Source organism: Lepisma saccharinum, chromosome 1 (genome assembly GCF_977018435.1).
Source record: "Lepisma saccharinum chromosome 1, izLepSacc3.1, whole genome shotgun sequence".
Classification (NCBI taxonomy): domain Eukaryota; kingdom Metazoa; phylum Arthropoda; class Insecta; order Zygentoma; family Lepismatidae; genus Lepisma; species Lepisma saccharinum.
The window spans coordinates 207,974,666-208,046,754 of NC_139229.1; the positions used below are offsets into that span (position 1 = coordinate 207,974,666).

Consider the following 72,089-nt stretch of genomic DNA (forward strand, 5'->3'; position numbering starts at 1 on the left):
ATAACTATTTCTGCTTCTGCATTTTTCAGCAGTGTACAAATACGCCACAAGCTGCTTCTACATGGAGCCAATCAGATTCGCAGTGTTCGATTTAAGGGAGGGGTAGGAGGTTAGAACTACATTTTACAGCGGAGGTAGATGAAGAAATTGGGATCCTTAAAACTAGCGTGAATGGGAATCTCGGTCTTTTACGATTGGTTACAATGGAAGGAGAAGGTTCTTCGCTATCCAAGGGAAGAAAGAGAAAAAATCCCGTTCGCATGTTTTTCTCCTTTGATGACATACGACGAGAATCTCACTGTCTTATTCCGGGCTGCGGAAAGAAAGTTGCGGTAAGTGCAATCTTCGGGCAGGTTGAAATGTTTCAGTTCTCGCCGTAAATTCCGTTATTTAGGATTTCAGGATGGGACTTATCTTAACTTGTCGAATCTCATAGCCGTCCTAGACCGAAGCCACCTTGATCGTGTTATTACTATTTAAACATCATAAGTGTTTTCTATCTTATAAGTTACATTCTTCCTCTCAATTGTTCTGCCAGTGAGGGTCAACGTAGAGAACGTGGTCTCGAAAAAGGAAACTGAAAACAGCTCGTCTAAATGTCGGAGAGCCTTAGTTTAGAGTGCAATGGGGTTATACGTCGTATAGAGCGACCACAAGGGAAAAAAAAACGCCGAAAAGTGTACGCACAGATTTTCCTTCTTCCATTCAGCTCTGGCCATAAGAAAGCATGCTTTACTGTGCCCCTCTCCTCCACGCGAGAGTACGGTGCACGCGAGCCGCGAGTCTGCTCAGGTTTATATCCTTGTGGTCCCACAGTAGTTTCTGTTCATTTCTGCAGGAATTCAATCTTATCATAAAAAACTAACTAAACTTTTTGCTCTGATTGTCGTGGATTAAAAAAATGTTAGGATGCAGGCGAAAGGAAATGGAAAATAATTAACGTTTGTAAATTACACGTAGGATTGTGCACGAGTGCACTCTTGCTCACACATCACATTCTGCTATGAGCCAGCGTATTTAAAGGTGCTTGAAGACTATGGGCAGATCTTTTCATGTCTGCAGGTTTGCCTTGGGAAAATTCAAATGCCTAGTTTCAATACATTAATTAATTTAACTTTATTTGGGATTCTATGAAATTATTTGCATGGAGGTGCATATAGAAACGTTCATTTCATCATGTTAACGTTTGAAAGCAACTGATATAGTCTGACCGTGGGCAATAGTTGCTTCGGCATTTCAAAACTCGGCTGCATATGCATGTGTGGGGGGTAGAGGAGTATTTTATTTCCTATTTCGGCAATTTTACGTAGCTTTCCTACCTCTTCAGTTATTTACTATGTTGAGGTTGAATAGATATTGGGACAAACTCAATGGTACGTCCATACCTTAGCCAGGGTTTCAAATAGCAGCTTAGCTGATCAGTCACGGAGCAGGCAACGACTTTAGTCTTTACGGTGTTCTTCAAGCAGCAATTTTAGTATGGTGTCTTGATACTAACTTTTTCATGGCCATTATTTTGTTGGCCGTGACGATATAAGTTGTTATTGAACATGGTATCTAAAACTCAAAGTTTGCTGATTTACGTGAATGCTGAACTCTTACTCCAAATTGAAATGAATGCAATACTCCTTGACTACTAAAAAGTGATAGCGATACTTGAAGTGAAGGTCGGCTTCCCCGATGTCGCAGTGGTAGCGTCGTCGCCTTGTATTCCAGGGGTCCCGGGTTCGATACCCGGTGGAGGCACACAGTGGTTCGGATCCAATTTTATAAACTGTAGGTTCAGTTCCGATTAGCCTTACTGTGCATAAAGTCTGACTCTTAAACGTGACTCAGTCTTACAGATAAGAATTAGAAGTGGAAAAATGTCGATTTACTTCAAATACCCTTCAGAGGATTTTTTTTTTAACAAAACTGAAAACCGCATTTTTGTAGTTACGTTCGTCTGATTCCCGTAGGACGATAGGTGAAATACGTTTCCCGAGAAATATTTGAAAGGAGTTGTGTTAAGATGTCAAGCATGTAGCCCACAGCCATGCTGTATGATGAAAGCATAGAGGATAAGCCCCACACTTAATCTAGGTTCACAACAAAGATAGCGACTGAGAGGCCTAGCGTAATGAAAGGCAAGGAAAACTGTTAATCATTGGAAGAGACAATGAGTTTCATGTTTAGATCATTCTATCATATGTATAATTAATGAAATTGCTTATAAAAATAAAAAATGGTACAAAATGCTTCAAAGTAATTGAAAATATCGTCTCCAGGAAAAACCGAGAAAAGGAATACGCCCATTCAAACTGCAAACCTCGATTTGCATACTATATAGAAGGAATTTCCACCACATACTTGAAATTAGTTTGAGAAAATCTAAAATACGAGGAATCCCTATTCTCGTGTTGCTATTTCCTGTCAAATAAGAGGCTGTTGCGGTCTACTTCCGCGCTATACATTGAAGAAACAACGCTTTATACTCCGAAGTAGATACCAATGGTTCATGGACGCCCGCATTTTTTTTCAGGGAAGGGCAAGCAAGGTAGTTTTTTCCAGGGGGGGAAACAAGGTGCATGTCCTACACCATAAGTGTTGTCTTTTAAAAAAAAACATTACTTTAATTTGAAGTTATGTTCATGCAATAATTAACATATATTATTGTAGCTGAAATGACATTATATGTGTGATATATATATATAATTTTTGGTTGACTTTCATTTTCCAGGGGGGTCGTCCACCCCTTGCCCCTCTTTCGGACGTCCTTGCAAAGGTTCTATTTTTATTTCGCGTCTACCACTGTTAATCGCGATGATAAAGGATGCGATAGATGATGGAAGTGGTATAAAGACAATATCTTCTAGTCCAGGTTCTAATCAGACTTTAGACTTCGCATTGTATTACGCTAATTAATTTGCCACGGGATCGGCTACTTTGTGTTTGTCTGCTCATCAAATGATTAATTAGTTATTCAAACTCTATAGGTAGCAAAGCGATATAAAATAACGAAACGGAAAAAATCCACTTGACGTCTTGTAGTACTATCATCAACCTACAATTTCATGCTCACAAATCCACACAGGAAACTTCTTGTGGCATTAGTTTTGCGGAATGGCCTTGGGAAATAAAGATCGCCCATTTCCTTGTTCAGCTCTAGACAATTCAGGTGCCTTATCGAAGCTGCTCTTGAGCACGCAGGGTTTCTAACCTACTTCGCCGTAATTCAGTTGTTGTATCTTGATCAATATGCTGCATTGAACATTCCACTCAGAAATCCCATCCTATTCAACAGGGCGAGCTCACTACCATTCACGATTTTCGTCTGTATAAAGTTTGAAAAAGAAGAAATTTTCAGAAAACTCGTGTCTAATGTATTTCATTCTTTGATGTTTGTGTACAATTTGTAATACTATTAGTAATTGTAATACAGCGCGTCATTTTACTAGATATTCAACTAGTCTCTGTAGAAATAAGACAAAAAAGGAAGGAGGCTACTTAATGAAAAGGTGCAAACTGCTAATTTATAAATCTAAAGTCACGAAAAGAGTTCAGTCAAGGTCACGCCGCTCACCTAGTCTTGCCAGTAAGTAGACACATCCATATTTCGTTTTTGACGAAAACACGAAATGTGAAATGACATGCTGTAATGTTAATTTTTCATGTTTCTGAAAGGTGAGGTGCATTTTCCTACCCTGTTTCGTAACGAAATGATCTGCAAAATAAGAAATACTCCTAAACACAAAATTAGTTTATTTACCGATGCGATACTTTCTGAAGTTTGAAATATCCTGAGTTAGGTAATTCACGGAGAAATGATTAATTCTGCTGTAAATATTTGAGAAGCATAAATTGACCCCTTTATACAGAATAGACTTAATACACTGCCCTCCAGAAATTAAGCAACAACAAGAAAATGTGAGGTAAAAGAGAAAACAGTTGGAGAAAAGAGAAGAAGAGTGGTAGGCACGCTGAAAGAAAGCAACGAATGCGTTAGGGAAAACAGGTGAGTCATAAAGTGCGATCATCGTGCCCTCGCACGAATATCTGGCGTACCAGGTATTGGAGTCGAAGAAGCGCGTGAACGGAAGAGGTGTGTGTCTCTATCTGGAGAGTGCAGAGGTGAGTCAAGTGCACGGAAAGGGTCAAATATGGCAACCAGGCATCATTTGGCTGATGAATTACAGTGGCGTGCCATCGGTAGACTAGAAGCAGGGCAGCGTCAGGTCGAAGTGGCCAGGTCGCTCAATGTCGATCGTTCAGTTGTCAGCAGGTTATGGAACAAGTTCCAGAGAACGCAAAATGCATCACGGAGTTTCAGTGGAGGTCGATCGCGTGTGACATCGGTGAGGGATGACTGATATATCCGTTTGACAAGTCGGCGTAACAGGTCCGCAACAGCTACCCAAGTGCGTACAGCGGCTATTGCTGCCACAGGATGGCGTATGTCAACGAGTACAGTACGCAGACGGCTACATGAGGGTGGGTTGTATGTCAGGAGACCAGTGTTGTGTATACCACTCATCCAGCGTCAGAAGACAGCCCGCTTACGTTGGGCACGAGAACATGTGAACTGGACACTGGACCAGTGGCGGTCCGTTCTCTTCACTGATGAGTCCAGGTTCTCACTGGACAGTGATTCGCGACGCCAATTGGTCTGGAGAGAGGCAGGAACTTGTTACCATCCCTCCAATATTATTGAAAGGGACAGATATGGTGGTGGAGGTGTGCTTGTATGGGGTGGCATTTCTATTGGTGGATGTACTGACTTTATATCCTCCCACGTGGCACCATGACAGGTCAGCGCTATAGGGATGAGGTCCTTGCACGTTATGTGGAACCCTTCGCACGAGAACGAGGTCTGGGCTTCATTCTGCAGGACGATAATGCCCGTCCCCATAGGGCAGGACTAGTCGATCGGTTCTTGGACGAACACCATATTCAACGCATGGTGTGGCCATCCTGTTCCCCGGACCTTAACCCCATTAAACACAAGTGGGATGCTCTGGGGAGACGTCTCCCTGGCCTTGTGCCCCCTCCACAAACACTCCAAGACCTTCAACTGTCTCTCTCCCAACAATGGACCCTCATACCCAATGAGTTGGTGGACAACCTTATTGGCAGCATGCGTTGTGAGGTGTGCATTGCTGCGAGCGGTGATCATATCCCTTATTAGTGTCAGACAACGGTCACATTCCGTCTCCAACGTTTACCACCTGTGATGCTCCATGCATACATTTCATTTCTTTTGCCCACGGGTGTACCTTGTTTTGTGTTTCTTCTGTTCTGTAAGGCGTGGGACACTTGTTTCTTTCGTTACAAATAAAATATGTACACCCTTGGGCCTTGTGTTTGATTCGATTGGATGATCACCATTTGTTGCTTAATTTATGGAGAGCAGTGTACTCTCGTAACTACATAAATGCGTAGCGTTCCAACAGAACTGATATGCTACGAATGTACTATAAGGGATATACTTATTTTGTGTAATAAGTGCAGTTTTTTAATCAAATTTAGGATTATATTCAATTTGTCATTTTATACACCACTTTTGATCAGATTTTTCACCGCTATAACAACGAATTTTTATTTTATTTAGCGCATTTGAACCCGAAAATTGTACCGAAATTTTGTATTATTTACCAAAAATATATGCCTCTTCTACCAATAAGCAACAATTTCAGCTGACGCAATCAACCGCATACGTACAGTGCGATGCACTAATATTGCTCGGCAAATTGTCCGACTATTTTCGTTATTTTTCTCGTACATCCTATGTGTTTTAAGCGATGGATTTTTATGTATACTGGTGCAGAAGTTGTCAACAGCTTGTTTTGAGTTTTCTTTTAATTCTTGAAGCTCTTATTGGGTCAAATAAAATGCACTAACATGGTGATGGACAATTTGCACGGTAATACTCATGGATCCCACTGTACAACGCGCGAAGTGTCGACTGAGCAGCTAAGATGTGTGGCAACCCTGTAGGACCAGGGGTGTGGAGGAGACAAGGGGAAGCTCAGACTTTGACTGGACTGTTTTCGTGGAGAGAGCAATCGTGGGAAATTCCTACTATCCATTAGCTAGTATATCCATATAAAATTGCGGAGGATGGTTACATTCTAACATTCCAAGTAGGACCTTTATTCCATCACTTGAATTGTTTAGTAAAATTTATTATTTTAATTCGTATATGCAAAATTGGACTAAATTGATCAATTTGATGGAGTGGTAAGTTAAATTTTACGTTTGGTACATACATTATATTTCGTCAGAAACCAAATGCTTTATTGATGGTGTTGCGGGCCAAAACTGAACGTATGAAAATATTTCAGATCAAATTGTGACTTTACTGGAAAGACAAAATATCAGGTTCAGGAAAGATTTCCGTGGGTTGTAGTTTATAAAACACACACCTCTGAATGGGTGTCCAATATGTCCAGGATTGAATTGCAGTAATTGGTTAATATCAAGGAAATAGCGTTTATAACAGGGCGAAGCAATTAATGACCTAAAAATAAAATTTTAAAAATATATCATTTGTTATTAATTCCTTAACAGTTGATGAGTTAATTTTTGATAAATTTAATGGATAAGTGTAAAATGTTTAAATTTACTACAACTTGTTCGGAAAATGGAGTAATACACACTGTTAGCAGCAGTGAGATTAATGCAGAATTGGCAAATACGTGAGATTTAAAATCATTTTTTTTAAAAAATAATTTTATGTTGTATTGTTACAGAAGACAAAAGTTGCAATGGCTTTTCAGAATAAAGCTGAAGTAATATGATCAATAAACACTTGACGGAGATTCTAAAATAAAAATGATTGTCTGCTAGTAAAGACGTGTACAGTACGATACACAAGTATCGTGTGGGAAATTGACAAAGATTACTTTTGTTAATTTTTTTTCTTGCATCGTGCGTGTGTTTGAGAAATAAATGCTTGTGTAGAGATTCAGTTGCTTGTCTGGCGCTTTGTTCAAATTCGCAACTCTCATTGGGTAAAACAGAACAAACGCGATGGTGGATAATTTGCTTAGTAATTAATACTTATGCATCGAAATCAGCATGGAAAAGCTCCTCTATACTCTCATTGAAAGAACTGAAAGATACTGAAAGCAGTGTGTCCTAGGTTTACTTCAGTCAGCAAGAGGACATTATCACATGACAAAATTTGAAAAATAAGGGTAAAAGATATTCAATTAATAAAATGTCAAACTCTACAAAAAAATCTTCAGAAAACTACTATAAATGTTCAAAATTACCTAGAATTGACAAAAGTTACTTATCATTACTTAAGCATTAAAAATTCAAAGCAAATTTGCCTGAACAAATTGGCTTTACTGAACAAAGTTTTTACGCACATTGTTCTTGCATTGGAGCAATCTTTGCATCCTTTTTTTAAAATTCAAAATCAAATTACTTGTTCTATTATTATAGTAAAAAGAGCAAAAGTGTGCCCATTCATCATATCACTCATCCCCAACTTCGCAATTAGACAAAATTGGCAGAAAAGCGAAGTAAAATATACTAAATCAACTCAAATGCATATCCCAATCATTGACTTTCAATTTTTCCCAAAATCTCAAAATCCATAAGCACAACTTTCTCCCTATAACCTGTAGAGTTTATCTAGAAGTTAGGCGAGCTTATACCGCAAATTAGTCTTGTTCTGTCACTTATCACCACGCCCCCCTCTATAGTTGCCTCCAGCTCGTTGTCCTGTAAATTCTCCACACGCATTGTAGTCTAGCTTTCCCCATGTTCAAGAATTTCGACGTATTTTATATTGGGGAAGGTCCACTATGTGTAGGGTATTCTATAGTATTTTAATCAGGCGTAAAAAGTGCTGGGATTCCAATTTGTGACTAATCTCCATACATTAAGCATATTGTTATATAATGACAGTTAGTGGTCTCCATATATTTACGTATATGGGTATATTGTACGAATACACAAACTCGCACATAGATTTCACTTTGATATTAATTCTTTCAGTATGAATAAAACTATTTTCTTTATAGGGAGATCATAGTGGTAACCTAGAGAAACATATCAAGCGGAGGCATCAAGATAAGCTGTCATTTCTGCAGAAGAAGAAAATGAGAAATGCTATCTCTAGTAATCCGAAAGCCAATATTCTCCTAAATGTAAAGATGACCGCAGACATCCTCAGGCAGTCTTGCATCCGACTCATCTCGGAGCACGGACGTCCTTTTTCACTGATGAATGACCAAGCATTTCAAGATATAGTGAATCCTCTTTTGGAAGCGATGCCAGCTTCTGACAGGTGCGTATTTTCATCAATGTCGTCAGATTGTCCTTTACATGTATTCCTTAGTATGTTCACATTGTATACGAATGAAATTATTTTCATTGTTAGTAACGGACAGTCTTAATCAGTGTTCGGAAAGTTACTCGAGTCAGTTGCTTGGTTCAAAAAGTAGGTTCGGTGCAGCTACTCAATTTAAAGAATAACTTACTTTTGCAGTTACTTTCTGTTGGATATTTTATTGCGAAAAATTGAACACACCCAATGATCATTAATTACAAGAAAATAAATATTTAAGAAATTTTATTTTGGATTTTATGTCTGTGGTATGTCATCGCATTGTAATATTATGACAACAATCAAGATTAAACCAAACACTGAAGTTTTAATGAGCAACTAGAAATGACGAATTGCAACAAAGCGTGGATGTCCTAAATTCAAAATGGAACGAAGCCCAGCTTTCTTGCCTTAGTAGGAGATTCCGAAAAAAAAAAAAGGAAACAAAAGCGTCCAGAAAAGAAATAGTTGGAAGCTAAACTACCCCTCTAAGAGAAAGGCCCTTAAATCAATTTGACGTATACAAACAAGACTAATTATTCAAATGCCAACAACTCTAAGCTGATTTTTCAAAGGATGACGCTTGGTCCGCGCATAGTCCATCGCAGCTATTTCTGGCTTTCAAGACAGAACCCACTCCTTAACTAGCTCAACTACTGTCCTCGCGTAGCTGGGCAGGACTGAAATTTTGGAGGGCTCCCACCAGGAATTTAACCCTGGACCGCTAGCGCCAAATGTTAAATCACTAATAATTTGGCTACGCGGGAGCCCATAGTTGAAACAGTGTTGCCAAATTTAACTTTTTCCCCCAACGCTACAAATTTTAAAGTTAAAAATTTGTCTTAAAGAATAGTAAAAGTAACGTCATAAAGTTACATCTATTGCAAAAATGAAACTCTGCTACGGTTACAGCTACCTTCTTTAGTTAGAATTCCTTAGAAATTCATTTCAGGTTACTTCAAATACATTGATTTTATTGATCCAGCCTCATGTAATGAAGGTAGAGAGTTCTGTATATCCTTACAATGTTTAGAAGGAATGCAATTACGTTAAGTTAGTTTTTCAAATAACTGTAAAACTAGTTACTCACTGACATAATCATGAGTAATTTCAACTGCAACAGTTACTCTTTGAATAAGTAAACTAAGTATAACTGTCTGGAAAAGTAATTTTCTGAAGACTGATATGTATGAGACACATTTTTTCATCAAATGATATTTAACACACTTTTGTACACTCAAACAAAACTAATTAATATAAAGTTTTCAAATATTATGTCAAATTTTCCTCAATTTTACAAAGTTGTTACATATACAGTGCGTTCGTTTTAAACTCTTATAACACAGGTTAGGTCGGAATATGTAATATAAATACTGTATAATTGTCTGCATGCTAGACGTTACGGGACGAAAATGCCGGCATCTGTCCCATATCACGTGCTAACTCTGCGCAGAGACAAAACAAACTCACTGTACTCCATATGCCTAGAGACAGGTTATGCTAACATTCTGTAGCTTTCCAGTGCTGGATGGAACTGAGCATGCAGTACAACTTATTTAGATATCCCCTATATACTATTGTTAATATATTTTAGAAAATAAAAAAAATATAGGTGTCACATATATCCTTTTCACAGCCTTAGGTATATCTGAATGAAGCAAAAAGACCTATTGCCAAAGCCCAGTGCTGTGACCAGGGAGGGTGGTGTTATAACTTCCTCATTAGTTCAAACTTTACTAAAGAGCGTTGATTGCATCAAATAACACTGTTTATTGCATGCAAGCTGCGTTAGTTTCTAGACACACTGATAGAGGTTAACCTATTATGGTTTTAAATAACAATCTTTTTCACTTTCACCAAAAAAGTGTTCTGCTTTCTCATATTTGTAGCATTTGCCTAGTTGATGAAAGCTTGATAATATAATTAATTCATACTATTTGAAAAATATTTTTAAGAATTTTAATTCTATTTTGGGTTTGAAACAAATGTCTTGAAAATTTCAAAAATCAAGAAACAACTTATCAATTAAGGATTAAAGCAAATTTTATTCTCTGCAGGTTTATCGTGAACAAGGAAGGTGTACGGAACATGCTATTCAGTCAGGCCCAGCAGATCAGAGAAACAATACGCGGCGAAATGGAGGGAAAATTGATACATCTAAAAGTTGATTCTACTTCGAAAAATGGACGATCATTCTTTGGTGTCAACGTCCAGTTTGTTGTAAATGGGGCTCTCCAATTGCGTACTTTGTCAGTTCAAGAGTTATTTGTGTCTCAAACAGGTAGCAATTTGCGTTACGAATTGTTGAACATTCTGGATAAGTATAATGTGCCCGTGGAGAATATATATAGTTTAACTACAGACACTGGAGCAAACATGATTAAAGCCGGGAAACTTATTGGGGAAGATCAAGAAACAAAGATGTCTAATATTTCTCAAGACACTTACGAAGATGAAGATATTGAAATGGAATTGACGAGTAAAGATTATCGTCTCCAATCCGTTCGTTGCGCGTCGCATACTCTTCATTTAGTCGTGAATGATGCTCTCAATTCCATTCCTGAAGTTAAGGATATTATTGTGACATGTCAAGCAGCATGCCGTGTCTTACGATCGCCTACAGCACGGCGTCAATTGAATGCAGAATCACTGCCGGTACCATCCCTTGATGTCCCGACAAGATGGAACAGCACAAATGATATGCTCCAGTCACTTTTTACACTTAAAAAGTTCATAGGGGATTACTATCAAGAGCAAGTTAAAATAAAGCAAGAAGACTGGATATACATTGAGGCTATTTTGACGTCACTGGAACCAGCCAAAGTAGCCACAAAGAGGCTGCAAGAAGAACAGCTTCTACTTGGCGACTTCTACGGGATATGGCTGGAGTGTCGCCTTAAAACATCAACAATCAACACAGACCTTGCACGCCACATAGTAGAGGGCATGGACAAACGAGAAAAACAAGCATTATATGTCAATAACGAAGAGAGACTTCCATCATTATTTGAGTATCCAGGATTTCTTGCTTCTATTTACATGGATCCCAGGTACTTTTCTGTTTTAAGTGAAGAAAACATCCATGTGGCGAAGGTGTATCTCCAGAAGTTGTGGTTAAGACTTGAACACATGAAATCCTTATCAGTGTGTGGAGAGGTAAAGAAACAAGAAGATTCCAGCACTGAAGATGATGACAGTGACCATGTCACAAACTACTTAAAGAAACAAGATTTATTGCGGCGGAATACCATATCTGCACCAAAGTTTAATATTGCGTCATTATTGGACACTTACTTTGTTTCAACTCGAAGACTGAAAAGGACTGAAAATGTTCTAAATTTCTGGGAAATTAGAAAATCAAGTTGTCCCGAATTGTACATTTTGGCTTGTATTGTTCTCTCTACTCCTGCAACACAAGTTAGTGTCGAGAGACTCTTTTCATCTCTGAAATTCATACTAAACCCACTCAGGTGTAATATGGCAACCGAAATTATTGATGACATACTTGTTATTAGAAATAATTATATTTTCATGAAAAAAAATCTAACTAAATCTTCATTCAAAAGCAATCTCAGAAATAGCAGCACAGAATTGACTACAAACATTGTAGCAAACTTTGTGGAATCCAATGATACACCACAGAAAGATCTTGTACAACATGTTGAAAATGTGGGGAATATTACTGTCTAGATTAATAATGTATATAATTACTTGATTTTTTTTGTGATCTTATAGTTCATTATACATAAGTAGCTGTAACCAAAGAAAATCTTTTCAGAGGTTCCATAAGAAGTAATTTAATTAAAAGAACAATTTTGCTCGTACTTGTTTAATGTTTCCTAGTAATTAATACATTTAGTTTTGAGTAGCTGTCTTACCTGTTCACAAAATTGCACAGATATACTGATGTTATACAAGAGTATGAAATATATTTTTATTCATGTCAAATTTGTGGAATTCTGTTTAGTTTTAAATTGACACCTGAAGGAAATGACAGTGTATTTGCTTTGTTTTGAAAGATACAAAATTTCTCTAGTTTTTTAAGTAATAAGGTCTTTTTTTTCCTTGTTTTAGAATTTACCTTGGAATGATTAAGAGAATAATAAAGATATTCAACAAAATTTTAAAAACTGTTTCAATATATACTTTTCAGAACCTCCGTTCTATTCTTATGCTTATACAGTACGAATGCATACTTTAAATATATGTATATTTACATTTTTTTAAAAAAAATTGAGCTTCGATGTTGTAGGGAGTTGAATATATGGCAAATATTGTTATTCCTTGGTTGGTGAACAAATCCTAATTTTTTTTTATTGTATTAATTCCCATGATATCTATTTCTTTGTGAGAGATTAGTGTAAATTTTTAGATTTTTTATGATAAATTTGACAGCCATTTTAGAATGTACCTCAAAATGTAACATTTAGAGCAAATTACTCAGGAACACCACTCAATAACAGACGTTACTGTTAGCCTCCTAATATGTAACCTAAAATCAATTCTTGTTTTTCAAACACGCTACTTCCTAAGGTTAAGTTTAGTTCTCTTGTTATAAAATTCTCTTAATAAAATATCAAAAAATGGCAACATCATTGTCATTATCTTGTCTAAGTAATTATTGCATGGCATCTGATAAATTATCAAAAGACGCACGCAAATGCAAATTAATGTACATTAATTACCTTGATGGACGCACGTGTCTGCCTGTGTGTGTATCCAAATCAGCATGTTACTTTCTAATGTTCTGGACAATGAGTTTTTGAAGAATGGAAACCGAATAGTCAATCACTCTACTACCAAATCATCCCGTGTAACAGCATGGAATGTAAATGGAGATGACAAATAGCATCCACATATCTTTTGAACTTGACTCATTTTGTTAGAATCAGTCGTTCCACATGTCTTATCGATACCTCAAAAATACTGAACCCACAATTGTAATATTAAAATGGGCTCCAATAACTATCAAAGTTTAATTTTTGCATGGCTGAGTTGGGGTCATGTAAATTCTTGTCCTCGCTAAAGTACAGTATGCGTACGTTGCACAAGACTATATAAAAACAAAGTAAATTTGTTACACACACATAAGTGCGCGCCCGCAATTGCATAGCTGAAAGTCTACTGAACACACACACACACACATCAACTTTCGAGCACTAACGATGACCATTGCCATAAGCACAATCTCTGGCGTGTGTCCAAACATGCACTTCTATGTTCACTATCTAGTAGTAGCAATTTATGGTAGAAATCAATGGTCACTAAAAGTGCATGTTACAACGTCTGCCCACACCTGGGAGTTAGGAATGGAAGACATCGCCATTATGTTATTAAGTGTCCTGTTCAAAATGTCCTTACTTTTATTTTTAAGAAATTTGCCAGAGAACGAAGCGCGATAGTTTTCAATTACATAGAAAATGATGCACCCCCTCAGAGGAGTAACCACAAATTCTTGTCTGCGGGGGGAGTACTTGGATAAACTATTAATAATAGTAGTAATAATGGCACTATTATTATACGTACACAATTTATATAGCCTATATTAATACATTACATAATGAATTCATTCGCCCCCACAACAAACAACAAAAAATATGCCTCTGAAATGTGTGCGCTTCTTCTCCCCCAAACAATTGTTCATACATTTAAGACTCAACTGTTTGTAATAGTCTGACGTACTTACTTCTTGTTACTTCTCCCTCTGGTAATTTACAATGCATTACAGAAAATAAATTGCTAGCGAAGCGATCAAGAAAACTTTTAGATCCAAATTTTTGCAAACTGAAAACAATATTGATTTAATATGGCGCAAAAAAATCATGGAGGCCCATGACATTCTCTTTTACATTTTTTTTTCTATTTACATCGTTCGGCGTCCAGGGCTGACTGCCGCCGTCCCCTATACATCGACCACAAGGAAAAAAACCTTGGGACGAAAAGTCCCCGCGCAGCTTTCCCTTCTTCCCTCCACCTCGGGCCATAAGGAAGCATGGTCCACTCTCCCCCTCCCCTACAAGCGGGAGTATGGTGTACAGGAGTCGTGGGTCTGCGCAGGTTGTTTTGCTCATGGTTCCACTATAGCTAAGGGTTTGAAATTGACAAGACTGTAAGAAAAGCAGATATTGCGAGCGAAACGAGCTAGACAATTTTATATAACTTTATTTACATTTGTATAAAGATATAAATCGAAAGGGGGCAATTGCCCTTCTGTGCCTCCTTGCAGATGCTCTTGACCGTCTGGAAGAAATAATGCACGAAAGACGTGAAAACTAAATCCGTCTTTAGTATCGTTTTGTCCTGCAACTCTTAGATTCTGCAACCTTTCTTTCCATAGTTCAATGTTTGCAACCTTACCCCTTAGAATTGATTTCCGTCCAAGGTTGAGGCCCAATCTCCCCCCCCCCTGTGGTTGCGCCACTGCACCTTCTTTAGCCGTAGTTGTTTTGTGAACTTTCATTGGCTTAAAAATACTTCATTTTCTTCAAGAGCATAATATAGTTTAATAACCGGCGATAAAATTCCTCTCCCCTAAATTTCTGGATTAAAGTATAATAATATAGGGGCATGGAAATCTGAAAGGGGGGTGCGGATGGCCACCTCTCTCCTTTAGAAAACGAATGTCAGCTAAAAGTATATATTTCACACGTATAATTTGATTCCAGTCATAGTAATTTACATTAATTATTATAATGGGTATGCAGGAATGCGATAATTTCGAATTCAAGTGGTGTTTCTTGAGGGGGCAACACTATTATCGGGGTAATATGCCCCATGGAAAAATACCTCGCTTCTCCCTCCGTCGAAAATATCTGCAGACGTCCATGATTAGGGCGGGGCATTAACCCCCCCTTTGGACTTCGTGCGCACGCCTATGGCTACTCATTTCTACACTACATGGAAGGTTTATTCAATTTCGAGCCAAAAATGTAATTTTCAAATCAGGGTTTTTAAACGTCCACGAACCCATCAACTAATGGGTTCTATTGGGTTCCGCAACAATACCGGAACCTGTTCTATCACAGTGTAAATTCGGTCCAAGTTGCGTATTGTTTCATTTCAAATATGGAACTTAGACCGTCTTTAAATTGATCCGGAACGAAGGACCCTGTGCCGTATTTCAATTGATCCAGAAAAAAGGTTCCTGGAACTTATTTAAATACCTTAAACATAAAAAGGCTCTTTACGGTCCAGATCCATTTATGCTTGCTAATATTCCCTGCTGAACCTGAATTGAATTGATTTAAAATTCCTGATCCTTTAACAACCCTGGTGGAAATTCATTAATTTACAAACAACCATATTTTTAACGAAACATTAATCCCACACAATATACTGAGTTATTTTTCGCAATGTTCCAATGAATGGCAAGAGATTTGGGCTATTCCTTTTTCTTCCTTGATGTTTAATAGATTATATTTGTCACGCACCTATAACGTTACTAGCAAACATTTGTGAATTGTTCTTTCCTTGTAACGTTAACATCTACCATACTGAATTTATTTACGTTCCTTATGCAGATGGTATGTACCCAACTGCATTTTGTTCCGTTCCGCTACAGTGGTTTACATTTTGTTACATTCCTATGTAACGTTAATTAACCATATTGCCTTTCACTTCGTTCCGTTACGGAGGATTGCATTCATTACGTTCCTATGTACCGTTATTTACTACCATGTTGCATTTCGTTACGTTTTTTTGTAACGCTAGTATATACCACAATGCATTTCGTTACTACGTTCCTTGTATCCTTGTAACGGTAGTATATACCATATTGCATATTACGTTATGTTCCAATGTGCTCATTTCGTTCCGTTCCCTTATAACGTTAATATCTACCATAATACATTTTGTTACGTTCTCTGTAACGTCAGTCTGTAACATATTGCATTTCGTTACGTTCCATGGGTACCAGCAGCTGAACCATACTCTTCCTCCTACAAAATGGAACGTACCGTGTAACGCAAATTGGGTACGTTACGACTCCCTGGTTGGAACAGGTGGATGCGAGCTGTTCCCTCGGAAGCTATTTCGCAGCATTTAGCAAAGGCATTTAGCAGACGATTAACTGTAGAAGATTTTTCCAGTTCGTTATGAATGTCAGACGCAATTTTGTAATGAGATTAGGAAACTATAGACTTACTACACTCAAAACTATCACTACGACGCAATTAATCTTTAGCACATAGCAAAAACTCGAAGGAAAACGAATTCGCTGTCTCTTGTAGGGAACAGCTATAGAGTTCAGGTTCCGTGGTGGGGGAGGTGGGAAGTGGGACTTGAGGATCGTTTACCTTCGCGCGTGGTCGGAAATACTCGGCGTCAGGTACTAGAGGGTGGAACGACGAGGGTAGGTGAAGTCATAGACAAAAAGTATCTTATTCTCTTTGGTCATAGACACGCAACTGGTTTGCAATACACTGAGCCTCATGTACGACCATTTGGACAGTTTTATTGTCGCTAATTATTTGAAGCAGCGCATCATAGACCTCTCCCACTTGATATCTCAACGGAGTTGAGGCATCATATCTGCTTTCCCCCTTGTGGCACTCAGTGGTTTCAAAGTGAGACTACTGATATATTCCTTCAAAACGGTGGGTTTACATATATTAACTTCCAAATATAATATTATATTATAACTTTCAAGTTTTCAGTGGGCTTATTTTTTTCATCTCTTCAAATTTTGCCACCCTGAAAATTTTCCGCTCTGCGCAGTGGCACGGTTCGCCACCCCCCCCCCCCTTTCCGCCGGCCCTGACCGCCACCGCCCAGGACGGCAAAATGGCTAGCGCCGGTGTAACAGGACGTTTTTACCCTCATTCGGGACGGGAGATCATAAAACTTATCGTTTTATTGGGAGGTATTTCTGTCCTAGGATATTTTTACCGAGGGTAGTTCTGTCCTAGGATATTTTTACCGAGGGGTAAGAACGTCCGGGGGTAAAGATGTCCTGTTAACACCGGCTCTGATCCTCATTGCCATGATCAGCAAAAGTTACAGAAAAGCGATGCAAAAGTAGGAAAAATACATAAATTTGAAAACAATTTATATTAAGTAAAGAAAATTGTTGTTTCTGCTGAAAAGTCAATAACTCATATGTACTTTTTACAATATGATAAAATGTATTGAGGAAACTGACACTGACATGTAAACCCGAGTTTTCTAAACGTATTGTAATTTTAAAATTTGTGAACAAATATTATCACGAAAATAAATGTAATTCCAGAAAGTGTATGTCTATCGTTCTTGTAACAATAATTTATTGCTGTTGAGATCCTATATACTGACAATGATCAGTGCTGTTAACGTACTCACCCACAGATTAGGACCCATTGATTGCTGGCACTAAAACGAGTGTGCCACTTTTTGTGAACAGAAGTGTACAAGTATTTATTAACAGAAAAAGATGTATCAAAACCTTTTGAATTATTTATCAAACTGAACTTATGTAAATACTGCACATTATAATGTAAGTGAAGAAATGTTTTGTTTTTATAACTTGTTAGTCAGGGGTTCGAGAGTACAGAAATCGGGTATAAATACTCCCACATTTCATGGCAAAAGGAGTGGTTTCTTGATATCCGCTCCTGCGGGGGTCTGTTACCAGGCCTAGTGTTGAGTCGCTCACACCCCGTAGGAATTTATCTATAACTGAGCAAAGTTCCCTTGCGATCTCTGTCGGATATCTAAGAAATTAAAACAGTAATCGCGTTTCTAAATCCGAAAGAACCCGATTTCTCAGTCTCGAGCTCCTAGTTTCCGCATGTACGTAAATGAACTTATCTGAATAAAACTAGATAAAACTCATATCTTAAGGTTCGAGTTTTTCTTCTACTCATCTGAGATGGTTCCTGTGTGGACTGATGGAGTCCTCATGATGCTGACTACAGGAGGTGTGGGTAATTAACTTAATTCCTACAACTGCATGTGTCATAGACAGCCAAATTCGCTCCCGATAAGCACGTGCACTCAGACGTTGTTGCCACATTTTCTTTACATTTCTTGTAGTTGCAAGACGGAGCAGGCGGGTGCCTCTCGTTATTTTTGCACCATAACCACGTGCGGGGTTGATTTTGTTAACTAGTTGTGTTGTGGTGCTGACTGCTGTGTTGTTGCTTTGTTATAGTGTGCTTTTTTTTTTTTTAATTAGACTTCGGTTTTGTTATTAGCATGTGGAGACCGTGGGTTGCAAAACAGTAGGGTGACCAGACGTCCACTTTTATCCGGACATGTCCCCCTTTTTAGGTGTCTGTCCGGTGTCCGGGCGGATTTTTTAGAAATCGGTAAATGTCCTCCTTTTCTGGAAAGAGTATAGCATCGACCATAGCAAATGTGCTGCATAGAGAATGCTTTCACACAGTGGCGTGCGGTGAAATTTTTTGTTGGGGAAGCAGATCCCGAAAAGTTAAGATTGATTGATTGTGCCAGTTTTGGCTAATTTGCGAAGATGGGGATGAGTGATGACATGATGAAATTGATGAATAGACACAAACATCCATGCCCATGCCGGAATTCGAACCCGCGATCCCTGGCGTCCTAGCGCGATGTGTTAACCACTCCGCCACGAAGACCGGAGAAAAGTTAAGAATACCAAGAATTCAGCGGCGTATACTCTGGGTCACCTAGGTAATCGGAGATGACCCGTCTATAATTTTTTAAAAAGTTGTTTTTTTATTTCTTCGCAATATTCTTCCGAACCAATCTTCGTCAAATGTTTTCAATCGTTTGCCGCGGAATGTCCGTGAGGCTTTTTCTCCAGCTGGTGGAATCTGGTGACGTCAGGGTGAGATTCCACCGGCTCCCTTTATATCCCTTGACGGGGGGGGGGGGGGGGAGGAAACACTGCTTCTCAGGCGCGGTTATTCCGTGGCAAGGGTAAGCTCCTTCTGGAGAGAGTCCATCGGTCGCACTCTCCACCCCAGAGCCTTTGCCGTTCCCTCGGCTGGCAGTGGCGCCCTCTTCTGCCATTCTTCCCCGATGGCCTTTGTATCGTAGGAGCTGTGTTGTTTACGACAGGGAAATTTTTCGGGAAAAAAACAGAATTCTGGGTTCACAAATTGCGTACTGAAAAAGAAAGTAGAGAAAATACATCTGAAAATGCGCGAGAAACAGGGAAATCTGAACAACATTTGCGAACCAATTCTATGTTAATTCTCATTTTACATTTGCTTCTGTCTTACTGATCTCTGCTATTTCAACAGATATTGTAAAAGGAAAAAAACTTTAATATTGAAAATGAAGGTAATTAAATAAATTAAAATTTGAACTAGAAATTCAAGAAATTACACCTGACCTCCGTTGCGGAGTGTTAGCACAGCTCCCTACGACGCCAGAGCTACAGGGTTCGAATACCGGCCTGGGAGTTCTTGGTAAATGTCCCTTCATCAATGTCATATCATCACTCGTAGTGATTTACCAAAAGTGGCAGAAAAGCGACGTCAAATAACAATTTAATCAATTAATGAAGTAATTAAACTATATGCTTACTTTTTTTCATTTTTGTATTTTAAAATGCGTGATTACTTTCTTTGTAGCCTTCAAAACCAGTGAGAGTACTTCTTTCACAGAAATGAATAATTTTTAAAAGGGAAAGCTATCAGAAATAAATTATATATATATATATACGTACACATAAATTAGTTAATTTAAGTTGTTTTTCCCACGCTTTAGATTAATAATGATCATAAAGATAAAAGATGTATGAATAAAATATATAAACAAAAAAAGCAATGATTCCAACTTATAAAACCTTGCGCATCACAGGGAATTTAAAGCTGGGAAAGGGAATTTTTCAGCATCCATAGGGAATTTAATTCTGAGTCAATGAGTAAGGAACCACAATAGAAGATTGGCGCAGGGAATTGAATGCGTGTTGTAGGTGGCTTTGTGCTGTTCTTCCTATTAGCGATTCGAAAATGTAATATTTGTTTAGCTGTTAGTGGTTTAGTATTCGTGCTAGTGCTGTGTTTACTGAAGTTAAAGGCAATGGATATAATACAATATTTGCGTGTGAAAATATTTGGAACGGGATCTTTTCCGGAGAAATTGGAAATAGTTAATGTAGGTAGGCCAGTAACATCTCTTGTACACAGGTCTTGAACTTAAACTTCCATGTATACAAACAAAAATCGGGAATGCACGAGTAACTGGACACTGGGGTAACTTGAATTTTAGACTTCAATTAATATTGAAGGTTTTTATTTCACTACCGCATTCCTTTCATATTCTTTGTTACAGGTTTTTTCTTATAGATTTATTATATTTTCTTGTTTTATTATTTGAAATTCTAAACGTAGATTAACTGCAAGTGCAATCACAACAATTATTCGACAGTGGTCGCAACAATAAGGTAACATTTTTATCACATATATTCATAAATCCTGTATGGATGTTGAGGTAAATTTGCAGGGAGACTTCAGGAGTGGGTGGATGAATCAAGTGTCGGAGATTACCCACTAGTTAAAACCAGGATACGCCACTGCAAGAATTAATTGCTTCTACATAGTACCGTACTACGTTATGCTGAAATATGAGCACTCTACCTGATTCTGTTTCCTTATCGTCTCTGGTACTTCAAGATGGTTGGTCTTCAATCCCAGAGTATTTGAAAGGGAAAGGTGAATGTCCTGGCGCCGTTGTTCATTTATTCGAACCTCATTTGGCCTGTTGTCAAACGTATTTAATGCAACAGACGAACACAGATGATTGAATCAGTTTTCACGATTGTCACATATTGCAATATTCACAAATCCATTTTGGCACCAAGTAGTTCTTTCCGTAGAAAATAGTAAACAATGGCAGTACTAAAGTTTTTTAAGCTTTCGGTTTCCACTTAATCACTCTAACTTCCCGCAAAAACAAACAAAACAAATAGAAATTTGCACTCCCGAGAAACTTTTAACCTCGCGCTTGGGGGAGGGGGGGGGGGGGAACGTGACCGCGGCCAGCGAGTGTTGCGAACTCTATTTGGGGGATGTGTCTATGGACGTGATGTCTTAATAAGATCGAAAGCTCTGAAACGTTTATATTCACATACGTAGAATATGTCATACGCATGTCAGCAATCATATTTTTGTGTTTCTCGTGTGCTTTGAAACTTTATGGTTTATTTAAAAATATTAAAATTGTAACTTGCTTGGTTCATATGCTACAGCGCTGGCGTGGACACTTAATCGTGCAGTTCGCAACACTGAGGACATCAGTCTACTTTACCGATGGCATCACCGACTTGCTTCCATCCCTTGCTGATTGGAATACAAAGTTTCCCTCCTATGTGGACAGTCTCCCATTCGCTGATTCAAGGTCGCCTGGTTGGGGATTCTTGCTGGCGTTGACTACAAGCAGGCCAGGGTAATATGTCGCCGTCGCCGGGCAGATGTTTTGTCAACAAGCCACGAGAGGGTGTGGAGTTCCATATCGGAAAAGGACGAACATTACAGTCCTACGGCGGGTTGATTCTGTTGAGGTAACAGGGAAGAAATAATGAACAACTAAAAGTTAAAGAAGTGATTTTGTAACCGTAATGTTGTGGGCCAGCAGTGCTGGCCTTGCTGTACTGGAGTGCACGCGAATGCATTTCACACTGGGTAGATCAATGCTCGCCTAGCATCTGGAAGCTGAACACGATCACTTTGCCCGACTGAGTCATTAGTAGAGTGCGGATTTATAGGCACTAAAAACATCTGAAATAGGCACCAAAATGATGAAAATAGGCACTTAAAAAGGCACCCTAAAATTTAAAAAGGGACATTAAAATAGGCAATGCATGTGAACTTATTTTAATTTTCTTCTTACAATGCACAGTTATACTGTATTAGGACTTCAGTTTATACATAAAAGTGCGCTAACGATTAACAAACTATTAATACTCTTTAGATCGAAATTCACATTTTCTGGGAATCGTCAGTTAATTAATTCTCACAAAAAGAGCTTGTGCTAACAACAGTGCGAATTTGAACAAATTATGAAAAAACAATTTGCACCATTGTAACAAAAAAATAATTTTAATCAATGTTCCAATTGAGACCCTCAAATCTGGCGAATACCAGATATCAGTCAGTACAACATCAACAAAGCCTTCTTCAATGTAGGGAAAGCCAAATGAACGTAAAAAAAGCTAAAGTATTCTAAAATTGCAGAATAACCATTTTTGGCACGATTAAGCAAATTAGGCATTTATAGGCACTATAAAAATGCGTTTTTGGACTAGAAATACTATGAAACGAACTTTAAACATTAAAGCCTATGTTTTACTAGGAATTGAAAAGGCAAATAGGCAAAATTCCACACCCTAGTCATTAGTATTATTATTCTCACTCGTTGCTTCCACCTGTGAGACTCCTGGAACGCATGTTGTCTGTGCAGTTCCTCTTCGATTGATTGATTTGGTTTATTTTACTTCACTTTTCTTCCACTTTTGGCTAATCGCGAAGATAGGTATGATATGATGATTTTGATGAAGGGACACTCACAAAGATCACCCATTTATATTGCTTAAATTATGAGTAATAGCAAATGTGTTGCAATTTTTTGCGGTGTCCTTTTTTTTATGACTTTGTCCTCCTTTTTCGCCGTGCTCTCTCCTCTTTCTTGAATGTATGTGTCTGGTCACCCTACAAACCAGGTCAGTAGCGTACGCAGGATTTTATCAAGGGTGGGGTTATTTCTAAAACTTTCTCCAAATTCACACTACCATTGTTTTATTATACTTTAATTAAATAGTAATACTCATATTTAATTAATTAGCCGAATTACTACTAATAATACTACTATTGAGTAGTAGAGATCTACATAAATATAGTATTTATGATTATGAAAGCAATAGAACGAAATTAATTTCTAGTCATTCTATTTTTATGAAATTCTGGGAGCATTTTTTTTTTTTATATCTTTGTTTCGAAATAATTGTCTGGTCAACGAGGTGAGACATTTTAAGTGTGAAGAAAATCCATAAAAACAAGAAAATATATTAAAATAAATTGAAATAGTCAAAGTATGGAACTCATCCAGTGGTCTGGTCGGTATAGCGTCTGACAACCACGCGGGAGATCCGGGTTCGATTCTCTGAATTGGTTTGAATATTTCCGGCTTCTTCCCCGCATAAAAGTCCCCGATAATACACATCTGGATTGTCTCGCTGTACTTACCAACAAAACATTTTGCAATAGTTAAGCTTATTGTCTTTTGAATAATTGTCTAGTCAACAAGCAGGCCCGTAGTTAGGCAGGGGCCAGGGGGGCCTGAGACCCCCCCCCCCCGGAACTACCGTCAGCCCCCCTGGCACAGCCTTCAGCCCCCTTGATATTAGGCAAAACTATTTTCTGTAATTTGTTTGCAGTGAAGAGTAAAAATGTATACAACAGATATTATTTTGCTCACAACTTTCGTGAAGGATAAATTCACAGAACATGAACAACAGCTAATACATTTGTTCATCTTATTTATAAGAAGAAGTCTAAGTAGCGGCAAGTATTTAGAAGATTGTCTCATGTAGACTCTATACTCTGTCCCAGCTAACTGTAGAGTAGCCAAACGAAAACAAGTCTCTGCGCAAGTAATGACGCGAGACGGCTCCACCAATGAACACGTAAGAGGAACGGAATTGCGTGGAGTGGAGGAAAGCGACTGCAGTTACCAGCCTTCCCAGCAGCATGTACTGCTTCGCTGTGGCCACTTGATTTTCCTCGCTTCTCGGACGCTATACGCGGCCTTGCTCCTCATTCAGCTGGGACAGAGTATAAAAGGTTCTTTCACAAGGCAGCTTTATATGTACGTTCGCTGCTCCTGTTGCGAACTCCCGTTTAGACAGAAATCTGTGACTTTGATGTCATCATGCAAATTCCCTCCGCATCTGCGTCAAAACAGCTCCCATGTTTTGGAAACGAAGGGGAGTTTCATTGCTTCTGCCGGGGGTGAAATGTATTGTAGGCACTATGATTGAATATTGTGCATGTTTTCTTGTGTGATATAAATATCTGTATCATCAAAAGTAGTGTGTGCAGTAAGGGATGATTTCAGTAGCAGTCAACACTTAAAAAAAAACGATGTTCTAAAAGATATAGAAAAAATGTAGTATTTGCATGATATTTCTAAAATTCATATAACTTAATGACCCCCACACACATAATTTACCTTCATCAAATACTCAGAGACTATGAGGTTAAAAATTTCATCTTCATATACCTAGTAGTTTCTGTGAAAAATGAAGATGAAGTTAGGACAATTCCTGTTCAGATAGGCAAGTGAAATTCCCCTTTACGATCCCAAAATAAAATGGTGTTGGCTCACCCACGTGCTGTGAGCTTCTTCTCACTCACTATCTTCTCAACGCACAACCAAAACCCACGGATCTAGAAACCTGAAAGATAGGGAACTCGTAATCTTATGACTACAGCAAGGGTTTTAAGGTGCAAAATTATGATCGTGAAAGGGAATAAAAGGTTCCAAAAATGTTTTGAAAAAGGTGCTGATAAATTGCCTTTATTCAATGCTCTCTTTTCTGCACCTTCTGTATATAATGCGCGCCGACCGCAAAGAGAACTGTGGCTCTCCTCAATAGGTTTTTGTTGAAGTTTGTGTTTTCTCTCGCGGATTTTGCTACATTATCTTTGGAACTATTGGGGCTGCAATGATAACATTGTACCATTTCATAGCTCTCGTTCTGCTCTACCAATTGAGACAATAGGATTTTATGTAACTCCTCAAGAAGAGTGAAAATCAATTCTTTTTCTGTCCAATTTTTTTTTAACAAAACATGAAAGGAAAGGAAGGAAAAAGGTGCTGAAGCATCAAAGAGGGGGTAAAAAGGGGATAAATCTGCTACTCTGACGAAAAGGTGTAAATAAGTACAACAGAGTGTGTTAATTTTACTTGATTCCATGTCCTAAAATACAAGGGTTGCATAAAAAGTAATGGCAACACTGGTATAATTGGTACTTCACTGTATTGGCAGAGGAGCACGTGTTATATTCCTTCAAAATAATCGCCCCTCATCTCTACGACCTTCTGTTACACGTATGGAAGGCGTCGTACACCGTCAGCGCGTCCATCTCTGTCGATGTCCCGCAGCGACCGCCCTATAGCACGTATGATGGCTTCGCCAGTGTCGTAGTGCTTCCCGCCCAGTGGTTCCTTCATTTTGACAAAACGGTCGTAATCACACGGTCTCATACCGGTGAATACGGCGGATGTTCCAGTACCTCCCACTACCAGTTATGCAGGAGCGCCGTCACATTGTTCGCAGTGTGACACCTTGCATTGTCAAGCAGGATGATGGGACACCGTGCCGTCGCTTCCTTCTTAATGCGAGACGAAGGTGGTGTTGCAAGAAGGTGCAGAAGTAGGCAGCGTTGACCGTCTGCCTGAGAGACGTTGTTCTTCTTGCCTAAACATATTGTTAGGGCGCTTGCACTCTCGTCCTCTGCTTCAGAGCACTGCTGTTTTTGACTGAAAAACATACTATCGCTCCCACTCACTATACTTCCTCGTCTGACATTCCTTTATCAGCCACGAAACGCTTGTGGCGCTGTGACTCACCCCTTTCACGGGACAGCGGTGTTGCCATTACTTTTTATCCAACCCTTGTACATATCTGAAATGATCGGTATGAAAACAGCCATATTTTAGGGAAGGTGCTGCGCCTTAAAATCCGTTCCCTACTTATGATAATAGCACCCACTAAGAACAGATTTTTCGAAAATAAACCCCTGAAATGTGGACGTGGGGGATGCTAAACTTTTATTTTTTCGATACGTTTACGGTCCAAACCTCCGAACCTGGAAACACGAAAGAGAAGGCTCTGTTTGTAATGTATGTCTTGATATAGATGTATGCTAAGGAGATTTACGTAAAAGACTCATGCATACACCGAACTTATGAATATAAAACATACTAATATGTACTACAACGCGGGCCAGTCACTACTTGTTGAATACATCTTAAACATATGTTGTTGTTTTTTATACAAAGTGTTGAGTGGAAGCATTTAACGTTTCTTGTTCGTTACATTGCCACCATTTTAAATTGCGAAATCCTTTTCTGCGAAGAAACCTTTTCATAGTTGTCTTTCCAGAAGTAAGCTTGTGAATCATTTGAAAATAATTACTGTCACCATTAAGACAACAATGTTCTGAAGAAAGAACGTGTGGAACCAAGGGAACATTGTTTCCATGTTAGAGCAACGATCGTTATATTGGAGAAACAAATTGTACCACCTCGGTGAAAAAAGAAGTGAAAATGGGCAAAGGGAGACCATCAGGGGATCAGTCACCAGCAGGAGACCGAAAGCCACCACCAGGCTCGTACAAAGTAAAGGTTGAACAGGTAAAATTTGACAACTCATTTGAAGTACGACTAAGTGATAGAAAGGTGAGGGATCTTCGGCTAGTCGTTGATAAACCAGTATTATTAAAAGGTAAAAAGAAGTCAAACACCGTATGCAACGTGAAGAGAAATTCCCAAGAGTACGGCGTGATACAGATGAACGAGATTACCAGACAAAACCTTCGAGCGAAAGCTGGAGACGAAATTGAGATATGTGAGGTAGATATCCCAGCTGGAGTATCAGTGTGCCTAGCTCTCTTTGACGACAGTGTGCCAGCAGCCACAGGTGACGTCATAGATAATTATGCAAGATGCTATTTTGACGAGCAATCTGCAATTCCGGTTCATGTAGACGACACGTTTAGCGTTTTGAAGCCTGGCGAGAATCCTGTCCAGTTTCAAATTGTGAATGTTACACCGCCCCCATTCTGCACTGTTCAATCGACCACGAAACTAACGCTTTCAGACAGGAAGGTGAAAAGGCTGGAGTACTTGAGATACATCAAAGCTGCCGGCTACGATGACATTGGTGGATACAAGAAAGAAATCGCACAGATGAGGGAAGTTATAGAGATTCCGCTTACCTATCCCGAGCTTTTCGTCAACATTGGTATCAAACCTCCTAAAGGAGTTCTGCTCCACGGGCCTCCAGGAACTGGGAAAACCCTTATGGCAAGAGCGGCATCGAACGAGTCGGGAGCAAAGTTCTTTCTCATCAACGGTCCCGAGATCCTCAGCTCGTTCTATGGTGAATCGGAAGCGAATGTGCGCAGGATTTTTTACTTCGCTAATCAGATGGCGCCGTCTATTATATTCATCGACGAAATTGATTCGATAGCCACCTGCAGAGACAAGCTTGGCTGCCAACTGGACAAGAGGATCGTAGCGCAGCTTCTGACTTCAATGGACGGAATGCTAGAGAACTCAAGAGTAATGGTTCTTGCAGCGACCAACAGACCAGATAGCCTAGATCCTGCGATAAGACGAGCTGGAAGGTTTGATCGAGAAATAGAAATTGGTGTGCCTAGTGAGTCAGATCGCCTGGAAATACTGAGAATTGTTACAAAGGATATGAAGATTGCCAGGGATGTCGACTTGGAGTACATAGCAAGAGAAACGCACGGCTTTGTTGGAGCAGATCTCTCTTTGCTTTGCACCGAAGCTGCCATGAAGCAAATTTCAGAGAAGTTCGTCAACATCGACGGAAACATAGACGATCATCTGCGGTCGATGACCATCACCATGGACAACTTTAGACACGCAATGAATAAGGTTTCGCCAAGTGCTCTGAAGGATGTGATGGTCGAGACACCAAACGTTCAATGGAGCGACATCGGAGGTTTGGATAAAGTCAAGAAGGAACTGCAGGAACTTGTTCAGTACCCCATCACGTATCCGCACAAGTTTTCACAGTTTGGGCTCGAACCTTCCACGGGAGTTCTCTTCTACGGCCCTCCAGGCTGCGGCAAGACCATGCTGGCTAAGACAGTGTGCGCCGAGTCGAAGGCCAATTTTATATCAGTCAAAGGCCCTGAGCTCCTCAGCAGATGGTTCGGCGAATCGTGCTTCAACGTAAGGCAAATCTTCACGAAGGCGAAGCGAGCGGCACCCTGCATACTCTTCTTTGATGAAATGGACTCCCTCGCTAAAGTTCGAGGTAACACGTGCGATACTCCTGCAGCGGACAGAGTAGCGAACCAACTCCTGACCGAGATGGACGGGATGACTAAGAACAAGAACGTGTTCATCGTGGGCGCCACCAACCGACCTGACATCGTTGACCCTGCATTTCTTCGGCCGGGAAGACTGGATCAACTCATTTACATTCCACTCCCGGACGAAAAATCCAGGTATGCAATCCTCTCGGCAAAGCTACGCAGGTCGCCTCTGGCCAAGGACGTTGATTTGAATAACCTGGCCAAGAGGACGCAGGGATTCTCTGGAGCCGATCTCGGAGAGTTGTGCCAAAGAGCATGCAAATTTGCAATTCGCCAAAGCATCGCAGCCGACCAAGCCAAGAGACTCTCGACAAAGAAACCAACTTTTGAAGCTTCTGTTGCCGAAATCACCCGCAATCATTTTGAAGAAGCTCTGGAAAACTGCAGAAGATCTGTTTCTGATGACGAGATCAAAAGATACGATGAATTCGCAGAGAAGTTCAGAAAATCAGGTAATGGCTACAAAGGCGGCAATGGCACTTCCAAATCGAATATATATTATACTTAACACATTCTCACTCAATGAAGTATAAAGATTTTCTTGTGCGGAAACTAGTCAAGCAATTTTGCTCTGTTCTTGTAGAATTTCGTAAAATTCATGGTTGATTAATCAGATTCATGTTCATTTTAACTCTGACACAATTTGTAAGTTGCTGTAAAAGTTTTGAGATTGAAATATATTGTGAATATTAGTATTCTGGCAATAAAAATAATGTGATTTGGTGAGAAATATGAATTATGATTCACAGTTATAATATGACAGTATAGTCTGGATTTTAAAATCAATTATATCACATTGGAACGTGTGAAAGTTTTGACAAAGAAAATGCTGGGCAACAAAATACTATTGCGAAGGTATTTTTTTTCTAAATCGTTTGTCAGCAATAATTATAGGATTAATAATCTCTATAACTATTTTTAGAATTGAATGCATTTAATTCAATTTATTTCACATAGATGGTGCTCCAGTGACATGTTCAAATCTTAGATATTTAATATGAATACATGAAAATGTCCATTCTACACTAGTACAGTCACGGACAGTTCTGGCTTATAATAATTCCATTGAAAGTCAATGAGATTGTTACAACCCAGAAGTGTTTGTGACTGTACATCTTTGAAACGTCAGGCTTTTTAAAGAAATCTTTCTTCTGTGGATTCTAACATACGAGGGACGTTCATTAAAGATTTCCCCTGACCCAGTTCTTATGGACGGAGATAAACGAAAATTGGTAGAGACATTAGTCCTTCTCTACATAGGGACAGGGACGGCGACAGGGGTAGGCACGGGTGGGCAATTGCCCACCCAAATATTGCTGTGCCCACCCGATTGCCCACCCAATCAAATTCAATAAATATATACACTTGGGAAAATGCGAATGGTTCAATAAATAAATAAGTTTATTATGGTGTTCACTCCATGTGAACATTATCTATATTTCAGACAAGTTTACATATTATCATTCAATAGAAAGCTTTGTTGTCCTTTGCCGAAACACTGATTTAGTGAATAGGTTTACGAAAGTCAGAGTAAATAATAAGTTGAATGGAATTAATTTAAGCTTTTTCTTTCAACTTCCTTAACTTTAGCATTGGAAAGCGAAAGGTATTTTTCTAAGCTTTTGAAACAGAAACTGTCATCTAATGCCTTGTATGCTTAAGCAGCCAGTAAGCTTAGGAGGCTTTATGAGAGGCGCAAAATTGTGCAGAATATCATCAAGATTAGAACAGGATTATGGGCCAGGGGCTGCAGCTGCTGGCTTCACAGGGACGATGCATCAAATTGCTTTGAAAATGTGCTACGTAATGAAAATAAATAGATACTTGAAATGTGGCAAAAATATAGAAATATAATACATAAAATGTTATTTATTTATTACTTTTCGGTGATATTTTGCCAAAATGTCCTTCTTTAGCCTAGGTAAATATTATGCAGAATGAACTAAGAATTTGATTTATAACCAGGTTCTTGCTTTTTTAAAATTTTGCTAATAAGACATTATCCATACTTACGTCAAACGCTGAGCTGTATTGGGCGCTCGGAATGCACACGTGATGTAGTGACACTTTTACCTAGGTCTGATTGATTTTAGTTATTATGTATTAGTTTTAATGTGTGAATTAATTAATGTTTAAACAATGTTTTTCATTTTAGTGCAAGAGCTTTTACTATTCATTCTTTTCAGTAAGGGGTTTACCCCCGTATTATGTGAGGGACTCGATTAGCCATTTAGAAATAAATATATAACTGTCTGCGTGTGAAACAAGGTGGCGAACACACTATGTTTGCATTTCTCAGTTCGTCGATTTCATCAACATGTCGTACGTGAATCTCACGATTCACGATTATTGGTACTGCAAAACACGAAATACGATGGGGACATTTTAGAATGAAGAGTCTTGAATTTCAGTCCGCATTTGTTGGAAATTCTTTGTCTTGGCCAGTTTGTAAATGCTCTAAATACTTCTTACAGCCATAGGTGTGCGCACGGGTGTGCCAAAGGTATCTGACTACCCCAAATGTCTTCTCAAAAAATAAAAAAAATATGTTGAACTACCATTAAAATAATGAAAATAATGTCCGTGGTAAAAATGTAAGGAATTTCATTTCATTTGAGATGCCACGCTCTCTTTCTCCCTCTCTACAAAACAATGTGATATTCCTTTTATATAGTAATCAGTAATCACGTAGTAAAGAAATTATTTTTACCTTTATAAATCGCAGAGCCTCTTCACATATCGGCCCGTACTTATTATTTTCCCGAGGACCGACTTGTTTGTTAATACAGCCTTCCAACATTTCCAATAAGACTTTTATGTTCAAAGACTTACATGAATGCTCTCTTTCCCTTCTCTTTCAATGACAAGCGTATCAAATTTCAGATTTTTGCTTGCATCTGAATTCTACGGTTTAAAATGATATAGGAACACATGGCATTAACTATCGAGTGACCAGGTACAGCAATATGAAGTAATGTGCATTATAAAACATGGTAGAACTGAACCTACAGATGTATTTCATGATAGTGATTCAGCTGATAGTACCTGTAGAAATATAGCCTTGTATTTATCATTTCATATGTTTACTTTCATTACTTAAAATATCGACACAGTGATAGTAAAACCTGTGCTAAAGTGATAACAAATGCTCATTCTATAATGTTAAAATTTCATGTTCATATACCTAATAGTTTCTGTGAAAAGGAACGTGAAGTTACGACAATTAGGTTCGCCTTGTCCAGATAGGTAACTGAAACGTCCCTTAAGGCACCCCAAAATAAATTAGTCTGCGCACACCTATGCTTACAACATCGCAAGTTTAATTATTATTTTGTATTATGCCAGATAACACTCCCAAGTTGTTGTTTTCAATTCAAGTCCTTGCTACGCGTCCCTGGAAGTTTCGTCAGAGCGATCGTTTGGTGAGTTTATGTATATACAGGTTTGTTTTCAGTGCTCATAGATCAGAAACTAAGCACTTTCGAGGTTATGTGTATGAAAAAAAGTTCCTTGTTTTTTTTATATATCTATCAGCATCCAACCATTGTTGAAGTTGTTTTAGGACACCCTGTATATGTTGGAGGGGGATGGGCATAAGTCCATGTAAAACTCATATAAGATCTCACATGCCCACCGTTATTTATGAATATACAGCTTCTGCCCTTCCGGTCGAAAATTTCTGGCGCCGCCCCTGCATAGGAACCACCAATGGCCACACACTTTTCCCATCGCTCTATTCACCCGTGGAGACCTTGTTTGTAGAAGTCTGCAGGTTGCTACAGAAGTCATGACTTAACGTTTCATCGCTGTGGAAGTGCGTTCCCTTCAGAATGGCTTCATGGTTGGGAAGAGGTGGAAGTCTGATGGTGCGAGGTCAGGAGAGTACGGGGGATGAGGAAGAATTTCATACCCGCAGAACCGTGCTTCTGTCTGGGCAACATGAGAGTTGTGAACTGGATCGTTGTCTTTCAGGATGCGGACGCCTTTGGTCAGCATGCCACGCCTCTTGGTTTTGATGGCCTTCCGCCATTTCTGCAGCAGTAAAGCGTAGTACGCCCCGGTAATTGTGGTACCCTTGGCCAAGAAATCCATCATAACTACTCCAAGCTGGTCCCAAAAAACCGTGAGCATCACTTTGCCCGCTGAGGGTTGGACACGGGCCTTCTTTGGTGGTGGTGAGTCAGGATGCTTCCATTACTTTGACTGGGCCTTGGTCTCTGGGTCATAGTGATGGACCCACGTTTCATCCTGGATGATTCGTCTGTCAAAAAATTCCTTCTGGTTTTCCTGTCACATGGTCAAATTAGCCTGGGAGCACGTGACTCGTTCCTGCATTTGGAAAGGTGTGAGTAGCCGAGGAACCCATCGGGCAGACACCTTCCGCATATGCAAATGGTCATGAATTATTTTTTCCACAGACTCCACACTGATCTTGGCATCTTCAGCTAGTTGGCGAACGGTTGTGCGGCGATCCTCCAAAATGGCGGCTTTCACTTGCTCAATGGTGTCTTCGTCAATGGCTGACTGGGGTCGCCCGGGAATGGGGCTGTTTCTACTGAAGTCCGACCACACTTAAACTGATGATGCCAGTGCTTTACTACGTCATACGATGGGGCATCCTCTCTTTCATCTCATCAAAAGTTTCCTTCGGTGTGCGGCCTCTCAAGTAAAGAAACTTGATGACTGCTCGGTATACCACTGGATCCATCATTACAAGTTGCCTAAATTTAGTGCCTGTAAGACAAAAACTAAGAGGAGTTCAGAATTGCAAATTACCTCATGACCTATGCACATATGTATCATTCATTACACATATAAAATTTCAGTATTCTACATTAACTATGATGTGTTTGTGTGTGTCTTGTGTAGTAGTTGTGCTGTCTAATGTGTTTGTGTTCGTCTTGTGTAGTAATTGTGCTGTCTAATGTGTTTGTGTTTGTCTTGTGTAGTAGTTCCTCCATTCATATTGGGGGTTAGGTGTAGAGCTGACAACTCTGCACTGTAAAAAAAAAAATGTCAAGAAACAGCACTATAAGGCCATGGATGTTCCCAAGGTAAAATATTCCGGAGGTAAAATAGTCCCCCGTTCGGATCTCCGGGTGGGGACTACTTTGGGAGGTCCCTGGACTAAGGATAAGATCTACATTAGGAATAAGGATATTACATTAGGCACCTGGAATGTTCTGAGCCTTTACCGGCCTGGGGCATTTCAGTGTACAGTTAATGAGATAGTTAAGTATAAATTAGATGTAGTAGCTGTCCAGGAAGTTAGGTGGCCAGGAGAAGGGAATTGTAAAACTAAAAATTATACTTTTTCTATGGTGGTACTGAAAATCATAATTTTGGAACAGCCTTTTTCATAAATAATAGAATTATCTCGGCTCTTAAAACAGTAGAATTTATTAATGATAGGATATCATATGCAGTTTTACAGGGTAGGTGGTGTAAAATTATTTTAATAAACATACATGCACCAACGGAAGATAAAGATGATAATACTAAAGATGATTTTTATACAGAGTTAGAACAGGTCTTTGATACATTTTCTCAGTATGATATGAAAATTCTGTTAGGTGACTGTAATGCACAGATTGGCAAAGAAGAGACATTTAAACCCACGATTGGTAAAGAAAGTCTTCATGAATTAAGTAATGATAATGGTATAAAATTGATTACTTTTGCAACCTCAAAGAATTTAATAGTGAAAAGTACCACTTTTAAACATAAAGATATCCATAAATATACCTGGTCTTCTCCAGATGGTAAAACTCATAATCAGATAGATCATATTCTCATTGATAAGAGAAGGCATACTAGTATAATTGACGTTCGTACACATAGAGGTGCTGACTGTGCCAGTGACCATAATTTAGTAATTGCTAAATTAAGAGAAAGACTCTCAGTGATAAATCATAAGCAACAAAATCTAAAAGTTCTAAAATTTGATACAGGAAAGTTTACTGATGAAAGAATTAAGAAAGATTACCAAATTAAACTGTCAAATAGATTTGATGTTTTGCAGGATTTAAATGATGATGAAAATATAAATGAAACAGACGTAAATAAGAATTGGGAACACATACGTAATGCAATAGAATCAGCAGCTAAAGAAAGTAAAGGATACCATAAACCGAGAAAAAGTAAGCCATGGTTTGATAATGAATGTCATAATCTAATAGAAATAAGAAATCAGGCTAGAGTTAGGTGGTTAAATAACTCTGATGATACAAATCTAAACAATTATAATAGAATAAAGCGAGAAGTTAACGACACGTTTTGAAGTAAAAAAAGAAATTACTTGAAAAGCAAAATTAACGAAATTGAAACACACAGTAAAAATAAAAATATCAGAGATTTATATAAAGGTGTAAATGAGTTTAGAAAGGGGTGGCAACCTAAAGTAAACTTGATAAAAGATAAAGATGGTGATTTTCTAGCTGGCCCAAGCGATATTCTAAATAGATGGAAGAACTACTTTAATGACCTTTTAAATATCCATGTAGGAGATAAATCAGAAGCAAATGAAGTACACACAGCAGAACCTTTAGTTCCAGAACCTAACTTGACTGAAGTTAAGGATGCTATTAAAAGGCTAAAGAATAACAAAGCACCTGGCATTGATTTAATACCAGCTGAGTTAATTAAATATGGTGGAAATTCATTAATATGTCAAATTCATAAATTAATTTGTTTAATATGGAATAAAGAAGAAATCCCTCAACAGTGGAAAGAATCCATAATTGTTCCTGTGTTTAAAAAAGGTGATAAAATGAACTGCAATAATTACCGTGGAATTTCTCTACTCTCAACAACATATAAAATATTATCTAACATTCTTTTAACAAGACTAACCTCATATGCTAATGAAATTATAGGTGATTATCAATGTGGATTTAAACGTAACAGATCAACTACAGATCAAATTTTTCACATCAGACAGACACTTGAAAAAAAGTGGGAATATAATCAAAATGTCCATCAGCTATTCATTGATTTCAAAAAAGCATATGATTCGGTAAAAAGAGATAAATTATATAATATATTAGTAGAGTTTGGAATACCTAAGAAGCTTGTTAGTATGATAAAAGTATGCACCAGTGAAACAGAAAGTAAAATTCGTGTGGGTATTAATATGTCTGACAAATTTACAATCCATGATGGGTTAAAACAAGGAGATGCATTATCTCCATTGCTCTTTAATTTTGCCTTAGAATATGCTGTTAGGAAGGTAAAAGAAACTAAAGAAGGACTAAAATTAAATGGTGTGACTCAGTTGTTAGCATATGCAGATGATGTAGACTTACTGGGGGATGATGTGAATACAATTAAGAATAATGCTAAAATATTTTTCAAAACTGCTAAAGAGATAGGTTTGGAAGTTAACAAAGAGAAAACTAAATATATGCTTACAGGTCGAAACCAAGTGTTAGGTAATAATCAAATCTAATTATTGATAACAACTCGTTTGAACCAATTTCCAAATTCAAATACTTGGGAGTAATATTAACAAATGAAAATTATATTAAAGAGAAAATAAAAAGTAGGCTTAATTCACGAAATGCATGTTACTTCTCTCTTCATAAACTTTTGTCTTCTCGTTTAATATCTAAAAAACTAAAAGTTAAAATATACAAAACCGTAATTTTGCCTGTAGTATTATATGGATGTGAAACTTGGTCCCTTACATTGAAAGAGGAACATAAATTGAGAGTATTTGAAAATAAGATCCTTAGGAAAATCTTTGGACCTAAAAGGGATGAGGAGACAGATGAGTGGAGAAGGTTACATAATTTAGAACTACATAATTTGTATTTATGTCCAGATATTATTAGACTAATTAAATCAAGATGACTTAGGTGGGCAGGCCATGTGGCACGAATGGGAGCGGAAAGAGGAGTTTACAGGATTCTTGTTGGGAAACCTGATGGTAAAGGACCTGTAGGAAGGCCAAGACGAAGATGGAGGGACCAGGTTGAGATGGACCTAAAGGAAATCGGTAGGGATGGAAAAGAGTATATAGAACTTGCTCAAGATAGGGAAAGATGGAAGGCCTGTGTTGCTGCAGCCATGAACCTTCGGGTTTAAGAAGGCTAGGGAGTTAGTTAGTTAGATTCTACATTAACTAAAACTGGGTCAGGTGAAATCTTTAATGAACGTCCCTCGTATGTATAATAAAATCTCCTTATTTCTCTCTCATTTAAGCCCCCTTCCATTCATTGTATCTCCCTGTCCACGCTTTCAACTGCTCACTGTGTACTTCGCTTTGTATAATAAATATTTTGTCTTATCCCTTCATTCAAGTTAAGAAGGAATTTTCCACATGCTACTTTATTAGGTGAACGTAGCAAATAACAGTAGGGCTGTACTGATAAATTCATGCGAAAATTATGAAACGTATGGAAGAAATTCTTCACCAGTGCAAGAAGCAGCAAAATTTATTAGTATGGCTCGGAAATTGATGACATAAAAAATCTAAAAAATGACCTAAAAATTTTGAGGAACGATCTAAAAATAATTTTTGCTCTTAAAGTGGAAACTTGATTTTTCATAAATTTCAAGAGAATAGTTGAATAATTCGATAAAACCCGTTGCAATGGGGGCAATTAAGCGCAAATGTAGTTTTCTTTATTTCTACTTCAAATATACCTCAAGATTTTTCTGTATCTCCTCTGAGCGCGCCTTGCATAATGCAGTAGCATCTGAAAATATACAAGGTGCATTCAATATATAACCAGAATTTTGCAATAAAATCTCCTGTAATAGATAGGTCCACAATCACGAAACTTCATACGCTTGCTCTAGGAAGTATTTTTGTATTAACCGCGTAAGGCCCGTAGCGCGTGATGCAAAATCCCTGCGTTAACTGCGGAAGCCCCGTAGATTGGAATCATGGCGCCCGTCACACAGTGTACGAAAGCGGAGATGAAAGAGATCAGTGATACGTTTTCTATTGAGGGTGTAAACCCGGCTGAAATTTATCGACGAATGAGTATAATTTATGGTGATAGCGTTTGTCTAAATGCCAAGTGTACGAGTGGGCGAATAAGTTCAAAAGCGGTGTGACAAGTGTGGAAGACAAACCACGTGTTGGCAGTGGCGGATTAAGCTTCCTCGCCGCCCCTAGGCACAAACTTAATGTGCGCCCTTCTCAAAAGAAAAGTAGTAACTTATTTGCACTGACCCAGTACGTAAGTCCCGTCTGAATATGTGATTGAAAATGGTTCCCCAAGGTCCCAACAGATTTCTGCCTTGTTAAGAGTGCCAACTTGCAGCTTTGTGTTCTTCAGAATTTTCGTGTGATGCTAGAAAATTTGAAATGTTTTTCCAGTCTGAAATGCCGTGAGTTGCGATGTTTTTCTTGCCCTTGAACAACCTGCATGATGCACAATAAACAGCACCAGTGCTGCACGAATATACCAAATAATTCCGCAAAATTGATTCTCCATTTACAAGTTTACGAAAAAAAACACTATTATTTAAAAATCTTGTCTTACCTGCTATGAGTCTTTGCAATTTAGAAAAATCGTTTTCAGCATTCTGATTAATTCCACATCTTAGAAGAATGTCAATTATAGACTCATTCAGACACCACTCGGCAGGATCGTCACTAACGAAATTTGCACTCTCTTGTCACAATCAGGAACTCCTACGAACTGAGGGGACACTACTTCAGGTGCACTTTCTTCCTCCACTAAACCCACAATATTTTCGACATTTTGCGTTTCACAGAGTTCACTCGATGTAGCCGCTTCCACTTCAATTTTTGGACTGTTTTCGGAAATCACTTGTTCCTTTCGCCTAAAAAACGTGTCCTCTGTACCAAGCTTTTTCTGTAAGGTTGCTTCTCTTTCACGCTTTTCGTTTGCAAGTTTACGATAAGCCGCCCCACTTAACTTTGTTCGCTTCATGCTGCCTGCTGCATAAAAAAACCCACCAAATCGCAAACGCACTAGCAACAAACTGAATGCACCAGCCAGAGAATCCAGTAAGCCAAAAACTAGTTGCGGTCCACACGAAAGCTGCACTCACTCACTCACTCACTCAGTCACTCACTTATCAGCAGTGTTTATGTGTTTATTTTTTTAAAGACTGGCATTGTTACAGATGCGAGTTTCAAACAATCAGTCTTCTTTCCTGCCTGGCCATTAACAAACGCTTAGTGGAAGATCGAGGGGTATGTATTTACAAAAATAAACCAACAAAGGCTGGGCGGCTTGCATTGTATTGTAAGCGATAAAAGCCACAGCACGGGTTAAAAACAAATTGATTGGCGCCTGAAGGAGGCAGAGCAACGAAACATTTCTTGAAAACACATAAATCCGATACACCAAGGTTTCTGTCGTATGAAGCGAAAGTGTTGCAAACCGTTGATTTGAAACATTGGTTTCATAGGTCTATATTGTCACTGTGTACGTAACACTTTTTATTATTCTTGATATTCTGGAAAAAAGATTTGCCGCCCCCAAGAGTTGCCGCCCCTAGGCACGTGCCTAGTGGGCCTAGTTGGTAATCCGCCACTGCGTGTTGGCCGTTCGATCACGGTTTCGACTGAAGGCGTGCGGAACGCCGTTGAAGCAGTTATTCGTGAAGATCGCCACATCACTGTAGCTGAGATAGCAAGAGCAATGGAGATTAGTGTTGGATCAGTACATAAGATCATCCACGACAGTCTGGGATTCAGAAAAGTCTCCGCAAGATGGGTCCCACGTCATGTGACGCAAGATTTGAAAAACAGACGATTGGATGCCTGTCAACACCTTCTGCAACGCTATAGAGCTGAGGGGAACGACTTCATTGGTCGGATAGTTACTGGGGATGAGTCTTGGATCCATTGATTTTGCTCTGAAAGCAAGAGAGCCAGTGATTTTTCACATGTATGTAGCAAATAATCCTGGACACTATTTTTATGGGATGGAAAACACCATAACAAAAATAACATAACTGTAATGTCGTGTCGTAACTAAAATACTAAAATTTTCAACCAGCATGGAATACCGCCATCCATCCTCCCCTAGGCCCAAGAAAGCGAGATCGCAGCCGTCTGCTGGAAAAGTTATGTTGACTGTTTTTTGGAACAGGAATGGTGTCATTCTTGAAGATTACCTTACGACCAACAGTGAACAGAATTATAGTGCTTTACTGCTATCGTCTGAAGCCAGCAATAAGACAAAAAGGTCCTGGACTTGTCTCGAAAGAAATTTGCTTGCAACACAACAACGCCCGTCCACATACTGCTGCTGCGACTGTTCACACCATTGAGGACTTACGTATGGAAGTTATAGCACATTCCCCTTATTCACCGAACTTAGCACCCAGCGATTATTGGCTCTTTGGACCTCTCAAAGAGGCTCTTTCCGGGAAACACTTTGCATCTGATCAAGAAGTTCAAAGGGCGACACATTCCTGGTTGACAGGTCAACCAAAACATTTTTTTTACAAGGGCATTAACTCGCTGGTGGCCCGTTGGCAGAAGTGCATCGATAGAGAAGGGGACTACTTCGAAAAATAACATGAATGTAGCAACTCTGTTGAACTGTGAGTGACGCTATTACAAAATTCTGGTTATATATTGAATGCACCTTGTAGTTGTGTTTTGCGTACATGAGATAATTTTTTTTATGTAGTGACTAATTTGCTTCAAAAGGCATAGATTAAAGGGACATTAGTGGCCAGCAAGGCAACCTAAAAGTAAGCTTCATCCAAAGTATATTAAAGGCCGAATCGCAAGGAACTGGATATCCAGTTAGTTGGCGCTGAACTGGCTACCTGCCCGGATGTGATGGCTGCCTGGTTGGCTGCTTGACTGGTTTGGAGGAATAGGCCATGTTCTAATTGCTACTAGCTTTCCTCGACTGGATTCTGTGGAACAGCCAATCAGAGCAAAGTTTGACCTTGTGAAGATAATCTGTGAGTTTGCAAATGGGAGTTTTTTGTCTGTGGTTTCCGAGTGTTGGCTGTTTTTGTTACTTTCTCGGTAAGAAAAAAGTAAAGAGATGACGTACAGTGCATTCGTGTTTAGTTCATTAATATTTAGGTATTTCTATTTACGCAAAGCGATAAGATGTGTACGTGACAAATATGATTAGCCGAAAATGAAAATGCTTATTATTACATGTGTATTAAATTAAATATTTGATTTTTTAAAAAAAATTGTGAATGAATCCTGCGAATTTCATGTATGAATATGCATACCCGAGTTAATTAAAAAGCTCGTTCGGTACGCATTGATCACCATATTTTTCGAGCCAATCTCTAGTCCATACTTTTCTTTTCTAATTTTTAATAAAAGCACAAAGCAGTAATTTTCCTATACAACATTCTTTAATATGCTCGTCCATCTTTACAGATTGTCTGCTCTGTGCAATGTCTTATGGGAACAAAAGTCTATCGACAAGTATGGTAACAAGTATCGTGTGAGACGAAAACTAGCAAATGGGTAGCCAGTTCAGCGCCAACTAGGGCATTCCTACTGTAAATCTAGTTCCATGTGATCCAGGCTTAAGTTTACTGGAGGAAAAATGAATTTACCACAATGAATTATTTAATCCACTGAAAAAGATTTAAAAGTAATATTGCGCCTTTAAATTGACCATATTTTCAATTAATAGCTAACTAACTCTCTAGCCTTCTTAAACACGAAGGTTCATGGCTGCAGCAACACAGGCCTTCCATCTTTCCCTATCTTGAGCAAGATCTATATACTTTTTTCCATCCCTACCGATTTCCCTTAGGTCCATCTCAACGTTGCCCCTCCATCTTCGTCTTGGCCTTCCTACAGGTCTCTTACCATCAGGTTTCCCAACAAGAATCCTGTAAACTCCTCTTTCCTCTCCCATTCGTGCCACACGGCCTGCCCACCTAAGTCTTCTTGATTTAATTATTCTAATAATATCTGGACATGAATACAAATTATGTAGTTCTAAATTATGTAACCTCCACTCACCTGTCTCCTCATCCCTTTTAGGTCCAAAGGTTTTCCTAAGGATCTTATTTTCAAATACTCTCAATTTATGTTCCTCTTTCAATGTAAGGGACCAAGTTTCACATCCATATAATACTACAGGCAAAATTACGGTTTTGTATATTTTAACTTTTAGTTTCTTAGATATTAAACGAGAAGACAAAAGTTTATGAAGAGAGAAGTAACATGCATTTCGTGAATTAAGCCTACTTTTTATTTCCTCTTTAATATAATTTTCATTTGTTAATATTACTCCTAAGTATTTGAATTTGGAAACTGGTTCAAACGAGTTGTTATCAATAATTAGATTTTGATTATTACCTAACACTTGGTTTCGGCCTGTAAGCATATATTTAGTTTTCTCTTTGTTAACATCTCTTTAGCAGTTTTGAAAAATATCTTAGCATTATTCTTCATTGTATTCACATCATCCCCCAGTAAGTCTACATCATCTGCATATGCTAACAACTGAGTCACACCATTAAATTTTAGTCCTTCTTTAGTTTCCTTTACCTTCCTTACAGCATATTCTAAGGCAAAATTAAAGAGCAATGGAGATAATGCATCTCCTTGTTTTAACCCATCATGAATTGTAAATTTGTCAGACATATTAATACCCACACGAATTTTACTTTCTGTTTCACTGGTGCATATTTTTATCATACTAACAAGCTTCTTAGGTGTTCCAAACTCTACTAATATATTATATAATTTATCTCTTTTGACCGAATCATATGCTCTTTTGAAATCAATGAATATGTTTAAAAGTGGTACTTTTCACAATTAAATTCTTTGAGGTTGCAAAATAATCAATCTTATACCATTATCATTACTTAATTCATGAAGACTTTCTTTACCAATCGTGAATTTAAATGTCTCTTCTTTGCCAATCTGTGCATTACAGTCACCTAACAGAATTTTCATATCATACTGAGAAAATGTATCAAAGACCTGTTCTAACTCTGCATAAAAATCATCTTTGGTATTATCATCTTTATCTTCCGTTGGTGCATGTATGTTTATTAAACTAATTTTACACCACCTACCCTGTATATGATATCCTATCATTAATAAATTCTACTGTTTTAAGAGCCGAGATAATTCTATTATTAATGAAAAGGCTGTTCCAAAATTATGATTTTCAGTACCACCATAGAAAAAAGTATAATTTTTAGTTTTACAATTCCCTTCGCCTGGCCACCTAACTTCCTGGACAGCTACTAGATCTAATTTATACTTAACTATCTCATTAACTGTACACTGAAATGCCCCAGGCTGGTAAAGGCTCAGAACATTCCAGGTACCTAATTTAAAATCCTTATTCCTAACGTAGATCTTATCCTTAGTCCAGGGACCTCCCAAAGTAGTCCCCACCCGGAGATCCGAATGGGGGACTATTTTACCTCCGGAATATTTTACCTTGGGAACATCCATGGCCTTATAGTGCTGTTTCTTGACGTTTTTTTTTACAGTGCAGAGTTGTCAGCTCTACGCCTAACCCCCAATATGAATAGAGGAACTACTACACAAGACAAACACAAACACATTAGACAGCACAATTACTACACAAGACGAACACAAACACATTAGACAGCACAACTACTACACAAGACATACACAAACACATCACAACTATAACACAATATAAACACAAACTACAAAATCTAAAGCATTTCAATTAATGGCATAGGAAATTTAAATATGTAAATTTTGCTAGCAAATGCAGTTAAAATTCATGAAGCAATAAAGAAGGAGCAAGAAGAAATCTCACACATGTTAAAAAAAATGCAACAAAAATGACCAAAACTACTGAAAAATTGCCTAAAAAATGGCCAAAAAATGCAAAAATAGAAACCATGTTTTCTGGTTGTAATTGAATAAAAAAGGACTACTATCAGGTTTGGTATTGTCCTCAAGACCAAGAATAAAATATGATTTTTCCATAAACTTCCTAGCCCTGGTTATTAGGTTACAAGAAGTATTTATATTTGTGAAACCAGCACCGCCCTAAATGGAGGGAAGCTGTCCAGCAGAAAAAAATATTTGAAATGTAGTTTTAGCATATCCGGTGGAGGCACATAGTGGTTCTGATTCCACTTTAAACTGTAGGTCCAGTCCCGATTAGCCTTACTTTGCATAACGTGGACATAAAATCTAAAAAAAATAAAAAAAATTAATTTGCAAGTTATGCCAAAATACATTTACAGTTGAGCAAGTTTCAACTGCCCTCCTTTATTTGCCATTATTAACGTCCTTTACAAAATGAAACACTTTGGGTTTTTTCTTTCAGTACAAGACACATGCTGTGTCTGTGTGTACATTACATATTCAAGGATGGTGACAGAAAGTAGGTAAACATCGACAACATTGAAGATTTTTTTTAGTTTTGTCCATAATTCAAATGAACGATCTGGAATATGAAGTTTTAATATTGTGAGTTTTTAACTGGAAAGAGTGGGGCTTCCTGCGTGAGGGTTAATGAATGATACTTTTACCACAAATAAGTGGTAATTTGTCTGTGCTTTTACTTGGCTCACGGGGATTTTACAAACTGATAAGTGCATGTGAATCTTTGAATTTAATTAATTTCTGATTGGGAAAGTTTTAAAAACAAGGAACGCACAATTTTTGTTCTGTTTCATTCTGCATTAAACTTTCACACAAGATATCATTGAAAAATGGCAAAAGGAATTTGCGCAAAATGAATATCGAAAAATGAATGCAAGAAAAGAGATGCTCGATAGGGTTCAATAGAAATATGCATAGCGCTTGGGGAAAACGAATACTTTTACATATATTGAGGAAAGAAATTTATACAAAAAAATATCATACGTAGCAATTCTTCTCTTGTTCATAGCGCTTTAAAACTCATGGAAAAGTTTCATTTGCTGATAATTATCACCACATGCGCCGACTTTATGGGGGAAAATCACTTTCTGTCCTCAAATTCCTCAAGAAGCATATCTACATTATGCATGAAAAATTATTCTTGTCAATATTGCTCCCCCCAAATAATTATATGAAGTTGGCACCCTCTGATTATCACACTACACAAATAAGACATCCATTACCCAAAACGCTAGTTCAAGGAAGCCTTGTCGTAGATCGAAGTTCTTTTCGACGCGAAAAAGGTGTTTTCATTTATGTGTTTGTTTGTTTTAAGATATTTTATTTTATCCTACATTATTTTGTACTGCCGATCCTGGAAAATGTGAAGTTTAGTTTCAAGTTTTAAATAAGAGATAAAAATGACAAGTATATTCATCAACACATTTCCTATAGATTTTTCCTTATCTTACTCAGTAAACTAATATACATTCAAAAACAGCGAAACTTCTTATGGAATAATTTGTGAGACTTTCTAGTATCGACAACATTCACGGCGTTTATACTTTTTTTATTGAAGCATTCATGTTTTTCTCAACACGTATATTATGAATTTGATTGGGTGAGCAGAGGAATTTTTGGGTGGGCGCTTATCATATATCATAATATTTATTCATCTCTTAACCCATTTTTTCATGGGTATGGATTTCGTCAGTTACATGAAAATACAAGGTATGTTATACAAGCAAATCACAGTATAAAAACAAAAAGATTTTTACATGATGCACATATGTGATAAGAAATAAAAAAAATGTACATTACATTCACAATATTAAAAACAATGATAAGCATATATATATCAGTATAATATATATGTTTGTGTATATATATAAAGTACATGCATAACTTTTTTTTAAAAAAAAAGTTACATTGTTCCTTCTTTCTATGGCATTATTGCATTTATTTGTCTACTTGATATTTGTACCCAATCTAATTTATAGTACATTAATGTCATATCTGTCTGTGAGGTGTTTTTTGAATAGCTGGGGTTTTTTCTTTAAGGGAGTGATATTTTTTAGCAAAGAGGGAAGGTTGTTGTGGAATTTTATACCTGCAGAATGTGGTGATCTGTGTGTCAGAGTTAATCTATTAGTCTGGATATGGAAGTTTTCTTTGTCTTGTATTAGGTCCATGAATTTCTTCATTTCTTAATTGTGTCTTGATATTAAGTACATAGATAATAGATTTATAAACATAGAGCGAGTATACAGTCATAATTTTGTTTTCGCGAAAGGCAATTCTGCATGTTGATCTGGATGGTATTTTGCATATAAGTCTTACAGCCCTCTTCTGTAATGTGAACACTCTTTTTGTATGTATGTGAGCTGCCCTTCCCCAGGCTGTAATACAGTATTGTAAGTGAGGATAAATAAGACCATAATACAGGTTCATATTGATTTCCTTAATATTATATTGTGAAAGGATTTTCAATAGATAAAGATTTTTTTTTTAGTTTTTCACAAATATAGTCAATATGACATGCCCAATTTAATTTATCATCGATGATCAATCCTAGGAATTTTACATGGTTCGCATACTCTATTTCATTTTCATCTAAGTAATCCGTCAAGTTATCAAAGTTCTTCTTGTTGCCAGGGTTAAAAATCATGAAATTTGTTTTTTGATGGCTTACATTTAGGCTATTAGTGTTCAAGTACTGGGTTATTTGATTAATTGAGATGTAAGTCTGAATTTCTAATTGTTCTTTTGTTTTTGCGTACATATTATGTTGGTGTCATCTGCATAGGTGATAGTTTGCGTCATGTTGTTCTTCGGTATGTCATTGATGTAAAGAATTAATAATAATGGACCAAGTATAGATCTTTGAGGGACACCTATCTTTGACGATTTGTAACTGGAGTAGAAGGTATTAATAGATGAATTATCTACGTGCTCAATTTGAATGCATTGTATTCGATCAGAGAGAAATGATTTAATTAAGTTAAATGTGCCACCTCGGATACCTAAACTATACAGTTTATGCATAAGTGTGTTGTGGTTGTGAGAGTCAAATGCTTTGGACAGATCTAGAAATACTCTGCTTGGAATTTCATTGTCCTCCAAGGATTCAGTAATTATTTTGATAAACTGTACAGTTGCAGAATTAGTTGATTTGTCTTTTTGAAAACCATGCTGATATTAATTTACAATATTAAATTTGGAGCATAAATCATGGATTTTATTAAAGATTATTTTTTTCGATAATTTTGGAGAAGGGTGAATTAATTGCTGTTTGTCTGTAATTTAAGGGGTCTGTTTTAGGCCCCTTTTGTATATCGGTTTTTTGACGCTCTTTTTTATGATCTTTGGGAATATACCATTTCTTATTGATGAGCTTATAGCAAATTGTAGAGGCAGGAGTAGACAGGGTGTACATTTTTTTACTAGATAGTTACACCAACCATCAATATCATGATTTCTTGTTATTTCGGGAATTAATAGCTTTCTCTAGGTCATTTATACTTATTTCTTCCAGTATCATAGAGTTTTGAATGGCATTAGTGTGTCGTCCCGAATTTTCACTGTGTTTTGTTTGCAAACTAGTGTTCGGGTTGTCATTCACAAGACAGTTATTGCATATTGTTGCAATGGTTTCTGGATATTTTACCTCCGTTCCATTTACAGCTAGTGAGATATTTTCTTTATCTTTATTGTTATTTTTCCCTCATTGTTTGTTTAGTATACCCCATATGATTTTAGATTTATTGCTATTGCTTTTTATTTTTTGTGATAAAAGGCGAGCTTTCTCAGATTTGATTAATTTTTAGTACTCTTTTTTTTCTTACTTTTAAATATGTCATTACAAGTTTTTTCTTTGGTAGCTATGAATTTGTAATGGATACTCTTTAGTTCAATTTTTTCTGCAGAATTTTGTTTGTGACCCAATCTTTATTTATTTTATTTAAATAAATATATTTCTTTCTAGAGGACATGCAACATTTAGATAATACACGAGTGTGTTTATTAAATTTTCCATTTTTTTTCCGTAGTATCTGATTGGTACACATCTGTCTATTCTTCTTTGTTTTAGAAGATAGGATAAATATCTGATATTATCTTAATTAATATTTCTGCATTCTATTGCATATCTTTTTGTTATATTATGTTTTGTGGGCACGTTTACTTGCATTAGTTGTGCTGTGTGGTCGGATATTAAATTGTGGATCACCTCTGCTTTTATCATGCCAAAAGGCATGTTAGTGCTAATGTGATGTATAAGAGTTTCAGTATTGCGTGTTATCCTGGTGGGTTTTTTTACAATTTGATTAAGCCCATGAGATTTAAGATGATCTATATACTCTTTACTTTTTGTATTACTTTGAAGATCAATATTTATGTCACCTAGAATTATGACATTGCAATTTGGCAGTGTTAACCTTTGTAACACAACATCTAATTTTGAGAGAAAATCCTTGATATTACAGCTTGGGGATCTATATAATGTTATTATTGTATAAATATGATTATTTATATTAACTTCAATTCCAGCAGCTTCAAATACCATTTCGTTGCATAATGCTTGAAGCCACTTAATCTCTTTACTCCTTGTCGGGCTAATTCTTGTATACAGGGCAATACCTCCACTTTTGTGTTCCTCCCTGGTAAATGTTGATACCAAGCTATATCTTTCTAGGGTGTAAAATTGTGATTCGTTCTCAGTGAGACCAAATTCAGTTAATGCCAGAATGTCGGACTGGAATTAATGTAAGGATAATTCTATGAGATCTATTTTATTGGCGGCAGACTGTACATTATTGAGCATAATTGTCAGAAGAGAGTTACTTGTCATTAGATTTTGCATATTTTTATTATTTACTTTACTTGCAATATTGAGTCTGGGTGTGTTAGCATTTTTTGCAGGTGATGGGGAGGTATTTGGTGTGGATTGCATATGATTACGATGGTTGATTGGGTTATTTTTCACCTTTACAAATATTTTATCTTTTGCAATAAAAAATCATCATTAATTTTTTTTTTGGAATCCGCCTTTCCCTTGTTGATGTACATGGAGTATTTTTCATTGAACTTTCGAGGTTAGGTTGGTTGATAACATTACAGAGCACATCACTCACTTCACTTTCCCTTTGAGGGAGAGAATTGACTCACTTTCACAATCGGGCCTCCCCCATGGCGCAGTGGTAGCGTCGCCGCCTTGTAATCAAGGGGTCCCGGGTTCGATACCCGGTGGAGGCACAAGTGGCTCGGATACCACTATAAACTGTAGGTCCAGTCCCGATTAGCCTTACTGTGCATAAAGTGGACTTAAAACACCAAATCAAACCAAACCACCAAATCAATCACTTTCACAATCACTATTTGGGCAAGGCAAATCTGTAGACACTTCTTTCTTCTTGAGACTATCATGTTCTCCGGCAATGGACTCCTGTACTTCACTTTTTGGGGGATTGCTATCATTCCAGTGGAGGGGGGTGGCCTTAAGATTGGCTTCTAAGTTTGTGTTAACTATGTCCAGAATCGATGAACAGATTATTTTCTTTCCAGCCTTGTCGAAGTGCATGGCATGATTTGTGTGGAATGCTCTTTCCACTGTATGTAGTTGAAGTATTTTTGCGTTTTGAAACGGCTTGGCAATGAAGGATATCTTTTTGTTAGTTCTCTTTATTGCTATGTTCACATACGATTCCTCAATGAGGTCATGGCGGTGGGGGATGGTTTGCAACAATTGAAGATTAAAATTGGTAAACGCTGTAAGTGCCACAATAATTCAAACACCATTTTCCACGTTAAACTGTGAAATGTGCCATGCTTTATTATGTGGTAAACGTGAAATGTGGCTCGTAGCCCTCTAAGTAGATCGAAGGGCATGTAAAGAGGTCACTAGTGTGCACGTTCTTACGGGCTGATGTCATAGCCCTAGGCAGGAAAAAATTTCGGGAGGGGGGGGTTCATTCATAATTGTTCCCATGGGCATTGCCAGAAATTTGAGTAATAGAAATAACAACAATAATTATACAATAATAATTAAAACTTCATAATAATAAAACAATTTTATTCCATAATAATAATAATAATAATAATAATAATAATAATTATTATTATTATTATTATTATTATTATATCCATGAGGGGACTTACTCAATCCAGCAGATGAGTGAATATCCAGCACAAGGTGTTTTTTTTTAAACGTTTCATACAGTGTGTACTGAAATGCACAATTATTATATTTTTTTAATTACATTTTAGATAACTTTAAGGAAAAGCTTTAAAAGTTAGATGGAAATTTTAGTCATAAAGTTTTTGTTGTTCGACCTTAAAACTAAATTTTTGGAATTTTGAAAAGTATGGAACCAGATATTCTTTTTAAAAACAGCCTGGTGCATGGATTGTAACCTCAATCGCGAACGTATGCGCTAAGAAACTGGAGATCCTAGGTTTGAACTCCTATCAAGGAGGATTTTCGACTTTTTCGGACAGGGAATTAAAGGGAATTTTGGGACAATCATAAGGGAATTCTCAGTCAATATTCCTTGTGACGCAGGAACAACACTGGAAAGAGGAAAACAGGAGAAGTGAAAGTGTCGCTGGTGGGCTACGATTCTGAGAATTAATACTGTTTCACTCAAGTTTCAAACTTCCAAATGTATGAAAATTCTAGCTCGATCGTTTCAACATTGTCTCCATGCTTCGAAAAAAAAATGAAAATAAGTTACAGATTTTTTTTTCTGAACTTCCATTAATCCAACATGTCAGAAGTTTCGGGGGAGGGGTTGAACCCTAGAAACCCCCCTCTAAATACGGCCATATACGGCCATGGCTGATGTGCGGAACGATGCGATTTCCCAACACTTTTCACTTTTGGCACTTACTACGTAGTAGTTATGCACCCGCGTTGAGGCCGATAAATCAATTGATTGGAAAAGATCGATCAAAGATCAATTGATGACCAAGCAGTGTGGGCAAGCAAGGGTGGTGGTTTTGGGTGATGACGTCATGAAATGGGTGTTGTTTATTTTGTGAGGTTGGATTTGATTGGTGTGACGTCATTGAATGGGTTGTGATTAATTTGTGAGGAGTGTTTTGATTGGTTGTTGGGGGGAGGAGGAAAAGTCGGTGGCGGTTGGGGAATTGATAAGACGGTTTCCTGTTCAATTGGTTGTTGGGGGAGAAGGAAAAGTCGGTGGCGGTTGGGGAATTGATAAGACGGTTTCCTGTTGTTAATGAGGAGGTGACGGTTTTCTGGGAATGTTGATATGGGTTGGGGTTTCCTGTTGTTAATCAGGAGGTGACTACGGTTGGTTTTCTGAGAATGATGATATGGGTTTCCGTTGCGGTTGGAAATAAAGGGGCGTAAATGACTGTTGAAGTTGATAAGAGTCGACGGTTGAGAAGATAAAGGAGTTGGAAAGGAAATGTGTTGGGATGTTGAATCGATATGGAGAGATTGTGGAACACGTGTCGGGACATGTCGGGTGTTTCTTGGAATGGGCGTGTAGAAGTTCGTGGGAACGTTAATAAGGTATAACTGTGTGCAGGATACGGTAGTAGGCGGCGGAATGGAGAGCGGGCAAAAAGGAAAAAAAAGTTTCCGAGAGGCAGCATGTAAATAGAATAAAAAAAGTTGTGTTCTCGGAGGAGGTGGAGTTTCATAGTATACCGGGAAAAGAGGAGGACCGACGAGACACGTGGGCGTTGGATGCCTTGCGCGAGAGAATGCGCAGAGAATATCAGGGAATTTGAGGAGGGGTAGGTAGGTATATAAGAAGTTTTGCCGTGTTTCACTTACACAGTTCGGCAGACTGTAAGCTATCAGGTAGTAATCATCTGCGACCTTGCTGACACTTGTTCCTGGACGAGCTAGGTATAAAATCTGTATTCCGAGGTGAGTACTATGGGTTTTGTATCCTGAATGCTGTCATTTGTCGGTGGGATAATTGGAAAGTCATCCCCACCTGAACCGGTAACTGATGGTAGTTCGCTACCTACTTCTCAATGTTCACCAGAGCCGCCGATGCGTTCAGGTGTGAGCACGGAAGAGAATAGGGATGTGTCGAGCTGGATTGGTGAAGAAGAATTTTGTAAATTGTGGGAAGAAAGGAATGCGGCACATCATGCATACAAGAAAGTAAAAAACAGCGTAAACGAAACTGTATCGACGGTGCTGGTGAACCTTTGAGAAAAAGGAAGCCGTTTGTGTTCAAGAATCTAACGTGCAATCTTTTATATGGGTATACGGAACGTCCTCCAGGTGAGACGATGTGTCTGGCATATCCTGTTACGGTTTCTGGTCAAGGAAAAGTGAAGTCTGGTAAACCAGAGAAGGCTGTAAATAACGGTTCAAAATTATTAATTTTCGATGCTCCTGTGAGGTACAGGGAAAGCCTTTTGGTTACTTTTTATATCTGATGAAATTCATCCACTGTTGCTGAAAATAAAGATGTTTTGATGTAAATTGTATAATACTGACGCGTGCATAAAATAACAGTTTCTTTTTTATTTTCAGATGACATTGTTACCTTTTGATTTCGACCTTTTGTATGCTGACCTTAAAAACGAGAATCGGAAGGGAGAAAGAAGAAACCTATGGAATAAGAACCAGGCTAAGCAAGCGGAGAAACATATTGCGTGTTACGTAGACTTTTGCGAAGAAAACAACTTAGCGGAAGATCTGTTAAAAAATCTGGAAGAAGTGTGCAAAGATATGGAAGTAAGAATCGACAATCTGATAAAAATGTTTTCATGTATAATCGGGAAAAAAGAAAAATCTGCTGTATTCGGGGATTTCGTCGAAAATATAAAACGTGGGCAGTATGTACCTTCCCATCTATCTCTTCGAGTGTGCTTTGAATTGATGGAGTTATTTAAAGGTGTCAGACAGCAGAAAGAAGAGGAGAAAATGGGGGACGAGGAGAAATGGAGAAGAGAATGGTGGAGCTTTTGAAAAAGAGAAAATTGAACAGCTAGAACTAACATTACTAATACACTAACACACTGTTCAATTTTCTGCGGTTGCATTCGAAGAGATAGATGGGAAGTTTATTGATTTGTTGCAATACAATTATTCACCTGTAGAGTTTCATTATGTGTAACAATTTCTGTGTATATATTTTGTAAACTGATGATCGACACTATTGATTTGTTGCAACACTGATATTATATAATTACTCACCTGTAGAGTTTCATTACGTGTAAGAATTTCTGTGTATATATTTTGTAAACTGATGATCGACACCAATAAAGGTTGCGATGTATAAATATGAACTTATTATTTGACAAAATGAAATTAAAATAAGGTACTTACATCGTCCCCGTTCTCCATTCTGATCCTTCGTTAACAATTTCCAAGTGTGAAATGATCGTAGAGAAACATATGCAGCTGCCGCAAACACAGATTCCAGTATCATATCGTCTTTCAAGATAGTAAGTTAATTGCTGAATCTGGCTAATTGGTATATCCGGTAAACTTTGATTGCAGTATCATATCAAATTGGTGTCAACACTTGAGAGATGAACTCACTGCTGGCTAATCGGCATATCCGGTAAATTTGGATCGCAGTATCATATCAAGTTGGTGTCGACAGCTGCGAGATATCTAATAGCTGCATGTGGTTGACTGCTTGGCAGACTCTGATAGAAAAATAATAAGGGTCTAATTAAATATACAGCTCTCTGACAGCCCGGTCGAGAAGTGTTGAGATAAACTGTTCTAATATAAAGTTCCTTCTTTCTGTTTCCCAATGTAATGTTATGAACCGATCGGCAGGAAAAGTCTACAAATATGGATGTTATTAACTGAGACAGAGAGGCAGATGTCTCACATAATTAAGATGTATTTTATAATATTGGTTATATATGTTTTATAATGGGTTATTGATTTGGTGTTATAAGTCCACTTTATGCACAGTAAGGCTAAACGGGATCGAACCTACAGTTTTAAAGTGGGATCCGAACTTCTATAAGCTTTCACAGGGAAATGCACAGTAAGGCTAATTGGGATCGGACCTACAGTTTTAAAGTTCCTTCTTTCTGTTTCCGAATGTAATGTTATGAACCAGTGTTGTAATATCGGTAGGAAAAGTCTACAAATATGGATGTTATTAGTTGAGGCAGGTGTCTCCCATAATGAAGATGTATTTTATAATATCGGATATATATGTTTTATAATGGGGTTATTGATTTACTGTTATAAGTCCACTTTATGCACAGTAAGGCTAATCGGGATCGGACCTATAGTTTTAAAGGGGATCCGAACTTCTATAAGCTTTCACAGAGAATATATATAAGTATAACATACATATATATAACTTGACCTTTGACCTTGATCTTTGACCTTGACCTTTGACCTTTGAGCTTGAGCTTGACCATCGAATTTCTCGGCTCCTAATTGAGCTAGGAGGATGATTGATAGCTTGTTCGACTCGGAGTGAAGTCCTCTTTCCGGTGAACCAGGTTTCATTGTTCTAGGACCGGCGGTTTCCTACTCTCTTTATTTCCGGTCGGAGAGCTTTGATGTTACATTCAAATGACTGGTATTGCCATGCAGATTCCGAATATGTAATTACTTCCGGTCCAGCTCAATTAGGAGCCGAGCTATTTCCTTATCTACGTCCTTCTTCCTTTGTCGATAGATAAACATTTCACACGTTCCTTCGTTAAGAATTTATCTACATCCTGTTTCCTCTGTTTACAGATAAACACGAAAACCGTTACATAGCGATATCAACGAGGAAAACATGTGGTAAAGACTGTTAATCATTTCCGGGATAATCACATAGGGTCAGTAGAACCGTTAGGATCGGAGATAACTGTTGCGTCATGCTTGCGTATATAAAGAACGGCGTTCTCTCCACAAGACAGTCTTGGTGAAATAATTATTGTACGATCATGGACGTACAGTTATCCGCTGACGATCTGTTAGTGCTATATCGTAACGGATATTACACAACACCTGCACAATTACGGGAAGTGTTGGCGAACATTGCTCAGAAAATCATCGCGGGAGAAAATATCTCATTGGTCGAGGAGTATGACCACTTACTACGGACAGTGACAACATCCGCACCCGATCTTTCTGGAGAAGGATGGACAGGTATTCCCGAAGAGTCCCCAGACCCCCGTCGACACCCGATCCTGTATCCCGATTCACCAAGGAAACGCTGCATCCAGATCACACCCGGAGCCTTTGCCAGGACCGTCATGGAGACCAGACCCCTTGCCACCAGCAGAGCAGCCATCAAAGACTGCTTCTGTATCAATTGGGAAAGGTAAGAAAAGGAAACGTGTTTCAGTGTCTCGTGAACAGATAGGGAATATAACATTACATAACATTCAAGAACGTGAATATCCTAAATTCCGTTCCAAGGGACGACGTGTTGAATTCAGTTTCTCACACCCTTCAGAAAATGTCGATCCTCACACTTGGATTCGCGAAGGTGTTGAAAATCTTCTCACATACGTTAAAAAAGACACCAAGGATGAAGACAAAATAGGTTTAACTTTGTCTAACATATCTGACCCAACTGAGAAAGATATTTATATCGGGTGGCATAGATGTGATCAGTTGCATAGTGATATGGTGTGGAACATTATGTACAAAATATTGCAAAGTGCGAAAACCTTCACTGATACTGACCACTTAATTTTACGAGCAGACCATGTCAATATACCTGTCGGAGGTGGTGGGGGTACTCGAACATATTGTTTACCTAATTATATGTTAAGTACACAGAAAAGAAGTATCGTCGGTGTGCCAAATAGAAAAAAACCACTCTGTTTAGCTGAAGCGCTGGTCATAGGGAAAGCCTATGCTGATAACGATCCTTTTTATACTCAATACAGAAAAAACAGAAATCTCCTCAAACCTGTTTTCGAAATTATGCGAAAAGCAGATGTAGATCTGACAGATAATACATGTGCCGGAAGTGGAATTCCCGAACTGAGAAAATTTCAGCAAGTTCTCCCAGAATATAAGATTATTGTATACAACAATCTTCGTGATGTTAAAGATGTTTTGTTTGAAGGACTGGTTGAAAACGCTTCCAAATTTATATACCTTCTCTACGATAACCTCAGACAGCATTATGATGTGATAGTGAACCGTGTTGGAGCATTTGCGGCAAAACAAGAATGTCGCGGGTGTAACGAACTCATATTTCAGAAAGCTCATAACCATCTGTGTAAACAATTATGTTCTATGTGCCGTTCAACTCCACCGTGTGTGCCTGAACAGGGTGTTCGTAGAATATGTCAAACATGTAACAGAATTTTCAAAAATGAGAACTGCTTCACGAATCATGTTTCAACACCGTTCCGAAACGGTACTGTCTGCAGCGAAATCCAACAGTGTCCCCGATGTTTCAGAATTATTCTCACGAACAATAGATATGAGAAAGTACATAGATGCAACATGAAATATTGTACGGTATGTAATTGTGTGAAACCTGTAAATCATTTCTGTTACATGTCTATACCGAAACCTAAACAGAACTCAAAATTTCTATTTGTGTTTTACGACTTTGAATGCTACACTGACATTCCTTATCTTGAGAAAGAAAAAACTTTTCTTCACGTTCCGAATCTTATTCTGGTGCAGACGGCCTGTCACGCATGTTACAAAAAAGAGGATTTAACGGTTCCGTGTTCTGTTTGTGGAACAAGAGAGTTTATATTCTGGGATGATCCTGTAGACACATTTCTGTCCTATCTGGAATTGCAGCATAAGTTTTCCGACATAACCATCTGTGCACATAATGCACGAGGTTACGATTGTACATTTCTATTACGGAGAATGTTGGAGAGAGAAATGAAACCTCGTGTCATCTTAGATGGTACCAAAATCATCAGCATGACATACCAAAATCTTCATTTTGTGGACAGCCTCAACTACGTTCAGACAAATCTTGCAGGCTTTTCGAAACTTTTCGGTTTGCCTGTTCAGAAAGGATATTATCCGCATTTGTGGAACACCTACAAGAACAGAAATTACATTGGACCGATGCCTCCTCCTTCTGCATACGGTTATGAATACATGAAAACAGTTGAAGATCAACACCGTTTCATGTTTTGGTATGACGCCGAATGCATGCGAAACATACCTTTCAACAACAGAAACCAACTTCTCCAATACTGCATCAAGGATGTTACCCTGTTGAGACAAGGATGTCTGAAGCTGAGACAGAATTTCCTAGACATATGCAAAATAGACATTTTCAAGGAATGCCTCACAATAGCATCTGCCTGTTCACTAATTTACAGACAGAAATTTATGCCTGCTAACACTATAGGAATAATTCCTAAAGGAGGTTACCATCATGCAGATCAGATGTCGAAGTTTGCATTGAAATGGCTAACCTACGTTGAAGAACAGAATGATGCAATACTTCTTCACGACGGACGTACTCGTGAAAAATATGTCATAGGAGGACGTTACAGAGTGGACGGTTATCACGAGGAGACGAGGACAGTGTATGAGGCCCTGGGCTGTTATGGCATGGTTGTCAACGTTGCATATCCGTTAACAGGGATATGTATCCGAAAGATGACGATGAAACCGATCAGGATAGTAACAGTCAGAAACACAGTGACATGTTGAACACTGTAGCCTTCAGATACGAGACAACATGTCGTAAACTTGCGGCTTTACGTTCTGAAGGATACCATGTCGTCACTATGTGGGAATGCGATTTCAACAAAATATTGAAAGCAGATCCTGAACTAAATAGATATCTATCGACACATCCTATTGTCTGCTGCATTCCTTTAAATCCACGAGACGCCTTATATGGAGGAAGAGTTGAAACAGTCAGGACTTATTACAAGATCAAGGAAAACGAGAAATTGCAGTACAACGATTTTACAAGTTTGTACCCTTATGTGAACAAATACTGTGCCTATCCTGTCGGACATCCTACAATATTTCTAGGAAAATACTGTTCCTCCGGTAAATGAGGTTTTGAACATGGAGGGACTCATCAAATGTACTATTCTGCCACCGAAAACCCTTTTACATCCTGTTTTACCTACAAAAATGCACGGAAAACTGATGTTTGTATTGTGCAAGGAATGTGCTTTTAGATTAAAATGTGAAGGTACATGCAGCCATTCCGATGATCAACGTGTACTTTCAGGAACTTGGGTCATAGCCGAGGTGCGTAAAGCTTGCAGTTTAGGCTACAAAGTACTGTCAGTGTCGGAAGTGTGGAAGTATGAAACATCGATGTACGACCCTGTCACAAAGACTGGAGGACTTTTTTCTGGTTATGTCAACACCTTCTTGAAAATAAAACAGGAAGCGAGCGGGTGGCCTTCATGGTGTCAGAACGACGAGGATAAGCAGAAATACATACAGGAATATTTCGATGAGGAGGGTATTCTGTTGGAAGAAAACAGTATCGAAGTCAATCCCGGGAAACGTACTCTGGATAAACTCTGCCTTAATTCTTTATGGGGCAAGTTCTGCCAACGGCACAATCTTTCCCAGACAACCATCATCAAGGAATCGAAGGATTTCCTCGATAAAATGACTGACCCAAATATCATAATCGGAGGAGTCGTATTCATCAATCAGGACACCGTTTTAGTGAACTGGAAATATGTTGAAGAGGCAGTCAGTCAGAACAGGAAAGTAAACGTTCCTATCGCTGCCTTCACAACATGTCATGCTCGTCTGAAACTTTATGAACTTCTAGAAAAATTGGGTGACAGGGTATGTTATTGTGATACAGATTCAGTAATTTACATAGATAGTCCTGAAATGGAATACCATCCCCAGACAGGTGACGCACTAGGAGAACTCACCGATGAATTGGCAGATTTCGGCACCGATGCGGTTTGTGAACAGTTTGTTTCAACGGGACCGAAAATTTACAGCATGAAAATAACAAAACCGTTCTCCGAATCACAGTATATCTGTAAAGTGAAAGGGATTACATTGAATACCTCCACATCAGAATTGATTAATTTCGATACCATGTGCGACATGATAAACAATGAGAAACCTGAAGTTATGGTCGAAAATATTTTCAGAATCAGAAGAACAAAACCGTTCCAAGTCATCAGTACAAATGAAAAAAGCTGTTTCAGCCAGTATTGTTGAAACGACAATTCGACCATGAACATTTATCGTTTCCTTTCGGATACTGTGCAGACTAAAATATGTCTGTAACGGTCCAGAGTTCGAACCCTTCGGGGGCTGATATAAAACGTGTTTGCAGACTGACAGACCTTCATTTTTCTTCAGAATCTGTAAGACGTTTCTTCAGCATGATTCCTAAACTTTCTCATCCTTTCACCATGATGGTTTGCGGAGCATCACGAAGCGGAAAAACTACTTTTGTGACAAATATGGTCGATTCCATTGTTCATCTTGTAGAAGGATCCGTCAAGAAAATCATATGGTGTTACGATCAGGAGAACAGTATTCCACAAAGTCTTCGAGATGTGCAATATCATAAAGGTATCGTCGATTGGCAGTCGTGGAACGGAAAAACTCCTACACTCATAATCCTGGATGATCTTATGATGGTTGCACAAGGGGAAAAAGTCGCCGACCTTTTCACAAAAGGCAGCCATCACAAAAACATTTCGGTGGTGTTCATAACACAGAATCTTTTCCACCAAGGAAAAAATTGCAGGGACATTTCGTTGAACGTGAAGCAGTTTGTTATTTTTAAAAATCCTCGAGATATGAACCAATTCACTGTTTTTGCACGACAACTTCATCCTCATCGCATGAAGGAACTCGAAAAGTATATATAGATGCTACCACGCAAACTTACAGTTATTTGTATATCGATCTCTCACAGTCAACACCGGATCCTTTACGTTATCAAACAGACGTTTTCAACCAGAATTACTCAACTGTATATCTTCCTCAGGAATGTTTAAAACATCGAGATGAGGAAAACGAGGAAGACACGTACCAACTCACGTTCTAACAGGAATAGACATTCCACTTCTTTCAAGAAACATTCACCTTTCTTGCACGTGTTGAAAAATTCGCCGCCCAAAATCCGTAAATCATTATTGAAAAGTGTTCCGAAAAAAACGATACGTTTCATCAGCGAATGCTGCCTGAACGTTTTAAAGGGAAACGTGAAAATTAAACCGTCCGCAAAACGTCGTCTGACACCTTACAAGTCGGTCATACGCAATCTAGTGAAACCGAAAGTGAACATCGAGAAACGCAGAAAGCTTCTTGTTCAGAAAGGAGGATTTCTACCTTTACTTCTAGGCTCCTTGTTATCAGGTCTTCTCGGTACTCTCATTCCTCATTGAGAAATGACATCTTCTTACAAAAAAATGATCGTCCTTTCACCGGAACAGTTAGCACGTATTCGTGGTTCCGAATTGTCTGTGACTCAAAAATTATCCGTTCTAGATAAGAAGATGAATGATATTCTAAAAATGAAAAATATATCAGACGATCAAAAATGGCGTCTTTACAGAAAGGAACTGGACGAGTATTTATGGCTGAGTCGAAAATCCAAAGAACCATTACAGATTCCTATTGTTCAAGATAACGACGGTTCTTCTACTATTTCACCAGAATCGACGTATTTTCCTCAGAATCTGGCAGAGACATTACCCCGTAATACACGTCATTAGTTACAGAATATCATCGATGAGTACCAATCCACGGCACAACATTTGATAGATGAACGTCAGGAAAAAACACTTCCGGATCCGAAAACGTTGAACTTCTCATCGTCGCCAACGGAAAGCCCTGGACCGTCTCATCGACAGAAGAAAAAGAAGAAAGTGACCGTCCGTGTTTCCAGGAAAACTACACCTTTTCTGAGAACACCTGACGCTTACAGACTGGTTCCTCTGAGAAAAAGCCGTAGACAGAGAGATCGGTCATGGGAGTCTCTAAGTTGAAACACAATAAAATTCTCACCAAAATATATTACGATCCCCGACACCATGCTTCATTCTCATCTGTAGATCGTTTGTGGAAAGCGGTACGGGATAAAAATATATCCCGCGATACGGTGAAAAAATGGTTGATGCATCAGGAAACCTACACTCTCCACAAACCTGCGAGAAAAAGGTTTCCTCGAAATCATTACAATGTATGGAACATAGACATGCTTTGGGAAGCTGATCTCAACGACATGACATCGATACAAAAACATAACGACGGATACAAATATCTTCTGACAGTGATCGACGTATTTTCAAAATATGCCTTTGCATTACCGCTAAAAAATAAAACAAGCAATTCGGTAACCGAAGCTTTCAAAACTATTTTCGAAGAAAACAGACGGAAACCTGTTACACTACAGACCGACCAAGGAACGGAATTTACAAATTCTACATTCCAGAAATTTAAAAAAAATGAACATGTACAGTTCTCGACAGCAACAAATTATCCTGTGAAAGCGAGTGTAGTGGAACGTTTCAACAGAACATTAAAAGAACGGATGTGGAAATATTTCACCTCAAAACAGACAAGACGTTATGTAGATATTTTACCGCAACTTCTCGAAGGTTACAATACAGCAATCCACAGTTCCATAGGAATGGCCCCTCGAGATGTCAACGAAACAAACGTTTACATTGTGTGGAAACGTCTTAACAAACCTGACAAACATGTTTCACAACCGTCTTCAGATCTTAATGTAGGTGATATTGTACGAATTTCTGTCGTCAAAGGACATTTTGAGAAAGGATACGAACAAACGTGGTCACGAGAACTTTTCAAAATCCATTCCCTTGTTCAGCGAACACCTGTACCTGTATACATATTAGACGACTTAAATGAAGAACCTGTAAAATGTACATTTTACAAACATGAACTGCAGAAAGTTTATTCGGATCCTGACGAAGAGTATAAAATTGATAAAATTTTGAACACCCGGGGAAAAGGAAAAAATTTGGAATACCTGGTTCGTTGGCTCGGATATCCGCCTAGTTTCGATTCATGGATCAAGGCATCTTCCGTAAAACAGTTATCGGGAAAATAATTTCCAAAACATATTTATATCAAAATATAACGGTACTGCGATCCAGTGAGTCTTCTGTGTTCGGCGAGAATGGATGATAATTTCTACGTTTACCTCCTATCATCTGCATCGGAGGAATATTTTCCAGACAACACACTCACCCATTTCACCGTAAAACTTGCTAAACGGATCGATCTGTCTCCAGAATTGTGGGAAGTCGGATTGGCAGAACTACATTATTCAACTCTATACGACAATGTTTTGGAAACTGATTCTGGAATGTTAACTCTTCCTGTTCGGACATATGCAAGTGCTGAGGACCTAGTCTCTACCATCATCGAATCTCTCCCCGACGACCTGGAAATAAGGAGATCCGTTCTCGAGAAATTCTGGCATTTTTTGACGGAACCGCAATGGGGAACATTTGGATCTATTACCTGTACGGATAACACACTCTATATTAACGAACAACCATTTTATTTTCCTGTAACAACATATACGATAGAGGATCTGATTTATTTCCTGAAAACAGACCCTGCTAATGTAGCTGTTCCTACTCATCTCAGGTTTTTCTTCAAACAGGCCGTGTACAAACATCTATCCGTGATAGGGGTTCCGAAGCCTGAACCTGACGATGCTCCAACAAATACCGTTACACCCATAGACGAAACTGATGACTATGCTAAATTTCGATACGACATATTGAAATCTATTTATTCTACGCACGCAATGTCCAATAGTGTTGTGGATAAAAACCCATATATATTTATTTACTCTGATGTGGTGAAACAACAATTGGTCGGGGGAGAAATGGTACGTCTCTTGCGTCTTACCCGAAAACAGTGTTCGGACACAAATACGTTTTGCACAGTACCCGTAGCCCATCAAACATTCGACCCGATTCATTACGTTCCTCTGGATAAAGCCTCTTTCGAAACAATAGAAATTGCGTTGTACGATAGAAAAGGAAATTTCTTACCTTTGAGAACTGGGTCCGTACCCACAATCGCTGTTTTACATTTTCGTAGAAAAGCAAAGTCCTTTTAAAAAACAGTAGACAGCTATTTCTCTCAGTCTTTGTCCAAAAGCGAATGAATCACCATGAATTCGCAGACCGAATATTATATAGTGGAACCACGAGCAAAACAACTTGCGCAGACCCGCGGCTCCTGTGCACCGTACCCCCACGAGTAGGGGAGGGGGAGAGTGGACAATGCTTCCTTATGGCCCGAGGTGGAGGGAAGAAGGGAAAGTTGTGCGAGGACTTTTCGTCCCAAGGTTTTTTTCCTTGTGGTCGATCTATAGTAACCAAATCCGTGGAGTAATTGGGCCCATCTACCGTTCAACTAGAAATCAAAAAGGGAGAGGATTGGGGTCACTTTTCGCAGGACTGTTTAGAATGGTGAAACCTCTACTCTGGAGCGGTGCAAAGACGATCGGAAGAGAAGCTTTAAAAACAGGAGCTAACATTATCACCGACATTGCAACAACCCAACAAACTCCGAAAACTATTGTTCGTCAACGGGTACGTGAAGCGGGTCAAAATCTTCAAAGTAAAGCACAACGGAAAATCGACTCTCTGATAGGTTCCGGTATAAGAAGAAAACCTGCAACAAGAATTGCTCAGTTGATGTTAAAACGTTCAGCCACCCGTATTAGAACATCTACGATCCGTAAAAAACGAGCATCCAAAAAACGAAGGAAAACATCCGCAAAATCTAGGAGAACACGTAAAAGAAAAATCAAACAGGTCTCAGGGAAAGATATTTTTGGATAATGATGGAGGATAACATGTGCATGATCTCGCAGTTCGACCTCTTCCGGAAAAAACCTATTCAGCAAAATGTGGAAAAAACGTACACAGCCACCTACAAACCTATCGCTTCCATCGATAATCAGAATATAATTCAGTTTGTCATACAGGGGGCAGGAACTGATTTTCTCGATCTTTCATCTGCCTATCTTCGTCTGCAAACGCAAATGGTTAAACAGGATGGAAGTCCCATGAGTGCTTCCGAAACCGAAAATGCCCTCACAAAAAACTGCGGGGTCGTGAATTATCCTCTCCATTCACTCTTTTCCCAATGTACAGTGACTCTCAACGGCATTGCTGTAACAACCGCCGATAACAATTACGCATATAAAGCGATCTTCGAAGCAGCTATGAATTACGGAAGCGATGCCGCAAACACGCATCTCACGAATGCCCTATGGTATTTGGACACACCTGAACATCAAGATGAAATCACTGCCGACAACACAGGTTTCACCACAAGAAAAAAATTTCCAGTATGTTCCGACGACCGGAAATCCTACGGAAGTGACAGCCGTGGTCGACCTTATGGGAAAACTTCACATAGATTTCTTCCACCAGTCTAAATACCTGCTCAACGGTGTTGAAGTACGCATAGATCTAGCTAGATCACGTGACACTTTTTACATCTGGGGAGACCAGACATCACCTACAGCCAGAATAAAAATTTTAAAGGCTGTTCTCGACATAAATCACATCATTCCTACTCCTACAACCAGTTTGTCCATAGACAGAGCACTCACTTACGCTCCTGCTCATTATCCGTTCAGCAGAAGCGTCATCAAAGCTTATTCTTACGTCGCCGGAACGCAGCAGATTTCGATCGATAATGCTTTTCAAGGTCCTTTTCCGAATGTTGTTCTTTTTGCTATGGTATCCACCGCCAGCTTTCTCGGAGACAGTAAAGAAAATCCGTTCGACTTTAGAAGTTTTAACCTATCTTCTTTCCATCTTGTGAAAAATGGAGAACTCGTACCTTCCGAACCTTTACGAATCACCACAGGAGGAAACAGCGGATTGATAACACGTGCCTATCAAACTCTATTTTCCGGTACAGGCATTCACCACTCAAATTATGGACACCAGATCACACGGAAAATGTTCGAGAACGGATTCTTTTTTCTGATTTACGACATAACACCAGACTCTTCAGGAAACGACACGCACACCAGTCTCCAGGAACAAGGCGTCATCTGAGCCGAGATGCAGTTTTCTCCTCAGCTGACGGAAAATATAACATGCTATAATCCTCTACGTCTCTTGTTTCCCCTTTAATACCAAAGAAGTGAGACGAGGATTGTCTTATCGGCGCAGTGGATGATCATATATTAGGTACTTAAAGTATACAATTGGAACTTAATATTCGTTAACCCAATATTTATTACAAAACATATTAGTACTTATACTTTCCAAATACAATTAATTCAACAGAAATGTCTATGGATTATCTCCCAGTTAACCTAGTTTAATTTGTCCCATTTGATAGTCAGCAGTCAGTAAGTAAAGGCTACACGAGTCAGAGCAAATCGCAACCCAGCCCAAAACCCCCCACAGCCAACATGACCCGGAGCAATCCACCAAAAAAATCTAAACTAAAACAATTTCCTTTTCTTGCACTTTTAAGAACTCAAAATAAATCAATAGACTTTAGGTAAATTACACCCGGCCATGAGGGCCTACAAAGGGCGATAGACCGTAATGCAATATACTCAGCCTGTCCAGCCAGTGTCCAGTACGTCAGAAGTCTCTCGTAGTCGGCAAGGATCTGCCACGCTAAACTTCTCGCTCGACCAGCGCAGAAGCCCAGCCAATGGCAGAACCTTCCAGAGTCACCTGTCTGTTGAGTCTCCATCCGTCATTCATAAGCAATATTACACTATGGGCTTACAATGCCTTTTGTATGCTGAATTTGAATCTGCAGTAGATATACCTAAAGATAGAAGTGTCATCCTCCATCAGTGAGACCGAATTTTCCATAAATATGTGTGCCTGTGTTTCTGACTCACAGTGTTACCGAAATAGCTCTTATGTAAACATTATACTGCTTGTGATGGAAAAACCCACCAAAGTGATAACTCGTACTATTAAGCATAGTAGTGTTTCTTCGAAAGTGACAATTTCAAAACCTGTGAACATACAATTGTTTCCCGAACTACTTGACAACAGCCCTGGAAGCATAGAAATGACCAAAGACAGACACATTATTATACATTATTGAAAACATAAGCAGCATGAACACGTCGCAGATCAGACAGATTCTATCTCGTAACTGTTCCACCAGAAACATTTTCTACGGTGTTTACCCGAGAGATCTTTTACCTCGGAAGTTTCCTACCCCGGCCTTGATCATCGCAAACACTGACAAGTCCGACTCCCGGGGTACACACTGGGTGGCCTTCTATTTCGACAAAAATAATGTGGCCGAGTATTTCGATTCATACGGATTTCATCCTTTCTATCAAGAATTCGTAACTTTCCTGAATAGTCATTCCTCGGTCTGGACTTACAACAACATTCCCTTACAGGGGATATTAGCCACAACATGCGGTCATTACTGTTGCGTGTATGCTTATTACAAAGCACGTCACGTTACAATCAAGGATTTCATCCAGACATTTCCACCAGGTATCAGTAAAGATGGATATATCCTGCACCGTTTTCGTCAGATCTTTAAATGTTTACCCCATTCCAAGTGTCCCAGAGGGGAACAAACGTGTTGTTCTATCCACACGATCCAGGCTCGTGTCATGAAGAAATCTATTTAAAATGTGTGCTGCGTATCTTTCTCTCAGTGCCATCGAGACAGTTCTAGTGAACACACCATGGAACCTACTGCGGCTTCTATAATGGAGAAACACGACAAACTTGTGACACGCATGACCCATAAGGATGATGTTTCCAAACGTAAACCTCGAAAACGTGTGCAACCCATTAAATTAGAAACCGTTACTATCAAGAACGAGACGGCTGACGAGGGAATGGATGTGACTACGGACTGTGATTTCATAAAGAGACGTAGGGAAATTGGTTTTTCCACAGACAAAATCGAGTGTCCTAAACTACATGACGTAGATGCATGTTTAGATCTCTATCTTGCAAACACATATTTTCTGAACAAGGAAAAAAACAAGTACGTAGCCATAGGATTCGAAAAGGAATCCCCTTTCAATTTAGTGTGGGAGTTTTCGCAACAGGGGAGATCACCCGTACGCATCGATTCTATACAGATTAGAGAACTCTGTGCTTTAAAATCTGACTTACTGAATTACGTCGACACTGATCGACAATTCAATTATTTGGTTACTGGAAATATCACCGTTAGTGGTGTAAATTTTTTCGGGAAACGTTGCATCTCGATGTATCAACATCATTCACCGGATGCTTTCATTTTCACAGCCTCTGAACTACATTTATTTATGTGTAATCTTTTCAGACCTCTGCAAAACTTAATGAACGAACGTTATCATAAATTACAACCCGAAATGGAGGCTTTTGTATATTGTATAAAAAGAATATGGTTTCAGAAAAAAAAGAAGTACCCGATGTATTGAACTATTTTTATGTACTTTGGTACAACGAACTGATGATTGAAATATATCTTGAGAACAATCTTGGACACACATTGGTATTGTAAATAAAATCTGTTATATATTTGCTGTTGTAAACTATCCATTGTATTTCATATTGTAAATAAACCATTGTTAATATTATGTATTGTGTAAAATTACCATTATCGATATCCATATGTAAATATATTTTACATTGTAATCGAATCATCTTGTTAACCTATATCTACAATTATAAATAAAACATTTGTAAATGTTCCAAAAATCTTTTATTTCTCGTACTTATTACAATAGAAACTGTACATCTTCCAGACATTTTCAACTGCACAATTTTTTTTCACGTTCTCACATTTACTATGTTCTCTGCATTTTCCTGCAGTCTTTTTCACACTATCCAACTTTGGACATTCAAGTTCTTCGATGTTGCGCACAGATATTTTACCCATACGTTTTTCTCCAAGTAATTTTTCGAACCATTTTATTTTCTCCATACCTTTGACGTACACTTCCTGATTCACAAGCATAAAATATAAAACGTCTCCTAATTTCTCATACGGTAGCCACCCATCTCCCCAGTTCAGACCGTGTTTGTTGGTACGGAGCCAGTAATTCACCCGGCGATACTTTTCACTCAACAAGTGAAAACCATATGGAGATTTCACTAAACAGTCAAATGCGCTGTCGAAAGGAAATTTTAAAATCCCCACTTCTTTCCACACAAATTCTCCTCCTGCTCCGCGAAGACCTTGAACGTCCAAAAAACAAGCTTCCATTTTGTTCAACAGGTGAAAACAGTTAAGGTATCTTCAATGCTGCCCCGGCATACGGCACACTTGTCCAATTGGGAAACACAGAATCCACAGGAAACAAAATGTCGACACGGAAGAATTACAACACTGCATGGATTCTCAAAACATATTTTGCACACTGTCACGGAATCCACACTAGGTTTATCAGATGTTTTCTCAACAGTCTCTATACTGTCACAATACTTGCAGCTCTTGGAGTTACGATGTAACGCCGCAACACTCTGTATGAAAGGACACTGGGGTATCAACATGTAATGTCCTAGAATAGGACAATCTTTGGATGTCCAATCGCAAAGTCCGTACGAACAATGAAAACATAATACCCTGTCGCTAAAGCCTGAATAGTAAAATCCTGCAGTCACTAATTCTTCCGGAGTCTGGCATAATCCTATAGGCCACTTTCTGTATGTTCTGTATCTCGAATTTACTGATAGGTAATCGATAACATACGGCTCGGTGCGAGTCCAGCAATCGTGGTGAGTAAACACTCTCATACGAGGTAAAAACTAATTAAATCGGGTTCTGTAGGTGACAGGGTCCTTGGCATCGGGTATGAAGGTTCAGCCAGAATATTCTCAAAATCAGATACTGTAGGTGACGGGGTCCTCGGTATCGGCGATAAAGGTTCAGTCAGAATATCCTCAGGATCATCGGGGAACAGCCGTCTGCGAAAACCGATACCTTCGGGAGGAACCACAGGGAAACAAGGATGACCTTCTAAGTTAAGTAACAATGGACGATCACAGCCAGAACACCACACGGAATTTCTGTCTGCGAACAAAGAAAGCCACTCTTTCACTCTCTTCTTCAAAGCTTCGCCCAACTCTTCCTTCCTGCGACGTAGTTCGCAGATACACCCGTGACTCGGAAATCCTGTTCTCTCGTCACCTCTTCTTTTCCTCTCTTCTATCTCCTTCAAAGTCTCGCAGCGACGGTGAAGTCTTTTTCCTAAGCCGTTGACCACGTGACATCCACACCAGGGAGATTCAGGTATCGCTACATACATAAACGGGAAATAACTCAGCAACCTATCCAGGGTCGTTCGATCGCTGTCCAGATCGCCGCAAGACCGAACAAGTTCCCAGAACTCTTCGTAGCTGATCTCGTAGAAATTCATACCATTATCAGACAAACGTGTACCGCTTACATCCATCCTCACATGATACTATTATCCTCTTTCCTTTCTATTTATACCCTTTTCCCTCCTACGTCACCATTTCCGTTAAACAGACTTCAAACTACAAGGCTACGCCCAAAACATGTTCGGGCATGTTCACACAGAAAACCGTTACATCACCCAGAAATTGCAAATTCATCGAAACCTACGCCCAAAACATGTTCGGACATGTTCTATTCAGACAGAAAACCGTTACACCCATTTCCAGGAATCTCACACTCATCAACGGTCTCAAACGGGAAACGCCCCCCAAAAATAGCCACCTATCTCATCAACACCGGAAACCCTTATCAAGTCCTCATTAACAACAGGAAACACTTCTCGTAATCTCAAACTTATCAAAGCCCCCAAACCGAAAACGCCCCCATCAACTCCAGACCGGAAACACTTATCAATCTCCTCATTAACAACAAAAAACCCATATCATTAAGCCCCGCCCACTTTTTCCCAACAACCAATCAAAACGCTCAAAACCCCCACCCTTGCTTGCCCACACGGCTTGGTCATCAATTGATCTTTGATCGATCTTTTCCAATCAATTGATTTATCGGCCTCAACGCGGGTGCATAACTACTAACGTTTACCACTTTTGGTCCTCAATTACATTTGTGTGGCGAAGATGTTCTAGGTTGTCTGCGAGAGTTTTAATTACATTATTTCCCTTATTCCTGGCGACGTCATTTGTACCTGAGATAATTACGACATGGTAGTTTGAACCTAGATTTTTAGTGTTTTTTAGGAGAGTGCTTGTCACTTCTTGTGACATAGCACCAGGCTTCACACTACCACTACACAATTTATTTGGGTCAAGTCTACTGATAAAATTGGTGCTAGGTTTCGTCCATGCCCACACAGCACACAAATGTCCAAAAGATATCCACTGGATATCTAGTGTCGGAAGTTCTGAATATCCAATAGATATCAGTAAATGTCGAAAATACATCCACTGGATATCTGCTGGATATCCATTTGTCCGCATATTTTGGATATTTATCTGTCGGAAGTTCTGAATATCCAATACATATCCAGGAATGTTCAAGAAACATCCACTGGATATATGCTGGATATCCATTTGTCCGCATACGTAATATCTCGGAGATATCCCGAAATTGATATGTTTTGGACATTTTGGACATCAAGTGGGACGTAATCTGTAATCAAATATGCCATTATATGTGTTACGAAAACTTTATTTTCTTTTATACATTTTGCCAGTGCCATCTAGCGAGTGTAGCCCACACAGCACACAAATGTCCAAAAGACATGCATTGGATATCCCTTGGATATTTGGTTCGGAAGTTCTGGATATCCAATATATATCCATTGGACGTCCCTTGGATATTCATTTGTCGGCATACATGATATCCAGAAATGGATATGTTTTGGACATTTCCGGATCACTTCCAAGATAAAGTATGAGAAAGTATACACAACGGGAATACTATGACAATTTTCTAATATTCGAAACACATCCTACTTATGTTCATTGTTGTATAACAATTTGTGGATCAGTTCTAGACATGTATTAGATATCCAGAATTGGATGTATTTTGGATATCCCGGTTTGGACAAGATCTAGATATTTTTTGGATATCCTGAATTGGATGTGTTTTGGATATCCCGTTTTGGACAATATAGGGATATGTTTGGATATCCAGAATTGGATGTGTTTTGGATAACCCGTTTTGCACAAGATCGGGATATGTTCTGGATATCCAGAATTGGATGTGTTTTGGATATCCAGTTTTGGAAGAGATCTGGCTACGTATTGGATATTCGGAATTGGACAATGTTTCTGGCAGCCAGTTCTACACACGTTTAGGCTGTGCATTAGATATCAAGAATTGGTCGAGTTTTAGATATCCAGTTCTGGATATCTAATAGACGTCCCAAGGTTATCCAGAATTGGATATCCAGAAATGGATATCTAATGGACATCCATAATATCCATGGATCTGATCTGGACATTGTGGATATCTAATGGATATCCCTGGGAGATTTGTGCTGTATGGGTGGCTGTCCCCAAATATGGCATATTTTTTTTCATTCTTGGGTCTGAAGCATTCCCGTCCCGATCCCGACTTCGAGAAATTACTTCCCGACTTTTCGGGATCCCGAGCAGTCTGGAAATACCGAATGGTCATTTTAAAAAGTTTTTAATTCTCGACGTTTTCTGCATTGCAAGTCTCAGAAACTTATCGGAATTTGTTTTTTTTTTAATCCATAAGTGCAAAAACAATCACTTAAGTTGAAAATGACGTGTAGAAATTTTCAGAGCTTCGGGAAATGTCGAACATTTCCCGTCCCGAAAAGTTACCGACTTTGTTGGAAAATGGCGAATTTTTCCCGTCCCGAATGTCGGGATTAAAAAAATTTCCCGTCCCGATCGACAAAATTCTGTCCCGCATACCCCTACGTGCCTGACATCCAGGAAGAAATAGGTGAAGAGCAGGTATGTGGACTCTGGCTCTACATACGTAATATGGGAATTTTTCTTGGGGGGATTTTTGAGGCCAAGATTGTTAGTGGGGGGGGGAAATCTCCCCCCCCCCCCAGGAGTTCGCATCCTGATTCAAGGACAAAACGCAACACCCTGTATAAATCCCGACCGAAGTGAGTTTGAGCTAACTTCCTCTCAGCTTCCCACGTAGCCTCAACAATCCACCGCTCCATGTCGCTGACGACTCTACTCGCGTACAGTTAACTACTGCCATCTATCGGTTACATCAGGAACTACATGTCACATTTTTAGTCTTTATTAGCGGTCTCAGGGTCGATCCTCAGTGAAAACTATTAAATTAAGAATTTAATCTTGTTCCGATCTTACGGCAATATTGACGAAATTGTTTTGATGGCATTGCCAATAAATGTATTATTTTGTAAGGGCAAAAACCCCTCATTTAATGTACAGCCATGCATAGGCGTACACAGAGCAATTTATTTGGGGGGGTGCCTTGAGGGGAATTTCACTGGACAATGTTAGCCTAATTGTCGCAACGTCATGTCCCTTTTTCACAGGTATACGAAGATGAAGTTTTAACATTATACTCTCTCAGTAGGTATTTGTTATCACTTTAGAACAGGGTTTCCTATCATTGTGATGATATCACTGGCGTACGAATAGGGAGGCTGATGGGGCTACAGCACCCTCCGCAATTTTGAGAAAATCAATATTTTTCAAATAAAAGCAGTGCAAAATTCGGGAAAGCCAGAGTGGCAAATTCAACCGCCCCTTAAAATGACCCTCGATTGCCATTTTTGAGAGTGGAAAGATTTAAATATCAGAAATAACTTATTGTTTAACGTCCCATAGAACAAAGCTATATACTGTCCCAACTTTAAAATTCCAGCCCCTCCCGAAAAAAAAAATCTTGCGTACGCCAGTGGATGATATGATGTATATATTATTTTAAAGGAATGAAAGTAAACAATTGAAAATCACTATTGGTACAGAATACCCAACCCACACAAATGTAATACAATATAAGGCTATATCTCAGCAGCAAATACCAGATGAATTGCTCTCATTAAATAAATCTGTAGGTTCAGTTTTCTAATGTGGATTGCTTCACAAAATATAACATTGTAGTCATGCATGGACACTTGACGGTTAGTAC

At 38.6% G+C, this 72,089-nt stretch overlaps 1 protein-coding gene and 1 pseudogene across 1 annotated transcript; both read left to right on the plus strand.

The window, feature by feature from the left end:
• The first annotated feature begins 8,144 nt into the window (after positions 1-8,144).
• Positions 8,145-16,650, plus strand: LOC145988580 (uncharacterized). The gene is made up of 3 exons (XM_083123561.1): positions 8,145-8,278; positions 10,375-11,521; positions 16,546-16,650. The coding sequence occupies exons 1-3, from the start codon at positions 8,145-8,147 to the stop codon at positions 16,648-16,650; spliced, it is 1,386 nt and encodes a 461-aa protein (XP_082979687.1).
• Positions 16,651-26,499: 9,849 nt separating this feature from the next.
• LOC145991488 (transitional endoplasmic reticulum ATPase TER94 pseudogene) lies at positions 26,500-29,043 on the plus strand (annotated as a pseudogene).
• The last annotated feature ends 43,046 nt before the right edge of the window (positions 29,044-72,089 follow it).

Coding starts and splice junctions, on each gene's coding strand:
- LOC145988580 (XM_083123561.1), top strand. CDS start 8,145: ATGACCGCAGACATCCTCAGGCAGTCTTGCATCCGACTCATCTCGGAG. Junction 8,279..10,374: donor GCGATGCCAGCTTCTGACAG/GTGCGTATTTTC, acceptor TATTCTCTGCAG/GTTTATCGTGAACAAGGAAG. Junction 11,522..16,545: donor AAGATGATGACAGTGACCAT/GTCACAAACTAC, acceptor TGTCTCTTGTAG/GGAACAGCTATAGAGTTCAG.